We start from the raw sequence: 59,605 nt of genomic DNA, 5'->3' as shown, positions 1-59,605 counted from the left end.
GGCGAGCCAGCAGCGGCGGTCGTTGAGTGGTCCGCGGGCGCTGACGTCACAGGAGGGCGAGTGTGGGCGGGGCGGGGCCGGGCGGGGCCGGTAGTCCGCGTTCCAGCGGGTTGTAGTTAGTGGGGCTGCGACCCGTTCCCGCCCACGCCCGCTTCCCCGCCCCTCGCCCGGCACCGCCGACAGGTGAGTGGTCCCTCGGGCTCCTGCCTGCTGCTGGGACGACCCCGACAGAGTCCCCGCCCCGATTAGAACTCCAACGTCTGGCCTCAGAATTCGGGGTGAGGTCGTGGAGACCCTGGAATAACACCCCCCAGCCCCGCCTCCATCTTCACTTCGCTACCCACACCCCTGCCAATGAAAACCGTAAAACCCACAGGTACACTTAGCCAGTCTCCCAAGCCTTCTTAATGTACGTTTCTGATGCTTTTCGCGGATTGAGAAGTTACTTAAAATGCAGAACCAGGAAAGGTGTGTCAGAACTCCAGACCCTAGGTCGTATAATACCTTACACATGTTGGCAGTGCTGTGTTTGTCCCTGTGGTTCTTGTGTGCCTCAACCCTCTGCCTTGTTCTCCCGGCTTACTTAGCCCGGTCTTCCAAATGCAGCCAAGGGGAGGGCTGAACAACCAGTCATCTGGCCGTTCAAAGAGTTGCTGAAATTCAGGTCAAAGCAGGTTCCCTTACTGTCCATGGCCTTTTCTGTTCAGCTCTGGCTGTGAAGCGCTCACTTGTATTTTGACAGTTGGCACCAAGTAACGGTATGTTTTCTCCCTGGATGCTTATGGTGGCGTAGCTCAATAAACATTTTAGAAATGGGTAGAATTACTCGTTTGATTATTGTGAAAAAACCAAACAGATAGACTCATAGGCCAAGTGTATTGAGGTATATGATAAAATATTAAACTTTTTTCGTTTTAAGATAAAATATTTCACAAAACAAAGTGTTCAAGTATGCAGGTACCCACCCCTTGTTTAAAAAAACCCAAAAAACAAAAAAACTATTACAGACACAGAAGAGGCCTCCTATGTATCCCTTGGGATTCGCATGCCTTTTTCTCCTTCCCCACCTACCAGAATTTAGTGTTTACTTAGACTCTGCACATTTTTATACTTTTACTACTTAGGTATTTATCCAGAAACCAATATATAGTCTCATTTTAAACGTTTATATAATGCTATCATTCTCTACATGCTCTAGGTCATTGCTTTTAACTGTTGTGTGATAATTCTTGCATGGATTTATCACAAGTTAAACATGCATACTCCTGTCGATGGACTTTTACGCTTTTCCCTTTTAAAAATCACTAGAACCATATTCTTGTACATTCTAATTGTATAATTTCTGAGTCATAGGGAATGTGCTTTTTCAACTTTAGTAGATACTGCCCCATAGCTCTCCAACGTGTAGTAATTTATACGTTCACCATCAATGAAGAGAGTTCCTTATCAAACTGTTTTTTAAAAGAAAGAGATTATTCAACTTTTCCTGCATTCTTATTTAATATATGCATAGAGAGAAATTACTTAAATGCTGAAATCTGATATAATTTCTCCTAAGTCTGGTACTTATTAATGTGTCAGGGGCAGTGTTTTATTTCTGCTTCAATTTGAAACTGTGAGGAATTAAATACATATGATCAAAGGAACAGGGGTTTTGTGTGATTCTTTCAAGCCTGTGCTGGCCGCTGATCTGAGGCAAGGTGTGAAACAAGTCATGGAAACTTTCTGTCCTTGTCATGCCTTCTGCAGACTATGAGCTATAGGTTTTTATACCTTGAAATATTTATGATCTTAAAGTCTTGCCTAAATGTGCTAATAAAATATATTTCTCCAGCTTGAGGCCACCTTTTGGTCTCACTTCTTAAAATGCTTTTTTGGTCATGACTAAAAGCATAATAAAAAAACAATTGCATGATTTAGGGGATGAATTTTTCCACAGTTATTTTCAGTCATCTTCCCAAAGAATTTGTTTAGTTTACTTGCAAATGTGAGCTATTTATAGCATCAGTTAAGGATCATAGTATGTGCTGCTCATGGCCTCTTTAGGAAGAGGCTGAGTTAGAATTTAGAGAATAATTTAAACATTGTGAAAGGCACATCACCCAAGTAAGCGATAGGCTTTTAAAAACTGATATTATTTCTTCCTTAAAACTTTGGTAGAATTTATCAGTGAACCCATCTGGACCTGAAGTTTTCTTTGAGAGATTTTAAACTATAGATTCAATTTCTTTAATTCCTATACAGCTGTTCAGGTTACCTATTTCTTCTTTAGTCAGTTTTGTTTGCTTGTATCTTTAAAGAATTTTGTCCATTTCCTCTCTGTTGTCAAATTCCTTGGCATAGGTTGTTAGTAATCATACGTTATTAACTTTCTAACATTTGCAGGGGCTTTAGTAGTATTCCCTCTTTCATTTCTGATAGTAGTCATTTGTCTTCTCTTTTTTAAATCTTGATCAGTCTTGCAAGAGGTTTATCAATTTTATTGTTAAGATTTCAATGGTTTTCAAAAATTTGTTCATTTTCTACTTCATTGACTTTTTATTATTTCCTTCTTTCTACTTTGGGTTTACTTTGCTTTTTTTCTTTTCCTAGCCATTAAGATGAAAGTATAGATCATTGATTTTAGCTCATTCTTATTTTCTTATATAAGCGCTTAAAGCTATAAACCTCATTCTAAACGCTCTTAGCTGAATTTCACAATTTGATATGTTCTGTTTTTTATTCTCATTCAGTTCAAAATATCTTCTGATTTACCGTGTTATTTCTTCATTGACCCATAGGATGTTTAGAAGTGTGTTGTTTAGTTTCCTAGTATTTGAGGATTTTCTGAATATCCTTCTATTATTGATTTCTAATTTAATTCTGATATGGTCAGAGAGCATACTCTGTAGAGCTTTAGTTTATGTAGATTACACCTATTGATATTTATTGTATCAGAAATTAAAATAGAGAAATTAAAAATATTAACTCTTAAAAGTAACCATAACAACCTATTATATAGTAACATAAATAATACTTTTCATTAAAAAACTATGTTTTCTGAAACAAATTTAGTTAGAAGAGTGGCATTGTTTCACATTTTTGGTAAAGTTTTAAAATTTTTGTCAGTAGGTGGGTTCTCATACCTACTTCTGCATTCAGTCTGTTGTGATATCGCGTATCATGTCGCCTCTGGAAACCTCTATTGTACATTTCTGAGAGAATGAGAGTGAAAAAGGCCGATCACATCTGGGTGTTTACTATAAAAATAACCTTGACCTTGTCACTCCAGAGAAGGTCTTAGGCAAGCCCACGGTTTCCTGGGTCACATTTTGAGAACTGCTGCTCTAAGGTTTACAGTATGCATTTTTGACTTACTGTAGTATATGCTTAAATAACATTATTCCATTTTAGTCATAAGGCCTTTACAATAGTACTTTTCCATTTCAGCTCTCCTGTCATTTGTGCTATTATTACCATATAAGTTACTTTTGTTTTTATTATAAACTTCGCAATAAATTTTTATTATTTTTACTTTAAGCAGCCATCTTTTAAAGAAATTTAAAAGTTAGAAAAGTTGTTTTTTTTTTTGCTATTAGCACACATACTTACCATTTCTGAGACTTCATTTCTTTGTGTAGCTCCAAGTTTCCATCTGGTATAATGTCCTTTTGCCTGAAGAATTTCCTTTCACAGCCCTTTCAGTGCAGTTCTGCTGCTGCTGAATCCTCTTGGCTTTTGCTCTTTTAAATAAATAAATAAATAAATAAATAAATAAATAAATAAATAAATAAATAAATATAAAACACGTTTTTATTTCACCTTCATCTTTGAAGGATATTTTCATTGGAAATAGAATTCTAGGATTACACTTTCTTCCAGCCCTTTAAAGATGTTGTTTGATTGTCTTCCGGCTTGCATAGTTTCTGACAAGAATTCTTCACTAATTCATATCTTTGTTCCTTTCTATCTATTGTGTCTTTTTTCTCTGATTTTAATTTTTTCTCTTTATTGTGAACTTTCAGCAATTTTATTATGATGAGCCTTGAGGTCGTGGTGTGTGTACACACACATGGATGTGTGTTTATCCCCTTGGAGTGTGTGGAGCTTCTTAGACATAGGGGTTTGTAGTTTTCATCAAATTTGGGAAATTTGCAACCATTATTTCTTCAGATATTTTGTCTCCCTCTCCTCTTAATGTGACACGCCAAGTGCATGGTGTTTAGACCACTTGATATTTTACCATAAGTTACTGAGGCTCTTTTCATTTTTTTTTCCAGTTAATTAAAAAGTCTGTGCTTTGGTTTGGTTAGATTCGAGCTCACTAATCTTTGCTTCTCTGGTGTCTAATCTGCAGTTCATACAATCTAGTGACATTGTGCAAGAATGTATTATATGTTTTATCCCTAAAGCTTCATTTTATTCTTTTATAAGTCTTCCATATCTCTCTTCATTATGTTCTTGTTTTCCTTTAAATACTTGTACGTAGTTTTCTTGCCATCACATCTCCGCCATTTGTATGCCTGTTTCTATTGACTGATTTTTCTCCTAATTATGGGCCACATTTGTCTGCTTGGCATGTCTGGAAGTTTTTGATTGGATGCTGGACACTGTGGTGCTATATATTTGAGCTCCTGATGTTGGCAGGCACTTTACTTGTGGATTAGTTTGAGCTCTTTGAGGCCTGTATTCAAGCTTTTCCAGAGTCTTTAGTACCTTCATTCTAAAGATAGGTCAGCCCCATTCTAATGTGTGACCACTCTGGGCTTTGCATCACATGCTCCAGGTGACCACTAACAACTCTCCACTCTGATTGGTCTGGGTTCAAAATGTCTCTGTGCCCTCTGTGAGCTCTAGGAATCATGCAGCTAACAACACTGCCATCATTCTTTGCCAAGGTTTGTGGAACATTCCTTGATGTATGTACAACCTATTACTCAGTAAAGACCCAAGTGGACCCCTACATAGATTTATGGAGCGCTTTTTCTGCATAACTCATTTTACTCCAGAATCCTGCGTCCCAACTTCCAGGTGTCTCAGCCTCCCCAAATTCTGACCTCCTCCTCAACTCATAAATGCTGCCAGGCTCTGTTTGGTTTCCATCCGTTTTCCCCATAGTCTGGAAATTGCCTCCAGGTGATCAGAGGGCTCACCTTATTTGTTTCTCTTCTCTCACAGATCAGAGTCCTGTGCAGCCTGAAAACAGTTGTTTCATGTATTTTGTCTAGTTTTTTAGGTGTAAGAGGCTAAGTCTAGTTTTTATTACTCTATCCTGGTTGAAGGCAGAAATCTATTTTGAGTTAAATATTTCTTAGGCCATGAGATTCTCAATTTTCTTGACCAATAATGACCAAAAGAAAAAAAAAAAAGAAAAAAAGACATTGCCAGGCTGTTGTCTTTTATTGGGCCTTCCTAAATGACTTAGAAGGTGGCCTACTGGAGCTAGAACATGGAATATTGGAATATGGAATGGCAATGGAATATTGTCTCTCATGTGAAACTTACTGCCATATATGAGGAGCTCTACATCTGGGAACTTTTTAAACAACTGACTTGATGCTTCAGATTCCAGATTCTAAATTATATCCCATCTCTAATAAAAATTATCACTGGATGCTTTTACAAACCATATTGATTTTCTCAAGTCATATGTCTCCTCTGGCTTGTGGACCCCTGCGTTTCACACATGTGTTAAACCTGAACACTCATGGTTCGATATTTGACAAACATGGATTGAGCTGCCTCAGGGTTTCAGCATCATAGGTGTCGAGTAAATACATGTGGGAATTCTACACCTGGAATTCCATGATTGAAGGACCAAGTGTGACATTAGCTTTTAGATTCATTGTTGTCAGGAATTAAGAAAAGCCAAGCAAGAGTGGTCCAATCCCACTTGAAGCTTCTTGCTGAAAGAAAACTGACGGGATTATTTCTAGATGTGACTTGGGGAAGGGGTTGAAGCTAAAAGTAGCCAGGAGGACCCTCGTGGCTCAAGTTACTTGGAATTTGCTTTTTCAAAAAGCAATGTTTGGGGCTTCCCTGGTGGCGCAGTGGTTGAGAGTCCACCTGCCGATGCAGCCCCGGTCTGGGAAGATCCCACATACCGCGGAGCGGCTGGGCCCGTGAGCCATGGTCGCTGAGCCTGCGCGTCCGGAGCCTGTGCTCCGCAACGGGAGAGGCCACGACAGTGAGAGGCCCGTGTACCTCAAAAAAAAAAAAAAAAGAAATGTTTAAGTTTCAGACCTAGGTATGGAATGGCAAGTGGTTATTAAGGCTTTCGTTTTTACCATCGTACTCTAAGCTTGGCCCGTATAAAGTGCTTGGGGGCTGAGGGAGGGAAGAATAAGGAGAAAATCAGGGAACCAGGGTCATGTGGGATACCACCAGTGGCAGTGGGTGGCTGTTTCATCACATGTAGTCCGAGTGGATTTTGATTTGGCCACATTTGTACAAATAGATTATTTTGTGGTTTGGGTACCAATGGCGTCAAAACAGCTATTTAAAGAATCATTGAATGTGTTTTTGTTTGTTTGCTTTTTCTGAGTAGGAGGCTACAGAATTGGACCTGATATTATTTTTCCTTTTCAGTAAATGCGTCTATAGACATTAACCCCCAAACAGAATGACGTTCAGATGCGGAAAAGTATGTCATAGTCTATGGCATCCTTGGCTTTCTGCACCAACAATGACCCCAAATTCTGGACAATAGAATATTTTCAGCTGGTAAAAAAGGATAAAGTGGCTCTCTATGTTTTAACAGGGGGAGAGGTCCAAAATACATACATTTTCAAAAATGCATGTTCTGGAATGATACATATAATGATTAAGATAATTCAATTTTTGTATTAAAAAACTCTGTGCATATGTATATCGGGAGATGTATATAGATTTTAAAATAATATATATGTTGGTATATGAAAAGGAAAAATCTGGAAAGATACAACTAGTAATGAATTATTCAGTGTCTACTTCTGAGGAGTTTATTTTGCAGGGGGGAGAGTGGATATTTATCTTTTACTTTGTATACACCTCTAAGCTAGTAATTTTATTTTATTTTTTAAATTTATTTTATTTTATTTTTTTTTCTGGTACGCGGGCCTCTCACTGCTGTGGCCTCTCCCGTTGCGGAGCACAGGCTCTGGACGCACAGGCTCAGCGGCCATGGCTCACAGGCCCAGCCGCTCCGCGGCATGTGGGATCCTCCCGGACCGGGGCACGAACCCATGTCCCCTGCATCGGCAGGCGGACTCTCAACCACTGCGCCACCAGGGAAGTCCTGAGCTAGTAATTTTAAAAGCTAACATTTATTGAGCATTAACTATGTGCCCAGAACTGTGCTAAGTATTCCAAATACTTAGCATCATCTTACTTAATGCCCAGGGGCTGACATAGCATGTCTGTCTATATCGGAGTTGCTTAGAGGTGGCAAGTTGCCAGGAAAAGGGGATTTAGGTACTTCCTTGAGTTATGTTTGCTTACCTGCTACACTGGTGTTAACTCTGATCGTGTGTTTATTTAGGAAGACTCGGAGGGGGCCGGGGGTGAATGCCGCTCAGCAACCTCTTGCAGCTAATACTGCTTATAACAAACCAAAGTAGCAATTACTATTATTATTCCCAATTTAGAGATGAGGACAGAGAGCTTAAGTCATTTGCACAAGGTCTCACAGCTAGTAAATAGCAGAGCCAAGATCTGAATCCCAATCTGTTAGCAAGCATAGTTCAGGCTCTTCATTTGAATGTGTTATGAGACAGTGTTACTTCTCATGATTTAAAAAATATTTCAAAACTTCAAATGGCCAATCTGCAAAAATGTAATTTGAATACAATCTAGAGACAGAGATGAAAAAAAAATGCAGAATATGTTATCACAAGTAAAGGTGGTTATCAAATTAAAACAAATATCTAATGTGTTAGACAACACTGCCGCTTATAGTAAGTCAGATGTAGCCTTTTATCTGTGAGTTTTCACCAAAGGTTAATTTATGTGACTGTCTATTTTTGCTTCCCCCCTTTCCCCCACCTTTTAAGCAGGAGAGATTTACAAATAGTGCTTGAGCATCATGGAGCTTCTAGGTTCTACTTTAGCGGCAACTTATGCCCACCCTAGACCAACACCAGCCAACTTCCTACCAGCCATCAGTGCCATGGCCTCAAGCTATAGGGACTGCTTCCCCCACTGCAATCTGACCCATAGTCTGAGCCTGCCTTGGAGACCAAGCACGTACTACAAAGCAGCCTCCAACTCGCCAGCCTTGGACCCGTACTGCACCGGATCTCAGAGGGTGTCCGAGAGCACCATGCGTCCCTTTGTTTCCAACAGAACCACACTCTTCACCAGATATACTCCCGATGATTGGTACAGGTCCAACTTAACCAACTTTCAAGAATCCAACACTTCCCGACACAATTCAGAGAGACTAAGGGTAGATACATCTCGCTTGATTCAAGACAAATATCAACAAACAAGAAAAACCCAGGCAGACTCCACCCACAATCTGGGAGAACGAGTCAACGACCTAGGATTTTGGAAATCTGAAATCACTCATGAGTTGGATGCAATGATTGGAGAGACAAATGAACTAACCGATGTTAAGAAAAAACTGGAGAGGGCTTTGATGGAGGCAGAAGCCCCTCTTCAGGTAACTATAAGACCGTATTAAAAGGACAGTGCATTTTTATGATGATAACCCAGTCGTTGAATTTTTGAGGTTATTTATCTATTGAATTATATTTCGCTTCACCTGTAGAAGCCAAGCCCTTGTCAATAAATCTGTACCGGGTTTCAGTGATTATAAAACCATTGCCATTTTTCTCACATTATACCGAACAACCATTTAAGTAGAAAGAATTCTGGAATTCCTTGGTGGTCCAGCGGTTAGGACTCAGTGCTTTCACTGCTGAGGGCGCAGGTTCAATCCCTGGTTGGGGAACTAAGATCCCTCAAGCCCAGTGGTGCAGCCAAGAAAGAAAAAAAAGTAGAGAGAATTCTGCATGCAAAGCAAAGGAGGCTAATTAAGGCGACACTCTTAAGACACACAGTATTTTATGGTGAAAATGCCACCTTCCCATCTCTTAAATAGGCTGCTTGGTTATTGCTGTCCCTGGATTAACATAAACGTTGTTTGAGAGGAAAAAAACTGTTCTTTTAGTTTGTGTCATGAAATGCCTTCTGCATGTGTGTTATGATTCCACTTCAGGCACAGTGAAATGATCAAATTAGAGCTTCTTGGGAATGGAATGAGTTTGGTTAAATAGAGAAATGGGATAGAAGTTAAGCCAGTTTTGGTCCTGGAGGCAGCCTTTCAGTTGGTTGCTGGCCTCTGACTAGGCTTCTGAATGGAGATCAAATTACCTTTAATCCTCTGAGTGTGTGATGGGCCCCCTGACCCCATTCTATCCACCACTGTTGGAAGAAGACATTCTGTATGTGAAGATGTCCAAATGATGCAGATTATTTTAGAAGTTGTGTATATGTGAATGGGCAAAGCGAACACTAGTTTTCTCCATGTTTGTGTGACTCATTTTCCTGGTGATAAGTATTTGTAATAGGTCTTTTTTTTTTTTTTTTTTAATGGCATCCATAGTAGAAGAGATTAGAGAATCGAAGAGCTAGAAGTCTAGTTGTTTGGGGGGTTTGCTGGAGACCCCTGCACACCGTAGTTTCTTACTGCACCCCTCCTCCCCAGTAAACACAAGTGCACACAAATACACACGACCACAGAAATCCTGAGAAAGGTCGACAGGACACTAATGATGTTCTTTTAAAAGAACTCACCATGAATTGTTTTTGGGGATCAGAAGCCCTTCCATCCTTTCTCTGAGCTCTGGCTCATTTTGAGGATTCCTGGTCTATTCTACAATACATCCCATCCCACCCCACCCAGCACTTACTTTAATGAACACTTAAAATGACAGCCACTTACCTTTTACTTAATTTCCAGAGGAGATTCAGTTTCTTCCCTTGACACTTCTTTCAGTGTTGACCGCTTTCAATGAGATGGGCATAATTTAAATACTTTTCTGCAGTTTTTGTCCAGATATCTTGTGTGTTTAAACATTTACAATCAACACGGTATCAGAAGATCCCAATTAAAATGAGAATTAGTCCCATGAACAGATACAGCTCAAAAGAGGAAATACTGATGATCAACTGTATATAAGACAAAAATATTAAAACTCAATAATAAAAATGCAAACTAAGTCAATGAAGTAACCATCTTTGGCTTATCAAATTTGCAAAAATGAAAACTGATAATGTGTAGGGTTGGCAAAAGTGCAGAAGACGGACACTTCGGATATTGCTAGTAGACTATGGATGAGTAGAAACTTCCTGGAAAGCAATTTCGTAATACACATTAAAATAATCAGAGTTCCCTTCAACCCATTGATTCATCTTCTAGTCAGTGTACATTATACTATTAAAAAATTAGAGATTCACTCCAAGATTTTGTTCAATGACATCATATCCAGATTACAGTGTACATACTATTATATTTTATGCTTTTTAAAAATTTAACATTATAGTCATCACATGTCATGAGATACTCTTTGAAAAAAGTATTTTAACATTTACATAATGTTATTTCATGCATAATTTAGTTGTTGGCTATCTAAGCTGTTTTCCATTGGAGTCATTAATGTACTTTGTCTCAAAGACTATTTCAAGTCTACTATTTAACATCAGTCCTAAAAAGCATAAAATTATGAGGGCATTGTAACTTCTGTTAAAAACAAACAAAACTGAAAGGAGTATGGATAACTCATTTTTGACTTCTCTCTACTTCTTCTCTTTAATGGATAAAGCATATTATTATTATTATTATTATTTTTTTTTTTATGGAGCCCATGAGGGGTGAGTGAGCAGGAGGAGATGAATATGTGTGGGATACGACAAGGTGAGATGTGACAAGGAGGCAGTAGCTGGAGAGCTCTTCTATGCAAATATAAACAAATATTTCTTGTTTTTCTCTGTCCACTCAAATTATATTATACAGCACACATTATTCTGCCCCTTTCTCTTGATATATATTGAAACTCTTTCCATGTCAGTACATAAAGAGCTTCCTCATTCTAAGGAGTAGTTCTACGGCCTTCAGCTAGCTCTCTTCTTGGCTGGCAGAAGAGGTGATTTTGGTTGTATGTGGCTTTGGATAATGTTAGCCCATTGGGTCCAGTTTGGGCTAGAATTTTATAAATGCTATGGTTTCTAATTAGCAATATGGATATTGGTTTAAAGCTGTACCTTTATCGTGTACCCATATGATGTCCTGGTGTATTACAGTTAGAGTTAATCCAACTGTCCATCAAAGGAATCTGGTTGAATAAGCTGAGGGACATTCTCATGGTGGAATTCTCACTGTAAATAAGAATGAGGAAGAATTCTGTAAATTCCACTGTGGGGTGATAATATTACTAAGTAGGGGAAAGTGCAGAACAGAACAGTGAGAGTAGGAGTTTTATCAAAGGAAGGAGGAGATACCAAAAAAGAAAAAGTGTATATTTGCTTATATTAAAAAAAATAGAGAAGCCAAATAAAAAAAGGATAAAAGCAGATCTATAAAAATGGTTACCTATAAGGTGAAGGAAGAAAAAGAAAAAGTATTGAGAGAACAAGGATAGAATGTAGAATTTTTTTAGGTATCTTGTTTTTATAATGTTGACTTTGGAACCATAAAAATGTTTTATAGGGCTTCCCTGGTGGCGCAGTGGTTGAGAGTGCGCCTGCCGATGCAGGGGTTCGTGCCCCGGTCCGGGAAGGTACCACATGCCGCAGAGCGGCTGGGCCGTGAGCCATGGCCACTGAGCCTGCGTGTCCAGAGCCTGTGCTCCACAGCGGGAGAGGCCACAACAGTGAGAGGCCCAAGTACCGCAAAAAAATAAAAAATTATAAATTATAAAACAAGATTAAACAAAAATGAAAAAGTGTTCCATAAATATTGAAAGCAAAATGAAACAAATGACCCTAATTGTGTTTCAGGTTGTTGGCTTAGTCACAGAGAAAAATAATCTCAAATGCTTTTAAATCACAGCAGCTTGAATAAAGATCCTTAGTGATTTATATAAATATTATGGTTTATAATAAGACATATATATTTGGTACGAAGCATATTATTTTTATAATTAGGAAAACAATAAATGGTACTTTAACAATAATCACCTGGATTTTTGGCCACACAAATATTTTGAGGTCTTTAAATAATCATTTGTTTCTTCCTCACTCTTCTCAGTAGAAAAATATTTGGAAATAAGATCTTGAAGACTATGATTTGGGTTACTGAACTATTTCTCTAGAAGGAATTGATGCCAAATAGTTTTCTCAGATGCTGATTTGTGGGGATTAAGTAGATGCCATCTGCTTCAGTTTGTCAACTTTCCAAATTAGGAATTTTTTTCAAACTCTTTACCTTTTCACTAGCAGCAGGGTTCACTTAGTTGTCACACTGAGTTTCTTGTTTGATTTTCAGCAAAATGGCTTGAAAAGTTGGTATTGGGAGCATCTATTGCCTTGTTTTAGAAACAGGTTATTAGAAGTGTTAGTCACTGATTTTAGTCAGTTTGTATTAGTGTTTTTCATTATGTGTGTATCTGTAGGTAGCCCGGGAATGTCTATTTCATCGAGAGAAGAGAATGGGAATCGATCTAGTTCATGATGAAGTGGAAACAGAGTTGCTGATGGTAAATATGGGGCAAACCCTTCAATAACAAGAAACCTCATTGCAAACGTGTGTTTAATGTTTAATGTAGAGAAACAAAAAATGATATTATGTAAAGACACAGTAAGGAGTTACAGTATCAGATATTTATGGCATTTAGAAAAGATACATTTTATTTTATTTTTTATTGAAGTATAGTTGATTTACAATGTTGTGTTAGTTTCTGGTGTACAGCAAAGTGATTCAGTTATACATATATATATATATGTATATTCTTTTTCATATTCTTTTCCATTATGGTTTATTACAAGATACTGAATATAGTTTCCTGTGCTATACAGTAGGACTTTTTTGTTTATTTTATTTTTTAGAAAAGGTACATTTTTGGGGGTTTATGAAAGTAATAGATATTTATTGAGAGAATTTGAAAAATGCAGTAAAGGATAAAGGTAAAAATCACCTAAGTTCAATTAGACAGAAATGACTATTAATGTTAGAGTATTTCAGTCTTTTTAATAATCATACTTAGGTAGATATCACCCAACTTAAAGACACACAGACATATCTTCCAGATTAGAATGATAGTGTATCGATGCATTTGAATAGTGCTTTTTTTGTTGGATAAATGCCCAATGATGTTTATTCTTAAATGTAGATGTGGAAAGGCAGTGCTGTGTTTTTTTAGAAGACAATGTTTTAGAGCATTTTTAGGTTCACAGCCAAATTGAGGGGAAGATCCAGAGGTTTCCCATGTGGCCCCTGCCTCCACACATGCATTGTAGTGATAACTGTATGTATTTCTGATTATTTCCATAGGATACATTTCCAAAACTGTAATCCACGCATCCAAGGGTATATGCATTTGGACAGCTTTTGATAAGCCATCTGGGAGCTTGTAGTTACATCTGATCTAGGGTGCTGGTCCTCCCACTAGGCTCTCCCATCTTCCACCAATTAAAGGTGGTTTTGTTCTGAGTTCTCTGACCTTTACCTCCTAGGCTCTCTCCCACAAGATCTCTGCCATTCCTTAAGATTTCAGCCCTTAGGTACCTGGGACCCTTCCCAGTCTCTCTTTGTTTTTTTAGCCCGGATACTCTATTAAGCATTCGTTCTGCATCCCCAAGTGCCAAACATATGTACGTTGGTAACTCATTTTTTGGTTCACATTCATGAAGCTTAAAAGTGAACTTTTCTTTGACCCTGATGCCTCCTGCCTTCCCTTTCCTATTGATGGTACTGTTACTGGTTCTATGACTCCATCCCAAGAGGGTTCTGCTCTGAGACAGTATTGAATAGAACCCTGATACCAGCAGGCAAAGAATGTCTGGGTGGATTCTCACCACCAGTAGCAAGAAATGCCTTCCCCGTCTGGGATTTCTGCCTCTAAATGGCTTGTGGGACCCCAGCCCCCTCACAACCAGCCGGGTGATGGGTAAACTTCAAGTGACTCAGGAGAAAATACTGAGAATGCACATCTTTAAGGAAACACCGCTGCTTCCCAAACTCAGGGATGAGTGAGAATTTGAGAATGTCGTCATCAGAACACACTGTCTATAGAAATGGAGTGCTTGCTCCTATAGGTGACATTTGTCATTATCCAGATTCCATTTGGACTTACAGTTTGATTTTTAAAGTGTGATTTCAGTAGCCTATTCTACCTGTTAAGAGTGTGATAGTTTACCCACTTACCCCAAACTTAAAAAGGCTCAGTTAAGCTTTTAAGTTTGTATGTATCTATGGATACATAGAACCACAGGAAGCAGGGTCTGGGTTTAACAATGAGGTCCCAGAAATGATTGTATGTCCACAGTTCAGGGTATAGCCGAGAGTTAGCACACATCCATGTGTGTGGTCAGAACTCAGGGTTCTTGTGACCTGGCCAGTATTCCTCAGCCAAGAAGAGGGTGGAGCCCACATTGCACATGAGGATTAAGTTCTAAATCATACTTTATGACCCATGTCGCATTATAAGTCCTACCCTTTAGTGAGAGCTTACCATCTGCGAGGCACATAATTATCTACCCCACAGCCTAGAAAGGCAGGTGTTATTACCCTTCGTTTATAACTTGCCTTTGCTTCCAGCATTTGCAAAGGCAGCATTGGACCTGGGCTATCTGATGCCAGAGCACGTCTTTAACCACTATTCCACCCAAGACCCAGGGGGGTGAGGCAACAGGGGGCGGTTTGCTTGAGGTGAGGGCACACCAAAGGCTGTGAAGTCTCTATTCCACCTCCGCGCTCTGCCACCCCATCCCAAGACCACAGCTCCCAAGAGGAGAACTGTAAGAGATGCTTTGCAAAGGTTTTGCCTGCTCAGATAGTAGGATTAATTCAAGGTTCTTCAAATGCTTGGATGTGATTCCTTGTTCTCTTTCCATCTTAAGCCACAATGTATTCATTTTGGCCACTGAGACTCTGAGAAACTCAGAGAAGTCACTGCCACCCTTTTATTCTTGGGGTCTATTTTTCCTCCCCAAGTTCGGGATCCAGAAGGGGGGGCACCACTTGCCAGGCTCCTAGTGTGTGGTTCTTGGGTTTTCTGCCATGACCTTCACTTCCCTGGGTGTCAGGTGGCAGCTATCGGTCTGATTACATCTGGGCTCTTCTCACACTTCTGCCCTCTGTCTGTACCCACCACCTTCTGGCAAACTTTCTTCTCACGGGCGATTGAGGGAATAAGGCCCTTGCCCTGCAGTCACTTCATGGAGGCGTTTCCAGACCAGCCCCGTGTGTGAGTGCGGATTAGTAGGTAAGTTAGCATTGGGGACAGTTATGAAAGTCTTTGGTTTCAGGCATTCCCTATTCCAAGGAAGCCTTCTGCTTCCAACCACGATGTTCACCATACGACATTATTTAAATTCAAATATAAAAATTAGTGTTAAAAAAAAAAAAAAAAAAAAAGAAGGGCTTCCCTGGTGGCGCAGTGGTTGAGAGTCCGCCTGCCGATGCTAGGGGACGTGGGTTCGTGCCCCGGTCTGGGAAGATCCCACATGCCGCGGAGCGGCTGGGTCCGTGCGACATGGCCGCTGAGCCTGCGCGTCCGGAGCCTGTGCTCCGCAACGGGAGAGGCCACAGCAGTGAGAAGCCCGCGTAACGCAAAAAAAAAAAAAAAAAAAAAAAAAAAAAAATTAGTGTTGAAGGGTTTTTTTATAGCAAGAGTCTCATTAAATGTAATTTTTTCCACTGAAAGTTCCAGGAATTCCCTCTGTGTGAATTGTGTACACATAGCATAAAAGCTCACTGGGATTTTGGGTTTTAAGTGGTATTTTCTAAGCAGTATTCCATGTATCCTTTGCCAACACCTCCATGAAATGGCTACACACACACACACACACACACACACACACACACCAAGCCATAGAGAAAGATGAAGACCGAACAACAAAAAAAAATCAAAGACACGCACAACCTACAGTGAGAATGTGTGAGAAATCCTTGCTGACTATAAGGGCAGGGGGACTGGGAATTTAGTTTTTCATTTACTCCAATCATTCAGAGTATCAAAGAATCAGGCAGGAGGGTTATCACTGAAATAAACTCTAGGCATAGTATTTTTATGTTAACCAATTAAACAATAAAAGAATAAGAAGACTATATAGTTGAGTTAACATTGGAGTGAAGAGGACTCTAAAATCAAATGAACAAAGGCAGAAACCCAAAGGGAACATTTGATAGTTTGATGTCATAGAAACCATAAATGTCTATGTATCAAAAACACCACACACAAAATATAAAGGCAAGAGCCAAACTGGTAAAAAAAATATAAATATATATATGTGTCATATAATGGGAAAGGATTGAATTTTAAATACAAGCATATTTAGAAATAAGAAAAACATAACAGAAAAGGTAGACAAGCACATGAACAGGTGGTTCACAAGAGAAGAAAGTCAAATCATGAACAAATACCCAATCATAATATTAACCTGCAAATCTGAACAAGTGTGCTTTTATTGGGGGGTGGTCTTTCATGTCGGCAAAGATTGAGAGGAATCATAGTGTCTACTGGGTGTGTGAGGTGAGGAAACTCACACTCATTTATTGTGGTAAATGGGTACAACTTTTCTGAAGGGCAATTTGGTTGTACTTGTCAAAACCTTGAAAAAAGGCATCCCCTTTGGTGGTGTCTAAATATTTTTGAGCTTGTTCATCACAGTATAGTTTTATGTCATGGGAAAATGTTCAAGTTTCATGTTCAGTGTTCAGTATGATCACTTTTCACTTGAAAAAGTGGTAGCAATGGTTATGTACACTTTTAAAATGTCTTCTAGGTGCTATTTTGGGTTCCCAAATTTTGTAATGTGAATATGAATTTCAGAGGGAAGTAAATATTTATTTAAAACATCTCTGCTACCACACAAAATCTACAAAATCTCTGCTATACATGTAACTATATACATCCTAGCAGCATCAAAATGCCGTGTGCGTGGCCAAGCAGAGTGGCATGGATAGGGCAGATTTTATACGAGTATAGCAGCTGGGCTGCAGGGCAGAGGCAGGACAAGGGGAGAGCTGGCCTCCTAGGGTGGAGGTTGGCCTCCATTTGGAACAAATAGCTGGGTCTTTTGGGGGTCACATGCACTGCCTGAGAGAACTGCCTTTTAGGCTGTCCTTTTCCCTTCCAGATTCACTTTTCTTGGAAGAACACTTAGTATAGAAGAAGCCATGCATTAAATTCAACCTTGTGTATCACCAGAACTTGATTGATTGATTGACGGATTCAATTAAAGACCAGAGATAAAAAATAAAGAAAACTCCTAAAATTTTACCCCTGTCCCAACTTGTTCCATAATATATTTCCCTAAAGCCCTGTAAAGGGTGAATCTCAGTCTTATATTAAGACAGCAATATCGTGGGGGCGTATAGGTAAATCAGTGGGTATAACATTCTTTTCTTGTTTTACTTCACGATTTTCCCAGAAACAGAGTTTTCCTTCATCAGTGTTTTGTTACATTGTTGACTCTGAATGTTATGTTCAATATCAAAACATTAATGTGGCTTTTTTTTTCACTTGAATAGGAGGTTGATACTATTCTGTGTTGTCAAGAAAGGATGAAGCTGCATTTGGACAAGGCCGTTGCCCGCCTGGCGTAAGAGCTTTTACCTCTCTATACGGTTGAAACGCTGTCCTGAAACTGTACTTCCACGCTTCCCAATCAGATTTCTCTTAGCTTCTTATGTAAGGATTTCTTATACATGGACACACATCCGCATGCACATACACGTTTTTATTTAGAAGGTAAAATGAGTACTTGGGGCACTTACTTTAAATTTTTATTTAAAGAAATAATTTTCACAATGCTTCAGGAAGGATTTTTATCCTACCTTGAAGTGTGGCTAAGGTTACTTTTAACTCAAAAGACTTTTATTCTTTGATAAGAGATAGACTTGTACACGTGCAGCCCGACAGCTGGAACAGCGATGAACTGTGGCACACTTTTATATTTACTTTCCACTTCTCCTTAAAAACTCAGCCTTCTCTGGTTTCTCGGCAACCGTGGTACATGGTCCTTGGTGCTGTGATTACACCACTGCATTCACTGCATCCATTGCATTGGAATTGTTCACCCATCCTACTCTCTAGCAGAATACAAATTCTTCTTCTCTTGGCAATAGTAGACAGTAGGTACTTAACATTTATAGTGGGGGTTGGCGGCAAAGAATACTAGTCAAAGCAGGGTTTGAAGCAATGATAACAGCTGTCAGCATAGGAAAAATATTGGCCGAGCCTGTCGCCTTATAGGACTAGAAAGGTCAACGTTCATTTGGTGACGGCCATGGAAAGAAGTAGTGTTGAATATGTCACACAGAGGAAATGATGATTCTGCCTATACTGATGTTGTCAGGGGTAGCGTGTAATGTAAACAAAGGAATAGTTGTTCTAAAGGTGGTGGTTCTTCTCACTCAGTCTGCTGACCAGCAGGATTGATGCTATGAAGGTCGGTTAGGTTCAGATGGCTGAGATCTCTCTCAAGCTGTGATTGGAAGGGCTCCTTAATTCAGAAATCGGTGAGGATAGCTAAGGATTGGCTAAGGATAACCGACTGCCACTTCCGATATTAATTTCTGGTTTCTGCTCCCTGGAAATTACAGAAACAGTTTAGGGTGGTTCCAATGATTGTTCTGTTTTCTTCTGGTCCAGTTCCTAATCCTCATTTTTTTTTGTAATCTAAAATCTGCTGTCCATCTTCCATGTCCTTTGCTTTTTAATCCACAGTGGGCAAAATGTCCACCTCATTTCCTGGGGTGGTCTCTCCAGGGTCTGTGGGAGCCGGGATCTCTAACATGGTTACTGGGCTCGGTCCAGCAAAGGTGATGGGAGGAAGGTTTTCAGCTCCACTTGTCTTGAAGGAACAATTAAGGGAGGAACATGAGATGGGCTTGGATCTCAGCTGAGAATGGAATCTCATTAGAAACCAACATGGAGGCCTAGATCTCTCCCATCTTGGGCTCTAAGACGGTGGATGGATAGAAGGCCTTCCTAAGGAGGCTCTGAGGTCAGGTCAGAGGAGGTCAAGGGTGTCAGCCCAAGAGAGGAAGCCCGGGGAGCATCTTGGTCCCAGACCACAGATGAGAAAGACCTAAAATCCCAGAGTTTCAACCCAGTAACCTGAACTCTGAAGCAGCAGGGATGCAGCTTCCTCTCCTTTCCTCCTCTGCACACACACGCTGATTTAGAATTCACAAAATGCAGATGACCTGTGTGCTGCTATCCTCATTTCCACTTTACAAACAACAAAACAAAGAGCTTTGACAGGTCAAGTGACTTACCTGAAGGCACAGGCCAAGTTAAAGAGAATTAGCCCCTTCAGTTCCACACAGGCTTTCCTGGGTGGCTCCTCTATGCCAAGACCTTTTTTAGGCACCGGGAATAGAGAATGTCTAGGATCATCCAGTTCTCTGGCTTTTTCAGATGCTCTCTGTATGCGATTGCACAGTTTTTATTTCTAGCCCAGACTTTTCTCCCCAATTCCAACAACCCACTTGGTACCTCCTCTTGGGTGTTTACTGGACACTCAAACATAAAGCAAGACCTGCTGTCCTCTCCCCCAGCCCTCCAACCCACCCATAGATTTGCCCACCTCTGCTGATGGAATCCTGCTATTCCAATGGCTCAACTTTGGCTTTGTTTTTTTTTTTGCTCCAGAGCCTGTGCTCTTTATTTATTTATTTTTTAACATCTTTATTGGAGTATAATTGCTTTACAATGGTGTGTTAGTTTCTGCTGTATAACAGAGTGAATCAGCTATACATATACATATATCCCCATATCTCCTCCCTCTTGCGTCTCCCTCCCACCCTCCCTATCCCACCCCTCTAGGTTGTCACAAAGCACTGAGCTGATCTCCCTGCACTATGTGGCTGCTTCCCACTAGCCATCTATTTTACATTTGGTAGTGTATATAAGTCCTGGTTCCATCTTTAAAGCATCTCCAGAATCTGAGCACTTCTCACCTCCTTCACTGCCGCCCCGTTGGTCCAAGCCACCCCCATCTCTCACCTGGGTAGCCTCACCGGTCTGCTCATGGGGTCTCTCTGTCCCCTGCAGTCCGTTCTTAACCCCACACCAGAATGATCCTTTAAGATTGTAAGTCGGTGGTCTCTCATTCCACTCAGAGGAAAACCTGACACATTCCAATGGGCAGCAAGGTCTGGTTCTCCCTCTGCAAGTCTTGGTATCACCTGCTTGAGCAGAGTCCTACCCTGACCATCCTATTTAGAATCATCGCTCACATTCCTGGCCCCCTTTTTCCTGCTTTGTTTTCTGCATTGTTCTGCTAACAAACCACAGGATTTGCTTATTCCTTATGGGGACTGCCTGTCATCCCCCTGTAGGATGTGAGCTCCTCTAGGGAAGAGACATTTGCTTTGTCCGTGATGCATCCTGGCAGAGAGTAGGCATTCTGTAATGATATGTGGAATGGACTATGCCACAAATCAGGACGTGGCTCACCTGTCACCCACGCCTGCCCCACCGGCCTGTCTCTTTGGGACTGAGCTGCCTGCTGGGTCCTCTCTCTGCATGGCAGGGCAGGAACGCCAGGCATCTCAGAGCTCACCAAGTCCTCTTCCTTCCCAGGAGGGTTCTGGCGGGAGCGGGAGGCTGGGGGCTGCCAATTCCTGGCCTCTTTCCACACGCTGACTCCTGCTGGGGAGGTCCATTTTGACCCTCGGTTTCTACCTCCAGACCTGGAACAACTGCAAAGTGAGGTCATTTACAGCTGGAGGGAGGCTGGCTGTGAATACCTCCTAACTTCTCAGGGAATTGCACTCTAGGAATGGAGGAGACAGGGGTTAGGTTGTAGCTGAGGAAAAGGAAGAAGGAAAGGGAGGCACAGATGTGGACAGATTGCTCCAAACCAGTGTCCTGTCTGGAGCGGTTTGGGTACTGGGAAGATGGGCCCCAGCCTGGGGGAGCTCCAGATACCAATTTCTGTGTGTCTGCACGTCTCATGCCCATGGAAGGGACAGCGTGGGCAGGGCTCTCATCGCCCACATGTAGGGACAGCTCCAGGGGAAGCTGCTTTTAATGGAGAAGTTGGACATCGTGGGAAGGAGGAGAGACCCAGAGAGCAGTCACGGGCGCGCGTGGGGGGTGGAGGTGGGTCCCCACCCCGAAGGGCCGTCATGCTTCCTCCTGTGACATTGTTCCCTTAGCCTGAAGCTCCGTCCCCCTTCTGTGTTTTAGAGCCAACAGAGCTTCCCAGCACGAGCTGGAGAAGGACCTGAGTGACAAGCAGGCGGCTTGCCGCATCGACGATAAATGCCACCACCTGCGAAACACGTCCGACGGCGTCAGCTACTTCCGCGGAGTGGAGCGGGTGGATGCCACGTGAGTAGGGCGCGTGCCGCCTCTGTGATTTCCATGTCGCTTAATTCATTCTCTCTCCTTTCAAAAGGATGCAGCGCACAGGTAAATCAGAGATCCTGGGAGGATGCGGAAAGGTAAGAGGCACCTGCTGTGGACAGGTCGTTAGTAAGCACGGTGTTCTGCAGACACTTGCATCCTGTCATCTTTTGTAGAAGAATATTCATTGTTTATATTTCTAACTGTGAAAATAGCACCTGCTTGAGGCAGAAAAACCTAGAAAACACAGTTAAGCACAAAGAAAATAAAATGTTACCAATGTATCGGATGCCCCGGTCGTGGGCCAGGGGTGGGAAGTACAAGCTGAAAAACAGCTGAATGTTGAATAATTTATTTCCACTCTTTCTTAGACCTGCCCCGTCCATGGTTTCTTTGCCAGGCCCCTGCATACGATCTTGGGTTGATGCTCTTTTCTCTATGAGAGGGCCTGTCTTTCTGCATCTTGATAACCCTGTTATTTTTCTTTACCATCTTATAAAAATGGTCCTGTCGCTTTCACATCTCTTTGGAAAATAGTGGCATAGAACATGACAATGAATCAACTTGATAGAGGTGAAATTCACCTATGCTAAAACGCATTTGGTGTTAGTGTACATTTTGATGAGTTTTAACAAATTTCTATGCCTATGTAACAGTGACCACACTCATGGCCCCTCCCCCTTTTAAAGGGACTCCCTTTAAAGCTTCCTTTAGGGCTGGTCACCCCAAAGCAGATCCCCTCTTAGCTATTCTGTAATAAGAGCAGCAACAGGTACCAACTTTCTTCAGGTGTGGATCAGATTCAGACCCTAGGTCCTAAGTGGTCCCCATGAGGTGCCTCTTACTTAATTTGAGGAGAGCAGGAAGCATCTTCCTTTTCTCTTTCTGGGGTGGACGTTGGGGGGGTGTTGGTTTGGGATCGAACCACACACACTCTGACCACTTGGTCCTCCATAAAGGGCCTCATCTATTTCCAGCATGAACTCTTAGCCGTCTCTTTAGGGTGTCAGGGTATGGAGCAGATAGGATGTTATTTTTGGTCATCATGGCCTGCACTAAAACCTTAATCGACAGTAAGAGTCTCATTTGATATCCTATTACACCATCAAGCAAAGAAACCACACAGAGAGGCCCAGTGTTAACAATTTACTGTCAGTCCTTCTAGCATTCTTCCACTCATGTAGATATCGATTTATATTTTTAAAGATTGGTATTACACATGTACTGTTTGTATAGCCTGTCTGATTTTTCACTTCCGGATATGTCAAATACATTGTTTGTGAAAATATTCTTCTACAGCCTGAGTTTGCATGCTGTATGGATTACTTTTTAAAAGGTACCATAATTTACTCAAATTTTTCTTTACTTTGGGACACTTTAGGGTGTTTCCAGTGTTGCAGGGATTGGCATGAACATTGCTAAAAATGAATCTCCTTACATAGACATCTTTGGGTTATTTCCTTAGGATCAATTTCTGAAGTGGATTGATACAGCGATTAGCATGACCCCTGTGCAGTGATGATGTGCCAATTCAGAAAGCATTCTGTATTTTTAGTCCAGGGATATAAAGTACAGCATGGTGACTGGTTAACAATACTCTATTGCATATTTGAAAATTGCTAAGACAGTAGATCTTAAAAATTCTCATTCAAGAAAAAAGGTTTGTAACTGTGTGTGATGGTGGATGTTGTTAGCTAGACTTACTGTGGTGACCATTTTGCAATGTATCCATAAATCAAATCATTATGTTGCACACTTGAAACTAATATAATGTTATATGTCAATTCGATTTCAATAAAAACACTTTCTGAAGTGGAATTTCTGAGTTATACACATTTGCTCTCCGGCATGGCCGTACCAATTCAACTTTCCTACCTGCAGGATGAGAGAATCTTTTTCTAAACGTGCTCACCAGAAAATTATCATTCTCTTAATTCTTTGTTAGTCTGACAAAGGGTTGTTAACATGTTGTTGTTTTCGTTAGTACCACTTTGATTAGTCCTGAGGTTGAATATTTTTTCGTAATGCTTATGGGGCCGGTGAGACACATTTCTAATGAATGGATATACTCATACCCTTCCTTCACCAATCCTTTCCCCCGCCCCTGCACATCGGCAGAGGACTTAATTTATGCTGCGGATTTACAGAGAGAAAGCAGTCAAACAAGGAGCAATTAAGAAAATTTTAAAAGAAGTTTTGCTCTGATGTTTACACTTCATGCAGTAAAACCAGGATCAAGCGATTTGGGGTTTTTTTCTTTCTCAGGATGAACGGTTGCCTATGGAAAATCTAGGCTGATGCATCATTGTTTCCATTGTCTGGGTCTATTTCTTTTTTCTTCAGGGTCTCAGTGCCCGAGTCCTGGGCCAAATTTACCGACGACAATATTCTTCGCTCCCGGAGCGAGAGAGCTGCCTCTGCGAAACTAAGAGACGACATCCAGAACCTCCTGGTGGTGACGGCCAACGAGATGTGGAATCAGTTCAACAAAGTGAACCTGGCTTTTACCAGCCGCGTTGCTGAGACTGCAGATGCTAAAAATAAGATTCAGATTCACCTCGCAAAGGTAAGCCAAGCGCTGGGAGGCCCCCGCAGCTGACCTGGACAGAGGGATCAGGGGGCCCTGGGACCACAAATCTCCACCGTAAGGCACGTGACTTCCTGGCCATACAGACTAAGAAAAATGAAAACTGGTACAAAGTGCACCATTTATTTTAGCCAGGTAGCTAGGTGTCAACATGAAATTGGAATCCAACATGAACTGGAAATGGGAACACAAAGAATGCACTATGTCATGAAAGGTTCCTAGTATTTAATAGAAACAAAAATATTATTATTAACATTCAATGAATCACCGTATGTAACTAGGAAGTGAATTTATTATTAGAACATATGGTAGGGATGTTTTCTGTTAAATTATTTCAGGCCTTTTTTTCTGGAATACAAAACCAAATACAGGAAACTATTAAGTGGTTCAAAATGTTTCTGATATTGAACCTTTTACCGTGCTTTAAGTATAAGTGTTTTATAAGGACAATAAGATGAAAGATTTAGGCAGAATTCATGGGTTTCAAGATAAACAAGGTGCTCTTGCTTTTTTAATATCGGTCTTGGAGTCCTTATTATTTCTGTGGATTGTACTGCATATAGCTTTTTGGTTTTGTTTCTTAATTTAAGTTTTATTTTATATTGGGGTATAGTTGATTTATAATGTGTTAGTTTCAGGTATAGTGGTTCAGTTATCCATATATACATATTCATTCTTTTTCAGATTCTTTTCCAATATAGGTTATTGCAGAATATTGAGTAGTTTCATTTCTCTCTTTTTTTTTTTTTTTTTTTTTTTTTTTGCGGTACGCGGGCCTCTCACTGTTGTGGCCCCTCCCGTTGAGGAGCACAGACTCCGGACACGCAGGCTCAGCGGCCATGGCTCATGGGCCCAGCCGCTCCACGGCATGCGGGATCTTCCCGGACCGGGGTATGAACCCGTGTCCCCTGCATTGGCAGGCGGACTCTCAACCACTGTGCCACCAGGGAAACCCTCATTTCTCTTTTTAAGAACCTTCCCATGTTGGCTGTGTTGCTCTCAGGAGATATCATCCTATTGAGGGCACTGTGTTTTCCCAGGCTGCAGTAATTTACCTTTCCTTCTCATGGTGTCTTCTTTGGGCGATACACATCTGTTGGGTCAGACAGCTTCTACATCCGGTGAAGGGAAGAGAGAAGGATAAAATGTAGTTTTTGTCCCAGGAAGCTTATATTTGTGGAGAAGGTGCGCGTAATATGAAAAGCTCATGCACAATGAAAAACAATAGAAAATGACAAATCGTGGTTGCCAAATAGCCAATACAGAAATTGTTCTGGGAGTTTGGAGGAAGAAGCAAACATTCAGGTGGAGCAACATCATGAACAAAGCCTCGGGAGGCATAGCCAATCAGAGGTTGAGTCAGGTCTGTAAAGAGACCCTGTGGCTGGCGCAGACGGTGTGTGTCCCTAGAGAGAGAAGCTTGGAGAGGCAGGTGAAGCCAACCGTGGAAGTCATTGGTGGGAAGGCGTCCCCTGGGCAGTGAGGGGCCATCTAAAGGCCTTTTATCGATAGAAGGCTGACATGATGGAGTCCCTTTGTTCAACAAAGTTTTGTTTACTACTGTATTCGTTTGCTCTGGCTGCCGTAACAAAGCCCTACAGACTGGGTGGCTTAAACAACAGAAATTTATTTTCCCACAGTCCTGGAGGCTGAAGTCTGAGATCAGGTTATCAGTGGGGTTGGTTTTTCCTGAGGCCTCTCTCCTGGGCTTGTGGACGGGCGCCTTCTCCCACATCATCACGTGGTCTTCCTTCCCTCCATGCCTGTCTGTCTCCTAATCTCTATAAGGACACCAGTCAGATTGGATTAGGACCAACACTAATGACCTCATTAAAGAACTTCATTAGCTCTTTAAAGGCTCTACCTTCAAATACAATCACATTCTGAGGTCTGGGGGTCAGGACTTCAACATATGGATTTGGGGGGGTTGAGGAGGATAGAATTCAACTCATAACAGCTACATTCAAGGTGCTGTGCCAGGGGCTTTGGGGTGTACACACATGACGACTCACTGACCCTGCCATCTTGTGTCTTGTGTGAGACAAGACATGTACGTAGAAAATGATAAGTTCCATCAGAAAAGTGCAGACAGAACCCTTTGGAGCTACAGATAAAAGGTTCCGTTTGTTTAGCAGAAGGAGCAGTTATTTCCAGTGGTGAGAGATGGGGGTGGCTTCGTGGAGTGGGGAGCCCTTGAGGGTGGCCTTGGTGATAGAACAGTGTAATCATTTTCAGCAGGTGGTTGAAAGCTTGGAAGAGAGGGCAAAGCTTAACTGAAAGGTAAAAGAGTTCCTGGCTTTCACAAGTGCTGAAGCTGTGTGGTTACAGGAGGTCTCTGCAGGGAGCAAGGAGGTAGCAGAGAAGGGTCAAGGGCAGCACCTTGCACTGGAGTGAGGAGAAGGAGTTAGAGACAAAATCAGGGATTAGGATAGCAGTTGGCCAGAGCAGTAAGCAAGGCGAGGGTTTCAAGGGAAGGGATACTCCAGAGAGGCCTCATCATTGACTTTGACCGCATGGTCTCACCAGAGCAACCAGGGCCAGAGACAGGATACGGGGGCCGCTGGGAGGTTAGGTGGGTGGCACGTGGAGGGAGTAGGCAAGGCCATTGCTGCTGAGTCCATGTGTCTGTGAACTTGAGGAGAGGCTGGGAAGGTACCAGCCGGAGAGGACCCAGTGGGATTGGATGAGAGCGTGGTGGGGAAGGCATGAGGGTTCAAAGGAATTTGGGTGATGGTTGGGGGGCATCTCCAGGCCACAGGAAAGCGGCTGAAGAAGAGGGGACTAATGGGGGGGTGTGTGGAGACATGGGGGGGCAGAGGTCAAGGTCGTAGGTGAAGGAGAAGGCAGGGTTTTCAGAGCACAAGAAGGGGGCTTACTTGTCAGGAGAGGAAGATGAACCAGGGAGGGATTCAGGTTTAGGTAACTGAGGGAGCTTCTTTAAGGAGAGAAGAATATAAAATTGGGATTACCAGATTACCAGTGTGCTCCTCCCTTGCGAGGGAGACACCCCAAAGCTTGACCTTGCTTTGCTTCAAGGAAAACCTCTCTGAGGAGAGGCAACAGGAAGAAAAAGAGGCAAGGATGCGCCGATGTGGGAGGGAAGCGGGGGCCCTCAAAGCTGCTGGCCTCCCTCTTCTCGGAGTCACATGCACAGTGTATCAGTAAATATCTAGAGCCGGTGATCTGAGGGAAAAGGAGAAAGCGAGCTCGGATTTGCGTCATTCACCCATTTCTGTGGCCTAGGTGCTCGCAGGCTGAGTCGGGAGGAGATGCTCTCCAAAGGGTGGGAGCAGGTGCTGCGCCTCCCAGCGCGGGTCCCGGGATGGGGCTGCTAGGAGGAGGCCCTCAGGCAATCCTCCTCCCCATCAGAGGGGGAGGCCCGGCCCCAAATGCACGGGTCGGGGAGCAGGTTGTTGAGGGCACGGCACCAAAGCCTCGGGCGTTTGCTTCTCCTGGTACAGACCCTGCAGGAGATTTTCCAGACGGAGATGACCATTGAATCCATCAAGAAGGCCATCAAGGACAAGTCTGCCTTCCTGAAGGTGGCTCAGACCAGGCTGGATGAGCGTACGCGGAGGCCCAACATAGAGCTCTGCAGAGACATGGCTCAGCTGCGGTGAGCGAGGGAGAGGCGGGGGTGGGGGAGGACCAGGTGGGGGTCACGGTGATGGGGAGGGGGGTGCCCTCAGGGCCAGCTCGGGCTCCTCTGGGGAAACCCCCAGGCTGCCGGCAGCTCGAGCTCCTAAGGCTCGTCCACCAGCCCACGGGGATGTGGAGCGGCCTAGTGATGGTCACGGTGCTAGAGCCTTCTTTAAAGTGTCAGTAATGGGGTTCGTGTTTAACAGCCCGGAGTTTCGGTTTGGGATGATAAAAAGTTCTCGAGGTGGAAGGTGGTGATGGTTGCCGAGTTTGTGAATGTACTTAATGTCAGGAAATTAAGAGCTGAGATGGTAAATTTTGTGTTATGTCTATTTTACCACGACTAAAACAAAAGGGAAATGACATCAACACTACACACAAGATTAGTGTTAACACGTAGCCTCATTCAGGGGGTGGAGGTGGTGTTGGGCTCCTTTGCACCTGCCTGGAGTGTCCGGAGTTTCCAGATCCCCTGTCTCGGAAACAGTATAGAGGTTGGCCGCTGTGTGTGTCCGAGTGCCCCTGACTCATCGGAAAAGGGACTTTGGGTACCAACTCCCCCCACAGTCTGTTTGCTCTCACCGTTGCTCTCATCCGCTTCTCTGGGTGCTTCATTCCTGCTCTCATCGTTAAGAGCATCCTCAGGATCCCCGATACCCCGATGGCTCATTTCAGCTCATTTCAGTTTGTTCTGTTCTTGATAGAAATTGAAAGCAGCTGGTCATCATAAAGCATCCCGCACGTGTACATGGTGGGAGGGATCTGACACTACACTTCATCTTCTGGACACTAGGTGTGTTTTATTCTTCTTATTTTAACTTGGAAGATCCCTTTCAGGATGGGCTTGAATGGAATTGGCCACGCTCCCACCCCCATTCTGGCTTCGTTTCCAATTTCTCAGTACCTGCCTATCTGCCTCTTTCTGGATTTCATCATTGCTGTGCTTAGGTCTTGAAACACTTTGTGCAGAAGCAAATCAAGTTTATAGCAACTGGAGGAACGAAGCAGCAGCGCTTGAACTGGAGCAGTGGGAGAGACCACTAGCCTTGTAGTCTGCCTGGTCCATGATTGAATTCCCTTATATCCTAGGGACAAAGCGACTTGGAGCTCTTACCCAAGGAACAAGCCGTGGGGTGAGGCTGTGGATTCCCTTCAGGGAAGGAAAGGGTGCTCTTTGTGAGGCCAAGAATGAGAAAGATGATGATAAAGGTAGTGATGGTGACAATCACAATAGCTGTGGCCATTTATTGATCTTATTCTGTGCTGGGCACTGTCCTGCATACTTTACTTTATGCATTATCTTCAATTTACAAATAAGTAAATGGAGGCAGAAGCGGGCTGAGTGACGGTGACCCAGCTGGCAACTGCTGGGAGGAAGGAGAGACATAGTTAGAATCCTTGCCCATCTCCCTGCTGAGCTCCGTTCAAACAAAGCAGCAATTTGCTTCTGCTTCCCCATGTCTCATTGTATGGGGCCTTTGCCACCCCCCGTCCTGTACCTCAGCTCATCTGGCCTTCTCCATGCCCACATGGGATGGGTCAGCAAAACAGGTGCTGTATCCTCATCTCACTCTCACACAGGATAAAACAGAGGGTCACAGAGGAGACGTTACTGCAAAACACCCTCCATGGACAGCACGCGTGTTGTCTGTGTTGGATGCTAAGAGATGTGCTCTAGAATAGATTCAAATGGGCTTCATCTCCCACAGTAGCTGCATTTCTTCTAGTGGAGCTGTCGTCTGGGCCATCACCATGGAGGAGGTCACCCAGGCCACATGTTTCTCCAAGTGGGTTCCACAGAAGCCCTACTCACACACAGCCCATCATTGAGGTGAAGCGGCCTGCCACTCTGGAGGCAACCAGTCTGAAGTATCTATTTATTACAGGAACCTGGTAGTGGGATCACACCCATTTGGCCAGTTAGATTAGATCATGAATTGTGGTTTTATGCAAATATTATTGGGAGAAGCTGAGCTGAAGTTTCATGCTCTGACAATTTCTGCGGAGTCATCAAAAGTAGTGACAGGGGACTTCCCTGGTGGCACAGTGGTTAAGAATACTCCTGCCAATGCAGGGGACACGGGTTCGAGCCCTGGTCCAGGAAGATCCCACATGCCGCGGAGCAACTAAGCCCATGCGCCACAACTACTGAGCCTGTGAGCCACAACTACTGAAGCCTGCGCGCCTAGAGCCCATGCTCCGCAACAAGAGAAGCCACCGCCATGAGAAGCCCGCGCACGGCAACCAAGAGTAGCCCTCACTCGCAGCAACTAGAGAAAGCCTGCGTGCAGCAACGAAGACTCAACGCAGCCAAAAATAAATAAATAAATAAATTTATTAAAAGAAAAAAAAAAGTAGAGACGGGAAGAGAGAAATTGTTTGGGTTGCCATGAGACCAACACAGGCTTGCTTTTCAGAAGGGTTTTGAGTCATGGTCGAATTTGACTTTGCAGTTATCAGACAATGAGGCATTCACAGCTGCTTCTGAGAAGCTGAATGATTTTTCCTCTTTTCTCCCCCTTCACGGCTAAACAGAATTTGCTTTTCCTTTACTTCCTGTCGACCCTGCAGTGTGTCTATTTCCTCTGCTCCTTTACTGACTTCAGGACAAAACCTACTTTTGTTTCCGTAAAGATTTCTTGTTAAAATATCGTTGCCAAAAATATGGTCCTAGAGGAACAGCAGTGGAATTTAGGATTGTTATTGAGGGAGGAGGGGATTATTTTTCTTATTCAACTGATCATCCTGAAAGCAACCCTTTGGCTGTCTAGATGGAGAAAACATAAGGACTATAAACTCAGGGGAGTGAGGACGGAGGAAAAGTGCTGTTTTCATTTCAAGACTTTGATTTGCATTTGAACTTTTTCTAAATGGGTGCTTTCAAGAGCAATTCTAAACATTCTTGGCATCCTTGAGGGCAGGCCAGACCAGGCTCTGCTTTACTTAATCTTGATATATTTTTTTCAGACGACGGTAGTTTTATTTATATTTGAATGCAAACTGGTTTTCAATTCTGTAATTTCCCCCAAAATGAGTGGTTTCAGCAGAACGGCTATCTGTCATCTGCCAAGAATAAGGAAACTGAGAGTGGAACGTGGCCTTGAAAGAGGAGGAGAAACATATTTCTAACGGCGAAAGTTGTGGGAGGTGTAGTATCTCTGAGCTGCCTTCACGCAGCGATGGGAAAACCAGGATGTTAGCTGCCTGCATTCTAAGTGTCTGGAATTCCTTTTAAAAAAAATTGGTATTTTAATGTGTCTTTTTTCAGAAGAGCCCTCACAGATAAATTTTCCACTAGACTAATGTTTGGCTGTCAGGAGTGAAGACTCACACGTCACCCTGCTCCGTTCCTACCTTTGGGTTCAGGGTTCCTTTTGAAGCAGTGAAAACAGCTCAGGGAAGGCTGGGAGACGAGAAGCAGGCTGGTGTGATTATAAACAACTCACCCTCATAAATCCCATCACCAGATGTGTCCGACAGCCTCTCTGAAGATCTGTTTCTTTGCTAGTGGTATTGTATACCCTGGGATCTTCCAAAAAGAAACTTACTTTTTAAATCCAACCTGACCTAAACAACAACAAAATATGCTTTTAGCTCAGTTCTCAGATGCTGTGTTTACAGATCTCAGGCCAGAGGAAACTTCCACACTTAAGTTTAATTCCTTCCCTCCCCCATTGGAAGTAAGAAGACAGTTCAGGCTCTAAGATGAAAGGAGATGCACGGTGTGGGTGTGTCTTCACGGCTTGTCGTTGCATCCATGAGCCTTTTGGGGGTGCTCTGTGGTGCTCCCCACCTCGGGCTGGCTGCAGGTGGCTCCCTCTGGCCTGTGCTTCCTCTTCATCACCTGGGGTCTGCTCCTCGTTCTTGGGAGACCCTTGACTTGGACTTGCAGGCAGCTTCCTACCTCCCATCATGGGCTGCATCTCCTAGGACACAGAAGTTGGTCCCCATCCATCAAGCATTTTCTGTGCCCCTGTCAACTGGAGGGGCTGTGGATGTCACTTTCCTGGATCCGATGGCCGGCAGGGAGACTTAGCACACAGGCCATGACAAGCACCCCGAGGGCCACAGAAGGGCTGGTGCTCTTGGAACACACGACATCGGGCAGCGAACTAGTCCCAGGGCTGAGGGAGGGACTTCCCTAAGAAGGGTCTGTCCAGCCGGGCTTTGAGGATGGCATAAATTAGCAGGATGAAGAGTCGGGTAAGAGCATCGTGGGCTGAGGGGACGGCAAGGGTGGAGACCCTGAGGTCAGACACAGAGCAGGGACATTCAAGGACTTGCCTGCACAGTGGAGAGGAAGGGCGCAGGGGCACGGGGAGACAGGCGCAACAGATTTTTACATTTTTACGTAGGGGTGTGAGGAAGAGGGTGGGGTCAAGGATGATCAGAAGACCTTTGGTTTCAGCATCCGCAAGGATGACGTCACCATGGCCTGAGATGGGACAGGCAGGTGGCCTGGGGTGCTGGTGATTCATCTGCTCTGTACCCCACCTCGGCGTGGGTGAGCCCTTGGCGGGCATACCCACCAGGGAGGGTGTGTCCAGAACGTGAGCCTGCAGGGCGGGCCTGGGGAGTCTCCAGACCCCCTTCATTTGTCTGCTGTGACCTTGGATGGAGATGTGATGTTTGCCCTGTCGTGGTTGTCGGTCCAGCCGAGGCACTTCAGGTAACCTCTCTGAGTTCAAGGCCAAAGAGAGTTCAAGTCCCTCAAAATTGTGTTTCCTTTTTGGAAACTATTTATTGTTTTCTTTCTGGCTTTAAGAGCTGTATCTGTTCGTGATAGAAAATCAGAAAATGAAATAAAAAATAAAAATCATCATCAATTCTCCTTGCCGTTGAGGGATAACCACGGTTGCCACCAGGCACGTTAACAAAATTGTGATCACGCTGCATGTAGAGTTCTATATCCTGACTTTTTCAACCAACATTGTATTCTGAGTTTCCTTCCCCAAGGCAAAAACAAATTCTTTTTTAAAAAGTATTGCCTGGGGCTTCCCTGGTGGCGCAGTGGTTGAGAGTCCGCCTGCCGATGCAGGGGACACCGGTTCGTGCCCCGGTCTGGGAAGATCCCACATGCCACGGAGCGGCGGGGCCCGTGAGCCATGGCCGTTGAGCCTGCGCGTCCGGAGCCTGTGCTCCGCAACGGGGAGAGGCCACAACAGTGAGAGGCCCGCGTACCGCAAAAAAATAAATTAAAAAAAAAAAAAAAAAAAAAAAAGTATTGCCTGGGCTTCCCTGGTGGCGCAGCGTTTGAGAGTCTGCCCGATGCAGGGAACACGGGTTCGTGCCCCAGTCCGAGAAGATCCCACATGCCGCGGAGCGGCTGGGCCCGTGAGCCATGGCCGCTGAGCCTGCGCGTACCGCCAAAAAAGAATAAAATAAAAGTATTGCCTGCATAGTATTCCATCGTCTGGCTACGGTGTCCGTTCTCATCAGGATGTTGTTTCCTCTTGTTCTCTCATAATAATACTCTACAGGATAACACAGTGAAGACATTGCTCCTTTATCGTTTTATGTCAAACTTTTCACTTTGTTTAAATTCACAAGTAAGAGAGAGACACGCTCTGATTTTAAAACAAATTCAAACAGTACAGATCCATATGGAGTAAAAAACAAGAGCCTCTTTTCTGCCCTCTCCTCTCCCCCCACCAGCCCACCCCCAACCTCAACCAGCAGCTGCTGATTTGGTGCATCTCCTTAAATACATTTACAATTTGTCCTTTACGAAAAGCAGGGGGCGGAGGGTTTTGAGTAGAGACGTTGTGGCTTTGGTGCCATCTTAAATGAATATCCTGTGAGAGCTAATTTTGGGCCTGACACTATTTTGGTTCTTGTGGTAGGGTTGCCAGATTTTGCAAACTAGCGGCCAGGTAAATATGAATCTCAGATAAACGACGAAAAATTTTTTAGTATTAGTATATCCCCAATACCGCAAGGCATCTTTACACAGAAAACACTTATGGTAAGTAAAAATACTTGTAGTGAATATTATTCAGCCTTAAAAAGAAAGGAAATTCTGACACATGCTACCACATGGATGAGCCTTGAGGACATTATGCTGAGTGAAACAAACCAGTCACAGAAGGACAAATACTGGACGATTCCACTTGTATGAAGTACCTAGTGTGGTCAGATTCATAGAGACAGGAAGAAGAACGGTGGTTGCTGGGGGATGGGGGTCACGGGGCAGAATAGGGGTTAGTGTCGAAAGGGGACAGAGCTGCCATTTTGCAAGATGAAAAGAGTTCTGTGGGTGGAGGGTGGTGATGGCTGTGTGAATGCACATGATGCCACCAAACTGCACACTTAAAAACGGCTTAGATGGTAAATTTTGTTGTTTATATTTCACCGCAGTGAAAAAAATACTTGTACTAAAAACATACATGTTTATCTGAAATTCAAATTTAACTGGGCCTCTTGTGTATTATCTGGGAGCCCTGCGATGTGGGGATGACAAATAGAAATGAGATGGTCTCACCCAAAGGGTCCAGTGCCGAGGCCAACTTCCCAGGTCTCTGCTTCTGGGAGCTGAGTGGGTGGGGCAGGAAATGGGACCCAGTTCCTTATTATGGCCACCAAGACTCCTGATTTCCTTCTTAGCTTTCTGGATAACTGTGAGCGGTGTATAAACACATGTAGGCCGTCTGCCTGTGGGGAGGGCAGTTTATCAATCCCTGGGGCTCAATTTCCTTGTCTGTAGAACAAGGAAGCTGGGCTTGATGACCTCTGCCATTTATCTTCCAGTGGCAAAGTCTGTGAAGCTATAAAATGGTCTTGGTGTAATGATTTCCACACGGTCTGGATATTTTTCTACGATCGTGAAATCCTTTTCCGTCTGCCGCGACGTCCACACCCCTATTCATTCACTGTCACTATTCTCTTTATATTATGGTACATTTTAGTTAATTTCATGCACACCCCCCCCCAAGTCTGCTGATAAATGAACATCCCCAACAAAGAAAACTATAGCTCTGAATCACTGGGCAAAATTTGATGAATTTGGAGTTGGTGGTTTCAACTGACTATATATATATATATATATATATATATATATATATATATATATATATATATATATATGTATATATATACACACATATGTATATATACCTATGAAGTAAGGTAGTCAATAGATAAGTTATTATTCTTATTGTTGTCTTTTATAACCTGTTTAGTATTCTTTCTCTTGATTGACCACATGGTCCCATCCCTTGGATATTATTGGCCAAATCAGAGGGTAAAGGAGTCCTTGCTTAATTGCTCTTTGGGAGGAGAAAGAGTTTCTAAATATAAACACAATAGAAGAAATCACAAAGAAAAAGAAAGATTTAGCTAACCAAAAATTGAAATCTTATGTATAACGAAATACAAGCTAAATTAAAAGGTAAAAAACAAATTAGGGAAAACATTTGCCACAAGCTTAACAGAGAAAAAAAAAAAAAGTAATATGCCTAAAACTTAAAGAGCTTTTTGCCAAAGTTTAAGATAATTAGTAATACCCCAGTAGAAAAATGAGCAAAAGACAGGAAGAGGCAATTCACGGAAAAATAGCAAAATGCCCAATAGACATTTAGGAAAGTTTCACTAATAATCAAAGAAATGAAAATGAAAATGATATCAGTTAAAATAACTTGAGAAGGAGATGCTAGATTTTTTACATGAAATGATGCCTTTTTTCCTTTCTGTCTTGAAAAATGTGTCATGTTTTTCATCATCAGCACAATCAGAACTGCAACTTGTTTCATGGTTTACGTAGCTGATTTCATGGATTATCATTTTCATGTTCCATTAGGTTTTTGACGTTTCGATATTTACTCTGGAACCTTGGGACATTGCTGGGGGGAGGGGCATTATAATTGGAGGAATGCCCCATTAACTAACCCCTCCCCCACCGTAGTTAACAGGTTGGGCTGAATTCTAGCCACTGAATAAAGTTGGGTGTTCCCCTCTTCCTCACTATATAAACAACTTTCAATGATAAAGTAAATGCATGAAAATCGAGCTGTTTCCGTTTTCCCCATCTTTACTATTAAAAAAAAATCAAATGTTTAAAAGTTTACCTTTTAAAAAATTATAATGTTTAATATTCACGTGTATGCGCAGTACATGTATGAAAACTTGCTGGTGTCCCCCGAATATCCTTGGTGTGCCTTTTGGATCGTCCTGTTTGCTTTGCGGCTTTGCAGCGTGAAGTAGCTCTGAGGTTGATGTGACCGGTGGGAATTCAGTAACCACATTCGGCGCCGGTGAAGCTGATAACCAGCGTGACTTCTGCTAACCTAACCAGTGCCTCTTCCCCACGCAGCCTGGTTAACGAGGTGTACGAGGTGGACGACACCATCCAGACCCTGCAGCAGCGCCTGAGGGACGCGGAGGACACCCTGCAGTCGTTGGTCCATACCAAGGCCACCCTGGAGCACGACCTGGTGGTCAAAGCCAACTCCCTGTATATCGACCAGGAGAAGTGCATGAGCATGCGCAGGAGCTTCCCCAGCACCCGGCGGCTGGTGGGCTTCTGCTAGGGCCCCCACCCCTGGACCAGGTGTGATGCTCCCCAGGTAAGACGGAACCAGGGCGCCGCACGCGCGCACTTACATGTGAGCCGATCTATATTCACTTATTAAAGGATCGTATTTATAGACATGTGCCGCGGTCCTGTCTTGGGAAACCTTTCGTTTGCCTCCAAACCTTAGTTCCCGACGGTTTACTAGGCTTCTGGGCCAGAGAAAAACAATCGATGTAATAGACAAGGTAAGAACACTTATTTGTATTGCTCTCATTATTCTCTGTGTAACATGAATGGGCTGGAAAGGAGAAATGTATTTTTTTCTGAGGCCGTGGAGGCAGGTATCCCAGCAGGTGGGTTTTGAGAGAAGGGGAGAGGCCTCTGGAAGGTAGTAGTCAGGGATAGTTTGAGCAAAATCGAAGGTGGAAAAATAGGGAGTGCATTTGGACAATAGTAAGTAGACCAGTCTGGCTGTGATTCGTAACGTAGAGTGTGTATGAAGAAACAGGATGGGTGAGACCCCTGGAAAGTTGGGGGGTGGGTTCAAGGGGAGGGGGAGTGATGGACAGCTCTGTGCAGGGACATGGCCTTGTGAAAGCAACGACCAGGTAAGGAAAGTTTGAATTGGAGAGATGGCCGTGGAAACCAAGAGGGGAGAAGCACAAAGCATGTTACAACAAATCAGCAGAACTCGCTAACCTCACACGCAAGTGAGCTCTGAGGGCCCAGGGTGACAAAAAGTTGCTGACTTTGGGTGGGCCGAAAAATGGGACATCACTTACATTCTAGGAGGTCCTGTCTTATCTCAGGGGTTGCTTATTTTTTTTAAATAACTTTTTCTTTATTACAAATGAAAAACATTTGCTGATATCTGTTTTGGAAAATAGGGAAAAGACACGCACAGAACTCCTTGTAAATTACTTGTTATCACAGTGCCCAGAAATAATCACTGAAGTTGGTCATCATTTTATGGTATATGCTTTTAATCCTTTTTCTGTGACAGTATATGTGTCTATAAAATTTATTTACATATACAGGTAATATGCAGTGTTTATTTACAAATATGTATAATATGTAATGCTTATATTTAAATACATAATTAATAACATTTGGGACCACACTTCTGATTTGTAATCTCCTTTTCCTTATTCATATATTATACTATAAATGGGTTTCCCTGTCATTAGCTGTTAATGCACAGCATCGTTTTTTAAAACCTTGCCTTGGTGTCTCTAAAAACAATAAATAACCACTCTTGGAGATTTCAGAAAATACAGGCGAGGGATAACAGAGTATTTTTCTTTCTCTGTCTGACTTATTTCACTATGTTATTACGTATACGTGGAATCTAAAAAATAAACGAATGAATATAGCAAGACAGAAACAGACTCACAGATACAGAGAACAAACTAGTGGTTACAAGAGGGGAAAGGGAAGCGGGAGGGGCAAGAGAGGGGTAGGGGATTAAGAGGTACAAACTACTATGTATAAAATAAATAAGCACAGGGAAATACAGCCATTATGTTGTAATAACTTTAAATGGAGTTAGTATTTTATTCTATAAAAATATTGAATCACTATGTTGTATGCCTGAAACTAATATAATATTGTAAGTCAACTATACTTCGATTAAAAAAAGAGAAAATACAGATGAGCAAAAGAAGAAAATAAAAATCTTCCATACTTCTAAACTAACTAGATGCTTTGATATACCTATATTCTATTTCTGTATTTTTATGCACATTTTCCTTTCAAAAATGGAATCCCGAATAAAGCAGCCCTTACAAAGCACTTACTTTGGGCTGAAACCATTCCCAGTGCCTCGTTCACCTCAACTCATTTACTCTTTTTGCACTTGAAAATGTATACTCTTTCCATGTCATTTAATCCCTTTCCATAACTTCATTTTAATGGCTTTTTAATATTCCATTGTCCTGAGGTTTTAGAATGTTCTATGACCAATTCCCCATTATTGAATATTTTTGTTGTGCCTGACTCTTCTTTATCACAATGTAGCCGTGATTTAATCTTGTTAGTGAAATGTGTGCAAACATCTTTAATATTTTGCTTAAGATAAGTTCCTAGATCTGGAGTCATTACATCAGAAGTCAGGCACACATTGAAAAAGGCTTTTACAGTGTATTATCAAATTGACCTCCTGAAACTTTATGTTACTCAGCACTCCACCACCAGCCTGTAAGAGGGCCCTGTCTTTCTGCATCTTGATAATCCTCTGTTATCTTTCTTCAGCAGCTCATCTTTAGTAAATAGTGATGTAGAACATTGTTCACTGGACCCTTGAATTTCTTCTGTCAGTTGCTAGTCCTTGTTATTTGCCTGTTTCCCCCGAGTATTTATCTTTTCTTCATTTGTTTTTTAGAGTTCTCTGTATATCAATCATGTGACACTTTCATCCTATGTACTGAGCATATATTCTTTGTATGCCACTTGCCTTTACATTTTGCTTATGGTTTTTAATGTTCAGAGGCTGAAACGTGTAAATACTTCCGTGATGATTTATTTCTTTGGAGTTACACCAGAAAAGCTCTTCTGCATTCCAAGATTATTTACCTATCATTTCCTCTGATTCCGTTCATGACTTCTTAAATTACCCTTAACCATCTGGAATTCAATTTGATATGATGTAGAGAGCATGCTAGCTTTGAATCCTTTGATCTGGAAATACTGAAATGGGAAGATGAGTTACCGGAGGGGAGGGTTTCTCTCTTTTCTCTCCTATTTCTCTCCTCTTTCTCTTACAAGCATCTTTTTTCTGCCTGTGTTCTCTTTGCTCTGTCCTAACCACTGTCTATTAATGTCAAATCCATCTCTCTCTCTGTTTCTTAAAAGTTATTTTTCAGCACACCTTGGTCAGTCAACTTCACAAAACATCTCAAAATGCTAGTAAGGTTGACATAAACATGATAAGCTTGTACTAGGGTTATTTTTATGGTCTCAGTATATCATTTTAGACATCAAATTGTAGGTTTCGTCATTCTCCCTTTGCTTCTAATGGAAACAAAGATATTTAAGTGCCACTAAGACACTTAGCAATTAGAGCAATCAAGTGTTGGTGGTCATCATTTTTAGACAATAGTTAGAATAACCATAAATTCCACGTCTCTTATTTGTTACATGTTTCAGGGAAAATCTTGCTGACTTTTTCCACGAATTATAATTTTTTTTGAGGAATATGTGAGTGTGGAGTCCTTTTACTTAAACATATGTTCCCAGCATTACAAGAATGTGATGGGAAGAAGACGTAGTTCAGACATAGGAAAAGGCTACTTTTCTTGTTATTTTGGTAAACTGTGGGCAAAGCGAAATTCCACAAATAAACATTCGGTTTCTGGTCTAAAATGTCACAGCTACTTCCAAGGGCGGATATTCAAATGCTGGGATCCTTGAGCAGCCAAGACTCAGAGTGTGATCTTGCATGAGAATCACAGGTCCGCAAATATCAACACGTGATCTGGCTTAATATATTCAGGCTCAAACTATCTTTAATATTATGTGGCTTTAAGAAGGGCTGCTGGAATGTCAAAGGCTTCCACCCACCCAAGCATCATTCAGATTTAGAAATGTGTGTAACTGCCCCTAAATAACCAAGTCACCTATAATTTTAGCAATTTCCATTTACATCCCTGGAGAGTGTTGTCATAAACACCTTGCAGGGCACTTTTGAGTCCTGAGTTCATGCTGTAAATAGCTGAGGTGGGGTCCAGTTCTTGGTTATAATTTTTGCACTGGAAACGGGAATGGAGTCCTTCCTTTTGTGTTCAGGGCTGACCCAGTTCAGGAGGAGGGGGAATGGGTTCTCATTGATGTGCCCCCAATTTTCCCTGTCAGTCTCCACTCTTCTAGCCCTGGCCCTTCAACTGTTCCCGGCAATGCTGGACCCACCATTGGTGAGATTGCCAAGACCAGCCTTCTAGGCAGGGTGCCATGATGATATTTTCTGAACCCTGTTATAGTCAGGCATTCATGGAGAACAGAGACAATACTTAATGTCTTCTCCAAGAATGGAAAATCTAGTTTACCTTGAGGACCAGCTCTAGACCATAGCAGTGCTTATTTGGAATGTTGAGAAGGAGTCTGAGGACATGTGTGAGTTCACACAGGTAAGGATCTAGACGTCGGAAGGCTAATCTAACCTGCAGGGATCCAGGATGGAGAAGAAGCAGCACAAATATTGCGATCTCTGCTCTAAATGGTTCTATATTCTCCCTCAGCCCAGATCTTTCCCTTCCAACATCAGAAGTGTTCTGTTTTGTGATTATTGGCTCATTCCCTGGGGACCTTGCTGTTTGCTTATTTTGCTGGGAGCTAATGGGAGACCCTTTCTGCTGCCAACTTTTTCCTTTGAGCAAGGAGCTTCTAAAGAGCTCACCATGACCAAAAAGCAACTCTGGTGGCATCATGGTAGAGATCTAACTGTACAGAATAAATTAGACATTATCATGGGATGTCCCTGGCAGTCCAACGGTTAAGACTCTGCACTCCCAATGCAGGGGGTGTGGGTTCGATCACTAGTCAGGGAACTAAGATCCCACATGCCCTGCAGCGTGGCAAAAATAAATAAATAAATAAATTAGACACTATCAAAGTTTGTGGTTTTTTAAAGAAAATTATTTTAAAACTAAAGTGTTATTTTTCCCAAGAGACGTCCATGAGGGTATAATATTTCAAACAATCAATCTCATCAACACAATGAATTAATTTTACCAAAGTATTGCCAAGTCCTAGATCTCAATGTCTTTGATTCTATCTTTAAATAGCATTTAAGGATAATATCTGCATGTATGCTCTGTTTCGTCAGATAGAAGAAAAAAATCTCTGATTTGACAGAATGTACGCAATTCTAGAAATCAACCTCTTCTGGCATCCTGTTGGCAATACCCATTGGTACTGATGGACTGTAGGACTGCTCTCCATGTGCCTGGGTCTTTGGAACCATATTTCTCCTAAAGAGCATTCAGTCCCAAATGGGAAGCGATTGCGTTTTGTGTCACTTACCGGCATTTTGGTGCAAGTTAACTAAAATAGGTTCTTTCCCGTTTGTGTGCATTCTGGGTTGCCTCTGAGCTGGAGTTATAGCTACAGAAATAGCTAACTTCCTCTAGAGAGAAAAAGGAATTTAGAACTAGGTGCCTCCTTTTCTTACCTTGGTTTGGATTCTGTTCATCTTATCTTGTAGATTTTAAGACCCTTAGCTCAAGTCACATTTCTTTGCTCGCATGGAGCTCAGGATACACAAGAATGTATTAGTAAAATGAGTACTAGGCATTGTGGAGTAACAGTGTTAGGGAATGTTGAAAGGAGTCTAATTATGAAATTTAGAGATGAGGAGTCAATGAAAACCCCAAATCTACCGACGTAGAGCTATCTAGGGAGAATTTCAAGAGTCATTTGAGTTCTGGTTGGTTGGATAATTACCTTCACAGAGAAGTTCTGAGATGTGTTTATTGTTCAAGCTTCAAGAAGAGGATGATGATGCTTATCTCTTAGGGAGGGGAAAGCTCAGATGTTTGGGGATAATGCAGAAAGACCTTATCCCCCGTGGTGAAATAACGACCATCACTATTGGTCAGTTTCATGATAGAAGATCAAATCCAGTGGCAAGCAAGAGGATATATTGTGGCCCAGAAGGAATGGCAGGATGGTTCAGTAGTAAGTAATCCAAACCTCAGCTTCACTCCATCTGCCTGTTCGCTGGTTGGTTGAATCCCTGGAGGAGAGCAGAGCAAGGTGTATGGAGTGAAACCATGCTAGGAACCGGGGTCTGGGCTGGGACCTGTGATATCTTGTCCTCCAGCGTCACCCTCCACCTGTCCCCACCAGCCAATTCTTTGAAGATGTAGTATGTGGAAAATTGCAATTCATTCTTTATTCATTGACTCAATCAGTAGATTTTTACTGAGTCCCTTCCATGTGTTTGTGCTGTATCGGACTCTGGAGATAATACAGTGGACAAGATCGACACGGTCTCTGCCATCATGGAGCTTGCAGCCCAGTGGATTCTACTGACAAATAATTACACAAAGAACTAAGCTAATTACGAGAATTTGTGAGAGGGACTGCATCTTGGAAGGCTCTCTTGAAGTTGTGACACTTAAGCAACTGTCTGAATGGTAAGAAAATCAATGTGCAACGTGCTGGGGGTGGGAGAGCCTGCAAAGGTGTTCTAGGTAGAGAGAATCACATTTTCAAAGACCCTGAACATGTGAGGAACTACAGGAGCTACATACAGGCAGGACTGGCTTCGCGGACATGAGACCTGTGCAGTCACTCAGAGCCTTGGGCTCAGGGCAGCTCATGCTTGGTTCAATGCTCTGCTGTTACCCTCTTGAAATTCTTAATAAGTTTTGAACAAGGAGCCCTGCATTTTCATTTTGCACTGAGTCCCTTAGAGTATGTAGGTGTTCCTAGCTGTGGAAGTTTGATCTTGATCCTACTTGTGATATGTAGCCATTGGAGGGCTTAATGCAAGGAGAGACATCCTCTCAATTCCTAAAACATGCTCTGGTTGTGATGTGAAGCGTGGAAGGAGGGATATGGCTACCGCTCTCTAAGACCTTATGGTACAGCAGGTACAGCAAAACCTGGCCAAGGGGTGTTCTTAAAAGTTACACATTATAGGAATATATTGAAGAAGATCCTGAGAATTGAGCAGAGGGTTATCAGGTGAAATTTCCAGGTTGAGAAAGGTATCATCTCTTGCATGGGTCCTCCCAGTCTTCTTTTCTCTGAGCTAAATACCATCATTTTGCTTCTTCAACTCAAGCTCAATCTCTTTAATCGATTAAGAAGCTTAAAGATCTGAAAACCACTGTTTCCCATTTGAAGCTTTGCAATATTTTTGGGAATTGCCTCGTAGCTTTAGCTTAATGCTGGAGACTCACATAAAGTAGGGCTGCTTTCCCATCTTCCTCCCTATGACGCAGCGAGCTCAGATAACATCCAGATGGTTACGATGAGGTTTTTCAGTTGCCTGTCTGAATCTCTGCTAATCTAATTCCTTCGATGCCCTGGAGTACATCCCGCAGACACTTGCTGTCTCTTCCACTTAAGGCGGCTGTGTTTCTGCTGTCAGTGAAGCTTCTGTTCTAGGCATTTCCCATAAAGACTATTTTATGACATTATTGCCAGCCACGTCATCATCTTCTTGTGCTGTTTTAGCTATCGGCGCTGTCCAATAGAACTTTCTGCAATGATGGACGTGTTCTACATCCTCTCTGTCCCAAATGGTAGCAACCTGCCACATGTGGCTATTCCACAGTGAAAATTAGCAGGGTTCCACATGAAAATTTAGGGCACTAAAGCTCAGGAAAGCTATTTGGTCGTTCAGTGTCACAGAATCAGAATAGGGCAAATCCAGACAGAAGCTCAGATCTTCTGACTCCCAGGGGTCTTTTTTCTATGCTATGACTCGGAGGTCTCAAAGAACCATTTATTTGCAAAGCTTTATAGAGCATCTGTTCAATGTCATGAGTATTGCGGGGGATGCCAAGAAATAAAATAGTTCCATTGGGTCAAAAAAGGGTGAGCAATGAGAAAAGAGAATCACTTGGTTGACCTCCAAGGACAAAGAAGAGAAAGGGAGGGCCCCAGTGTTTACCTCCAGAAGTCCAGAGGTGTTGCCATCTGTTGTACAAATGGGCCGTGTTCTGTGTCTGTGCTCAAGGCAAAGGGTCCTGAACCCTGCAGGTTCTTTAGTGCCTGACACACACAGGCTGCATGTGGTAAACCCCACTGCCTATGCCACTCCCTGGTCTTTGGGTTTGCAGAGACTGAGGCTACGTAACCTGCCCAAGCCCACACAGCCACTAAGAGTCCGAGTCCAGGTTGAAATCCAGATCCTTTCGGCCCAAGTGTTAATTAGGGTAGCAGTGGGTATGGATACTGCAAACTAAGTTTGTGCACTGACACTGGTAGTCCTGAGTGCCAGGCTGAGAGACTTAGATTTGACCTATTGGCAGCAAGAAGCCAGAGAAGCTTTTAATGAACTTATCAGTGGAAGCTACCAAGGAAGTAGGAAGGATAGACTCGTGGTGGCCAGAGCAGAAAGATGGAAGGGCTTCAAGGAAAACCATGTGTCGAGGTTTTTTCCCTTAGGGGCTCATTTCTCCCACACCCAGAAGATGTCCAGAGGGGCTGGGAACAATGGGGGCATTGGAACGTCAAGGAGAGAGACTGTTCTGGGAGTCAAGGAGGCGGGGGGTAGGGGGTGCAGTCAGAGAATTTGCCTCCAGAAAAGTCAGAGGAGGTCCAGAATAGGGTAGTGGAGAGAGAACAGAGATGGGTCTAGGCAGTGTGGGGACCAGTGTAGCATCGTGTAAAGGGTCACAGAAGGTCGAAGATCAGAAAGAGACTTGAAGGGCATGAAGGAGATCACTGATAACTTTTAATAGTTCTCTTTGGGGGAGAACAGTGTAACCAGATAACACAGGAATTTAAGGGAAACAGGGCTATGTTCCATGGGAAACAGGAGTTGACCAGCAGTGAGAGGAAGGGCAGAAATGCAACACCCAGAAAAACACAAGGCAGTCAATACAAGTTTCTTCGAGATAGCAAAAACTTGTTCATGTTTGCAAGTATAGGGAAAGAAGCCAGTGAAGAGAGTGAGAAATTAAACATATTGGAAAAATGAGACTGCATGTATTATCTTCTAAAGAGATGAATTACTTGATAACAATTTTAAAGTTACTGTAAGGTAAAACTTCTCTCAATATCCTTAAAATATTTCAGCCATTCTTACTTATTGTTCCAGAAGCAGTATTTTAAAATTATCTGTAATCTCTACAGATTACAGATTTTTAAAAATCATGAAAGTACACACTCTCTGTGTCTAGTCAAGCTTCCAGAAGAACAGTAGAAGTACATGAAAGTTAAAAGCTGGGAAGGAGCCGTGAATATTTCCTCACGCACTTTTTGATTGCATTGAGCTTTTGAATTTTTCAAATTCTGTGGCATCATTTGGCTAGTTTTAAAACACTGTCTACCCCATAATGTCATCTATCTCTTCTTCTGATAATGGAAAAAAAATCATAAAGTGTCGGGAAAGAGTCAAATTCTTTGCTATTAAGTCATTTGTACCAAGTGTCCATCTCTTGAAGAATCTTCATAAATTGCCAAATATATAGTTAAGGTATTCCACACACACAAAGCACTGGACATCACTGAAATGGCTTTAAGTAATATTATCAGTGCCACCAAGTAATGCTTTAAAAAAAACCCAAACTCATTCATTCTTAAATTCAAATGCTCATTTGGGTGCCTTTTACCCAATACAGTCTGTGTAGAGAATAAAATCTTATGCTTCCCGCAGATACTTTCACACCATGTGTTGAAAAAACGTATGCCAAATGGACACCACTCGGTTGTAATTTACAATTTGAGCATCTTTCCTGCTTTATTGCATCACAATTAACACACACAGTGGTGATCCTGAGAAGACCGATGTTTATTTTCACGGCAACTCCTCCCCCCAGTGCCTACTTAGCTAGTGTTCCCTACGCACATTTTCCAATCCTCACCATGACTCACACAATAATTACTCACTAAAATAAATACCTCTTCTTCTGTACTGTAAGTTTCCAACAGAAAAAAGTGGCCAGCCTCTTCTTCTTTGAATATATGTCACTCATATTCTAAGTGAGTTCAAAAGTTGGTACATCAGTGGTTTGACCCAACCGCAAACCAAAAACAAACACAAGCCTTACCACCACCCCTCATGACGTTGTTCTTCCACATTATATGCTGTTAATACTCTGCGTCATAAATCCCATCACTCTGTATCAGTCAGGTTGGGCTAAGTTATGCTGCAGTAACAAATGGCCCCCAGATCTAGCCCAGCAAAGTTCATGTCCAGCACAGGACAGTTGAAGGCTCTGCTGCACATCATCCTCACTCTGGGATCCAGACTTCTGGAAAAGCCACTGTTGGAACATGGACAAGTTGTCATGGCAGCGGGGGAGAGAGAGCTCTGAAAGTTGTTTATCCACCCTCATTTCTCAGACTGACGCAGGTCGCATGGCCCTGCAGCCGAGAGATGCAGTGCTGTCAGGCACACGGAAGGCAGAGAACTGGGAATAGGTAGTGAAATGGTCCTAATGATTTCCACATGCTCATTCGACTTCTTCTCTGAGCATAAATGTGTCAAAAGCTATGAAACTGGTTTTGCAAACTTCGGGAAAATAGTTTGACTCAAACCTGTTTATGCTTTGGAGAAGCCTTTGAATGTTGGCTTTGAAGTTTTAGAATCCTTAGAGAAAAATATTCCATTGAAGACTGGAAAGCAATATTTTGAGGTTGTTTTAGAAAAAAAATACTCAGTGGGTTTATTTAGAAAAGGTCACTGTTGGAAAATGATGCAAAATCTTCATACTCCTATTTAACAAAGTTTCCGAACAGGACAAATCAATTTGGAGTAGAAAGAAAGAAATTCCTATGTACCGTGATATCCAATTAAAAAACTCATTTGTCAGACTTTTCATTCAACTCTCCAGTTGGAGTTGTTTGCGGGAAATCTACCTGCCTATCACTGTTCTAGCACATGCAGGTTCATAGTCTATATTTGAACTAGACTGAATTCCTCTTTCCTATTTATATTTATGATGTTATTTTGAGCTCTAGTATTTATATTACTATTTTCATTGCACTCTTATTCTTAACAAACCACTTTTGAGCCATTGATTCTTTTCTGTGAACTGGGGATTTAAAACAACAGAGTGACAACACCAAAAAATGACAAATTTTAAAAAAAGGATAATTTAAAAAGAAAATAAAACTAAGTGCTTAAATGAATTAGATAGATGTCCTTGTACAGGATGGATATATATTCAGTAAAAGTTGGCTTGTGAAAACAGTATAAGCAAAGCTCAGTATCCCTAGGGACAGGTAATGTAGAAAACCTTCTGTCTTTGGTTTTCAGGAAATGGGAATAATCTGAAAAGTTCAAAGTGTGTGATTCCCCAGAGAATGTGATCCCCCCATTCTATCAGACAATGTTCCTCTAAATACCCTCAACCAATTATGGGGTTTATTTTTTTCCCTTTATTGCAAGAGATGGCCCAATTATTTAATTGATCCCCCTTTAATCTTCTGACTAATTGCCATGGTGCAAATAGAGGTTTAGAAGGACATTCTCTCCTCCTGCTGTTTGATTATAAACACAGGTCTCACTAAGCAACAGAGTGGCATTTTCATTTGCATGCTTCCTTTTTAATGGGATATTGGGTCTACCAATTCAGAGCCCAACATCCCAGTGCAAAGTGTGGGAAATTAGAAGAGGGTTTTCAAGTTTGGGACAAGATGGGGGTCTCTTATTTCCTGGCTCTTACCCCAGAATTGAAATCTGGGGACCACATTCTCAGATGGCAATGGAGAGAGAGAGATCGGGCCCCAAGAGAATTCCTGACTCAGCTACTGACTGTCGCACAAGAGTGAGGATAACTAGCTGGCTTTACGTCGCTAGTAATACCAAAAAGAGTGTTGGGCCCTTGAGCAGGGGCTTGAACCTAGTGGCCCCAGTGCTGTGATGATTTTCACGGTGCAGTGAGTCAGTGATCCCCAGTCTTTCCTGGGGAAGGGCCCTGGAAGGGGGTAGAGAAAGGCCAGCCATGCTCCCTTCAAAAGTGTTCCATAAGGAGGGGAGAGAAAGTCCATTCTTCTGTGAAACAAAATATGAAAAGGTGGAAGAAGATGTTCCTTCTCTCAGGCACTAGTGTTCATTGGCTGCGATGGTTTGAATGTGTGTCCCCCTAAAATTCACGGGTTGAAACCTACCCCCCCACACACACCAGGTGATGGTACTAGGAGGCAGGGCTTTTGGGAGGCGGAGCCCTCATGAATGGGATTCTTGTCTTTATGAAAGTGGCCCTAGAGGGCTCCCCTGCCCTTCCACCACGTGAGGACACAGCAAAAGGATGGCTGTGTGTGAACCAGGAAGCAGGCTCTCACCAGACACCAGATCTGCTCGCACCTTGATCTTGGACTTCCAGCCTCTAAAACTGTGAGAAATAAATTTCTGTTGTACATAAGCTCCCCAGTCTGCAGTATTTTGTTATACCAGCCTGAACGGACTAAGACATTGACTCAGAAGATAACGGTAGCAATAAAGAACTTGAACGTGGTGTCAAGGCTCACATAGAAGGGGTGGTAACTCTATCCAGTTAAACTTGTGTGGGACCCTCAAAGGTCAGGTGATGCAGGGGGCACTTCACAGTGAAGTGAAGAGGAGACAGGTCTGCCCTCGTGCTTGCAGGGTCATGGGGGGCAGTTCTTAGAAGACAAAGTAGGATAAGCGCCATTCAAGAAACATGAAGGAAGTGGTGTAAGGAGGTAAGGATGGAGGTGGGGGCTCTTTTTAGGATCTGGAAAAGCTTAATACAGGGGGTAGATTTAAAGTGGGAGACAGATGAAAAGATGCTCAGCATCACTAATCATTAGAGAAATGCAAATCCAAACTACAATGAGGTATCACCTCACACCGGTCAGAATGGCCGTCATCAAAAAATCTGCAAACAATAAATGCGGGAGAGGGTGTGGAGAAAAGGGAACCCTCCTACACTGTTGGTGGGAATGTAAATTGGTGCAGCCACTATGGAGAACAGTATGGAGGTTCCTTAAAAAACTAAAAATAGAGCTACCTATGATCCAGCAATCCCACTCCTGGGCATGTATCCAGAAAAAAACAGAATTCGAAAGGATGCACGCACCCTGATGTTCATTGCAACGCTATTTACAATAGCCACATCATGGAAGCAACCTAACTGTCCACTGACGGAGGAATGGATAAAGAAGATGTGGTACATGTACACCATGGAATATTACTCAGCCATAAAAAGGAATGAAATAGTGCCATTTGCAGAGACGTGGATGGACCTAGAGATTGTCATACAGAGTGAGGTAAGTCAGAAAGAGAAAAACAAATATCATATAATATCGCTTATATGTGGAATCTAGAAAAATGGTACAGATGAAACTTATTTGCAAAGCAGAAATAGAGTCACAGATGTAGAGGACAAACTTATGGTTACCAAGGGGGCAAGGGAGAGTGGGATAAATTGGAAGATTGGGATTGACATATACACACTACTATATATAAAATAGGTAACTAACTAATAAGGACCTACTTAGCACCAGAGAACTCTGCTCAATACTCTGTAATAACCTATATGGGGAAAGAATCTAAAAAAGAGTGGATATATGTATATGTGTAACTGAACCACTTTTCTGTACACCTGAAACTAACCCAACATTGTAAATCAGCTCTAATCCAATAAAATTTAAAAAGAAAGAAAAAAAGAAAGGAAAGGAAAGAAAGGAAGGAAGAAAGAAAGGAAGAAACCCAGAAAATCCAAGTCTGCTCTTTTTTGGGGGGGAAGGGAGTTCAGGCGTGATGCTCCAATTCTCTCTTCTCAAATTTGTCTTCCCTTTGAAGAATCCCTCATGAATCGCCAAGGCTCCACCACACTGTTCTCTGTAGCGATGTGTTATGTGTGTCCCTCTAAAATTCCTGTGTTCAACTTCTAAACCTCAGTACTTCATAATGTGACATATTTAGAGACAGGATCCTTAAAGAGGTAAGTTAAAATGAGGTCATGTGGGTGGGCCTTAATCCAATAGGACTGGGGTCCTTACAAGAGGAGGGTACTTAGACACGGACCCACACAGAGGGAAAGCCAGGTGAAGACACCCGGAGAAGTCTTCTCTGGGCAATTTGTTGGGGCCACCCTGGCTAACTAATACAGTGGGAGTGGAAAGTGACTTCCTTTGATGTCTTAGAGCCCCGCTGAGAGGAGGCATTTAAGGCAGGCTTCTGTCAAGTCTGGGAGACAGCAAAAAGGAACCAAACTCCCAAACTAAGGTAAAACTAGGTCATCAAGCTTGTTAAGAAATGGCTTGCTTTTAAAGATGCTAACGAGTCGTCCCATTCACAAAAGGATCTGTCCAGGGATTGATGATGCCTTTGGGTCCTACTGCCGTCTCCTGCCTCCAGAGGGGGATCCCCAACAGCACAGCTCTGTCATTTTGTCCCAGAGCCACGTGGTCACACGTGCTGAAAGCAGGGTTAGGACTCAGACCACAAGTGGCCTGAGGCTGGAGTTCGTGGCCAAGAAAAGAGCAATAGAACCTGGCGTCACAACCCCCGGGCTTGTCTACAAGCTGGCCTGGACGTCCCGCATATCTGGCCGTGGTGTCCGCGCGCATGCGCCGGGAGGGCTGTGTAATGAACAAAGTGTTTATAAGCATCTGATGAAAGCTGTGTTCCCACACCCCCGGGAGGGCCGCAGAGCAGGCAGCTGCATCCCTGCCGTGCACAGCAGGGGCGATGCTCTCCTCTCACTCGAGAGAAACGAAATAGGAACATTCTCTGGCAAAGACAAACCCCTCCAGCGTGCTCCAGGAAAATAGCTCTGAACATAAGATCTGCCAGGTCTGGATAAACATAGCTCAGTCCCTCAGATGTTTTGACCATGAGTGAATGTTCATACCACACAGCCTTTCATCAGAGGCCTCCAAATAGTTCACATAAAATCCTGAGCCTGTTCCAGGCAGCGGCTCGTCAAGAGTTACCAGATCCGCTGTTAGAGCCACCCAACGCCGTGAAGTATTTATCCTTGGAGATAATGTGAACCCGGAGAAAGTTGAAGCTTGAGATCAAGCTGGTGGCAGAGGAGTCCAACTCCAATGGACTTAGAAGTTTCTTTATACTTGGAACCCCATTTTCCTCATGTTTAAAATGGGAATAATAATAATAGTGTGTCTTCACATACATGCTCTAAGTTTGTTTTTTATAACGTGTTTTTAAAAATATGTTTATTTTATTTATTTATTTTTGGCTGCATTGGGTCTTTGTTGCTGTGCAACGCTTTCTCTGGTTGTGGCGAGCGGGGACTACTCTTGGCTGTGGTGTGCAGGCGTCTCATTGCAGTGGCTTCTCTTATGTGTGGCTCACGGGCTCTAGGGCGGGCGGGCTCAGTAGTTGTGGTGCACGGGCTTAGCTGCTCTGCGGCATGTGGGATCTTCCCGGGCCGGGGCACGAACCCGTGTCCGCTGCATTGACAGGTGGATTCTTTTTTTTTTTTTTTTTTTTTTTAATTAATTTATTTTTGCTGTGTTGCGTCTTCATTTCTGTGTGAGGGCTTTCTCTAGTTGTGGCAAGCGGGGGCCACTCTTCATCGCGGTGCGCGGGCCTCTCACTATCGCGGCCTCTTGTTGCGGAGCACAGGCTCCAGACGCGCAGGCTCAGTAGTCGTGGCTCACGGGCCTAGTCGCTCCGCGGCATGTGGGATCCTCCCAGACCAGGGCTCGAACCCGTGTCCCCTGCATTAGCAGGCAGACTCCCAACCACTGCGCCACCAGGGAAGCCCCGACAGGTGGATTCTTAACCACTGTGCCACCAGGGAAGCCCACATGCTCTCCGTTTTTAATCAGATTAAAAAGCAAAGAGGGTTCCTACTTTATTGTAGGAAAGCTCTCCAAGTTCCTATACACGTTAGCATTCAGGAAGCGTCATAGAGAATGATGGTGAGATGATAAAGACCTTCAAAGAAGCGCTTATCACTGCCCTAGGCATTCTTGTGACATCCTATGATTCTACTGTACCAAATTCTATTTTCCTTAAACCTGTCTTGAAGTCCAAGTGACAGAATGGATAGTCGATGAATCATTAGGTTGGAAATTTAAAATGCTTGAAGTAACATAAATAAATGAGTTGTAAAACAACGCAAAGCAATATTTAACAAAGTGTGGTGCATATATAAACATGGGGTCCCCATGTTCATGTGCAGGCTTTCTAGTAATACATGGAAGTTTGGAGATTTGTGTGTTTCTCCAACAACCCTTTCATGCATGCATTCAACAAATATTAATAAAGTGCCTGTGTTATACCAGGGACTGTAGTTAGCCATAGGAATCAGAAAATGGTAAGACAAGTCCCAGCCTTCCAAGCCTTATAGCCTAGAAGGAAGACTCCACTAAGGAAATAAATAAATGCAATGAAGTATAATTAGATTCTCAACAAATGGACTTGGTATTCATGGTGTCAGCAGTCTCCTGAGTACTTACCTAGGTCTATGCCATACATTGATTTTTTAAAAGACTATTTTTAAAGAGAAGTTTTAGGTTTATAGCAAAAATTGAGAGAAAGGTACAGGGATTTCCCATATAGCCTCTGCCCCACACATACACAGCCTCCCCCATTATCAATGTACCTCACCAGAGTGGTACAGTTTTTACAATTGATGAATCTACACTGACACAGCATCATCATCCAGAGCCCATGGTTTACCTTAGGGTTCACTTGGTGTTGTACATGCTATGGGTTTGGACAAATGTATAATGACATCTACCCACCATTATATCATACAGAGTATTTTCACTGCCCTAAAAATCTTCTGTGCTTTGCTTATTCATTCCTAACTGCTCCCCAAATTCCTGGCAACCACGGATCTTTTTACTGACTCCATAGTTTTGCATTTTCCAGAATGTCATAAGGTTGAAGTCAAACAGTATGTAGACTTTTCAGATTGGCTTCTTTCACTAAGTCATATGCATTTAAATTTCCTCCACATCATTTCATGGCTGGATAGCTCATTGTGTGTGTTCAATAATATTCCATTGTTGGGATGTACCATAGTTTATTCACACATGCAGTGATTTTAATTTTGCTGGGTGCAGTATGACCTGGTTGGCTGAGGGCACAGTGTGAAGTGTATGGGCAAGAACAAGTCGCCAAATTAATGAGGACACCAGCTGACTTCCCACCAACAGATGCTGGCTTCCGGGGGTGGATGATGGGGGGACAGGCACAGTTACCTTCACAGTGTCATAAAAAACTATCTCAGTATAGTGAGAAACAACCTTGAGAAAAATCCAGTTGCTAGTGACAATGATGGAAAAGAGGAGGAATGAAAGACCTCCAAGGACACGACTGTTCTTGTCCAGAAAACAGAGCATTTAGAGAGAATACGGGTGCTTTACTGGTGGGCCCTGATGCAGGAACTCATGAAGTGCTCAGAATGTATTCCTCACAAATAGAAAGGCTCTATTCTATACAAAATGTGTAGTGGTAGAGGGAAATTGTCAGGTTAAGCTTCACGAAGGGAGTGATCTTGGGGCAGATTCTTGGAAGATAAGTCATGTACTGACCATGTGACTAAGATCAAAAGATGAGAAAGACCCTCGCCTGTTTGGAAAATACTGGTCAAAAACCAAACAAAGGGACTTCTGTTGCTGGCCAAGGAGGGTGATAGGGATTTAACCACTGACCAGAAACAAACAAAAGTGATCATGGCAAGAAAAGGTCATAAGCTGGTTGTTTGCCCTTGAAATACCGTTTCCAATAGCATCAGTTTTAAGTGGTAGTTTTATTCCTGGCTAACCCACAAAAGCTTGTTTCCTCCACATGACAGAATTTCAACTACATTCTCTGTTAAGAAGGTTTTGTGGCCTGGTTTGAAGACACAGTCCCCACTTTATACATTGTTTTCCTGGAGGAGATTTTGGGAGACAAGAGCAAGGAAACTATGTTTATTCAAAAAGCCCTTTTAGGGGCTTCCCTGGTGGCTCAGTGGTTGAGAGTCCGCCTGCCGATGCAGGGGACACGGGTTCAGGCCCCAGTCTGGGAAGATCCCACATGCTGCGGAGCGGCTGGGCCCGTGAGCCATGGCCGCTGAGCCTGCGCGTCCAGAGCCTGTGCTCCGCAACGGGAGAGGCCACAGCAGTGAGAAACCCGCGTACCGCAAAAAAAAAAAAAAAAAAAAAGCCCTTTTACCTGCTGCCAGTTGCCTGCTGAAATGGAAATGGAGAGGTGGTGGGTGACAGGTCTGGCCTCTGGGAATAGTTAGGCGTCTTTTGGTCAGTGGATGAAGGTCTTGTCTAAGCACTTGAGGGCTCGCTCCTCCGTGGGGAGGGCTGTCCGAGGCTCTGGGCTGCCCTGAAAGGGTAACTGGGGAATTCTTATGGACCCAGAGCCTCTCCAGCTTGATACAGTTCCTTTTAACCCAGGTAATGTAATGAGTGAAAGGAGTGGTGTGAGATGATAAATGGCAAATAAATGTCAATGTTCAGCAGGTAATAGGGTCTGTGGATATTTAGCAAAACAGAGAACACATATTCCTGTGTGGCAGAGAAAATACTCACCAGGTATTCTGTCGGCTCTTACATTGCCCTGTCTCCCTTGTAGCTGAGTTGGGTCCACCTGATAAATTTTGGTCAATGGATTCTGAAGCAAAATGTCAAGCTGGGTGGTCAACAGCCACCCAAACAGCTCCAACCAAACAGGCTCCACCAAACAGGCTCCAAACAGCACTGGGTACCGAGCATGGGCTCTGCAGCCAGATGCCTGGTTTGAATCTGGCCTCTGCCATTTCTTCACGGGGTGTCTTGAGAAAGTCACTCAGTGTCTTACTGTGTCTTGGTTTCCCCGTTGTAAAAAAGAGGCTGATGGGGTGCCTGTTTCCAAAGACTGTTGTAAAGATAAAATGATCTGATTCACACAAAATCTTCAGAATGATGCCTCACACACAGGATGCACCAAGTAAATATGAGCTATTCTTTTTTTTTTTGCGGTACGCGGGCCTCCCACTGTTGTGACCTCTCCCAATGCGGAGCACAGGCTCCGGACGCGCAGGCTCAGTGGCCATGGCTTACGGGCCCAGCCGCTCCGCGGCATGTGGGATCTTCCCGGACCGGGGCCCGAACCCGTGTCCCCCTCATCGGCAGGCGGACTCCCAACCACTGTGCCACCACGGAAGCCCAAATATGAGCTATTCTTGTTGTTATTACATTGGTCAGTGACTTGTGGATGACTTTTCTCTAGTGAGCTGAGGTAGCTCTGTGCGGCCAGCTGGGATGAGCTAGGCTGATGTGACTTCACTTTCTTTCCTCAGGGAGTTTGCCCAATTCTCATTTTCCCTAGCTAGAAGATGGGAGGAGATAATTTACTACTACTACTACTAATAATAATAAATGTGATCTGGTGACTATTCTATTTATTGTCATGGCAAGTAGCCCAGTGGTTACTCTCCATGGTCCTCAGGATACATTGCTCAACACAGATGCCTGGAGTGGGGTCCCATCTGGCTGAAGAGGGGCCTCTAGAAGCGGGGAGAGAGGTCTCGGCAGGCATTTTCCTCGGCTGACCATGGGGAGGCAGAGACCCTGGCCCAGGTTGGTGGGACAGCGTGTTGTGACCCATGCAGGGGCCAGCAGAGCATAGCAGTGACCAGCTCCCATGCCTTGAAGCCTCCAGAAGCATGTCAAACAGGTCACAGCCAAAGCCAGCGGGTCCTCAGGGCTTGGCTTCAGGGGGCCATGTGGAAGGAGGCACAGGGCTGGGGGAGAGCAGGTCCCGGATGCAGAGCTCATGCAAGGATGGAGGGCTGATGAGACTGGCTCAATCCAGCCAGAAGCAAGATCCATTCCCCACACCCCACCTTACCCGAGCCTTCTTCCTCTGAATGCTTAGGGCTTGGAGCAGGAACGATCTTCTCAGACGTCTTCAGGCTTAGTCCTGGCCTGAGGGGCAGTGGCCTCTGTCATGCAGGCTTCAGAGTCGGATCATGGGGGCACCCAGGAAGGGGGCTGTCTGGGGAGGCCGGGAACTCATGCTCTTCGGTCCCCATCACCACCGTGTCAGCGGAGGATTGTGGGAATCTCCTCTGTCTCACACGCACGCACACGCACACATGCACACACACACCAAATATACACACACGCCCCTGCTTTGCCTGGCAAGACTGAACACAGCTTGTGTAACACTGCAGCCCACACTAGGACTTACCTCGATTTGGGTTCCACAGGAGAAGGCATCTGGAAGGAAGCCAGGGACCTCCTGACACCATATGACAATCTGGCTGGATGCTGGAGCATCCGGGGTCATTAGAAATGACCCACACCTGAGCCCCCTCCCAGGCCACCGCGTCCACGGCTCTGAGCCCGGGCAAGGATATTCCCAGGCTCTTGGGTGATTCTAAGGAACAGCCGAGGCTGAGATCTGAGATCTGAAAAGAGGCTAAATTGTTTTACTGGGCCTGGAAAGATGCTGGCTGGGGGTAGGACAGGGGGGAAGGCCAGCAGGCCACCTCCTGACTGCGGAGGCCAACAGAACACAAAGCATCTGTGGCAGAGAGGGACGTCCCTGCATGCATGGGCGCTCCAGATGGGGGACCCTTGACATAAGATGGGAGAAACTGCCAGAACTCCAGGAAACTCATTCAATGAAACCAAGTCCCCTTGCCTTGAAGCTTCCACCCAGGAGGACTTGCTAGAGATGGAGGATGCTTTCCGAGCTTGAAGGGGGACAAGCTGCAAAGAGCCCGAGGAACCCCTGCTTTCATTTGTCTACCTCTCCGCAGCTCTTCAATTGTCCTTCCAGCCTGTCCTGCCTGGCAGGTTAGAATGTTCTCAACAGAGCTTTGCTTATTTGAATTATCTCATGAAGGTCAACATTTAATCACGACTGGATTAAAGGCCCATGGAAGACAGAGCTGAAAGAACCCATTTCTTGGAGCTGTGTTCCAGTACCTGCCCATGTGGTAGGGCACAGAGGGGTCTAGACAGACAGGGCAGGTAGCAGGGCCCTTCTGCCGTTGCGGGCTGGGACTGTGGACATGATTTGGTTCCCTGCAGAGATGCTGTGAAGAGATGACCTGTGCAATGTCTGAGCCCCTTAAAATGATGTTGATAAGGGATGAAACCTACCTGCACACACGTGTTATACACACAGTGTATTTCATCTTTGCAGACTCCACTGGGAGGGGAGGGGGATGGGACTGAGGACTGGGGGACCTCTTTGTTCTCACACAGGCTGCCACTTGCGGTGAGAATGGGCACACCCAAAGCTCCTCTCCTGGCCGAGTGCAGGCTCTCCACACCCCCCAGGGCCTCTTGGGATCATTGTGTTTACTCTCAAATACGCAAAGCTAGGCTCTGTCTCTTTAAATAGTAGAGGCTGAGAGGCTCTCAGGCCACCGTGACATATCCCAGCATTGGACCAGCCCCTGAATAAACTGGATGGACGCCTGGTCTGGCTTCAGTTACAGGGAGCACCACCAGGGCACATCTCGAGGAGCCTGGCTGGAAGCAGCGGGGCTAGATCTGCCAGCTGCCGGTCTCTCCACTGCCCTGTTCCGGGGGGGGCCTTGCCTGGGCTTCCGTCACGTTTGACTGCAAAGAAAGCTGCAGGGAGGAAGGGGTTACACTGTTTGGCCTGGTGAGTTGTCTTGGCAAACTATGCCTCTGGATGGTGTGTGCGTATGCTTTACAGAGAGCTGCCCAGCCCCACGCCCTGCCAACCACAAATGGAAAGGGTTGCAGGGGAGATGGCACGTGTGTGTTGGAATTCACCGGAGAGTCAGAGGATTTCTAAAATCCTTGGTTAAGAGCTGGATATATACTCTGGCTGGGGAGGCGAGAAGGACCCTCTGGGAGCATCTAGAAACCTCAGTGTACCCAGAGTGGAAGGGAGAAAGGGGACCAGATGCTCCTTCCCTGATGGGAAACAGCTCTGCACACACAGCTGGCAGGTGGCCTTGGACTGGTAAGCAGGTTAGGGAGAAACCTAACCTCTGCTCCACCTGTAGCGGAGCCCTGGCTGGGCTCTGGGTGTGGCCGAGCTGGTGACACCAGCCACACTGGGTGGTATCCTGTCTTCCACCCCTCGGGGCTGAGTAGGCAGGACGCAGGCGAGGGGCAGTGAGGTGACCGCCAGGGACGGGTGGGTTCAGGTGTCCCGCAGTGTGGTGTGACCTGGTTATTGATTAAAACACTGGGTTCAAAAGAAAGGAAGAAATGAGCTATATCTGACCACGTGTGCACTTTTCTAGATGTATATACTTCATTTAAAAGTTTAGTTGGAAAAAAAGAAAGGAAGGGAAAGAAACTCCTGAGTTAAATATGCTAATATTTATAAAGTGCTTAGAATAGTCCCGGGTACATGGTGATCATGTGAACATTGGTTAGATAAATAAAAATGTCTGAATGGCATATGAAGGGGGGCAATAATTCCCAGGGCAAACCCGGCCTAGACCATGACCCAGGAGGCGAGAGGTCACTCCCATTGGTAGGTAGAAGGTAGTCCTTTTACCTACATATGTGCTTTCAATCTATGGGATTGATAAGCAATTTTAGTTTAGGGGGTCAGGCTTTCCTTAAAAGGTTGTTGTGAGGATTAAATGTGAAATAATAATAATAATAGTGACAATTTACTGGGTACTGATCCTTTATTTTTTTCCAGACGCTATGCTAAGTGCTTCACACACTCTTTTAATCAACACCATAACCCTTTAAAATGGCCATTCCCAGTCCTGTTTCCAGATGAGAAAACCGAAGCACCCCAAACTTCAGCTAACTGCCCAAATCCACAACCCTGAGTAAGCAGGGTAATCGGGTTCGTCTAAGCCCAGTGTCAACGTGCCTAACCATTGGACCACACCACCTCTCACAGAGGTGTCATGGGCACTGAGCGAAAATTTTACAAGGAGTCTTCTTTTTGATCTAAGGATTTTTGAAAGCCCATTGTTGGAAGATTTTTTTCAAATTATTTTTACTTGAAGAATGTACAATTAGCTACAATAAGCAGCTACTTTCATACAGTAAAATAAGTAGCATGGGAGTATTTGACTCGTTCAGAGCGATGTTTTGTGACACAAACGCTGGCAGGTGGAGGTGTCCTGTGTAGGACCTGCTGCATTAGCCGGCAGACGTTTAATACCCACCTTCCGGCTCCGGGTTCCTGCCTCAAGGCTGGACCCCCAGAGCGTCTTATTGGGGCGCGCCTATCGTGCGCCCGGAAGGGCTATCCTCTCTCCTCGTGACGCTGGGCGGACCCCGTTCAGGCGGCTATGAATCAGCTGATTTCCCTGGCTGCTCTTCCCCCACCTCAAATGGCCAACTCCCCACCCTGTGTCCGGGGACGCGAGCCGAGGCCGGGCGCCAAGCCAGGCAAACTCGCCTGGAGCGTTCCGGGTTGTGGTCTGGATTTCCCCAGCGACCCCAGGGCGCGCTGTCCTGCAGTGGGCAGGCCTCTCCCTCCTCCCCCAACCCTCACCCGAGCAGGCCCGCTAGATCGGTCCCGGGAATCCGAGGCACCCGGCGCACGGCCTGGGCGCAGACCTGATCGCGCAGGCGGGCTTGGCGTGGGTGCGCCCCGCTAGGACTGTAGTGCAGGCCAGGGACGCCAGGGCCCGAGAGGAGGGAGGTCTGCCAGCGCTTAAGTGCCATCTCCCCCTACCCGTGGCAGGGGCATCCAGGCTGGCTCTCCGCGCGGGCGCGGTCCGACTGCGTGCGCCCCAGAGCCCCGCGCTGGTCACCCACGGAGGCGACCTCTGGCGGGCTTTCCCACGTGGGCAGAGGGGCCAGTATATCGGTCAACTCTTG

The 59,605-nt window shown here is 43.8% G+C and overlaps 1 protein-coding gene across 1 annotated transcript; it reads left to right on the top strand.

Annotated features, from left to right (window-relative positions):
- Positions 1-208: 208 nt before the first annotated feature.
- Positions 209-36,233, top strand: TEKT3 (tektin 3; the record flags this gene model as incomplete). The annotated part of the gene is made up of 8 exons (XM_081219283.1): positions 209-376; positions 8,013-8,620; positions 12,573-12,656; positions 17,654-17,724; positions 21,324-21,467; positions 23,826-24,048; positions 27,531-27,685; positions 36,017-36,233. Exons 2-8 carry the CDS (start codon positions 8,042-8,044, stop codon positions 36,231-36,233), a joined length of 1,473 nt encoding a protein of 490 aa, XP_081075409.1. The 5' UTR covers positions 209-376; positions 8,013-8,041.
- Between the last annotated feature and the right edge of the window lie 23,372 nt (positions 36,234-59,605).

The sequence above is a fragment of the Mesoplodon bidens genome (genome assembly GCF_964165515.1).
Source record: "Mesoplodon bidens genome assembly, chromosome: 19".
NCBI lineage: Eukaryota > Metazoa > Chordata > Mammalia > Artiodactyla > Ziphiidae > Mesoplodon > Mesoplodon bidens.
This window is presented reverse-complemented; position numbering and strand designations above follow the sequence as displayed.